Raw genomic sequence first — 72,089 nt, forward strand, 5'->3', positions numbered from 1 at the left:
ATAAAAAGTGATCAAAAAGTCGCATCTTCTCCAAAATGGTACCAATAAAAACTACAAGACGTGTCGCAAAAAACAAGACCTTAAACAGCTATGTCGACGCAAAAAAAAAAAAGTTATAGCTCTTCGAATGTGACAATGGAAAAATTTAGAAAATGGCTTGGTCATTAGGGCCCACAATGCAAGCAGGGGGAAGGGGTTAAAGGAGTTTTCCCATAATCAATATTTATCACCTATCTACAGGATAGATGATAAATATCTGATCAGTGAGGGTCCGGCAGCACGAACCCCCACCGATCCTGGGAGCCCCACAGGTAGTGCGCATGCTCGGCCACCGCTCCATTCATTTCTATGGGACTGCTGAAGCTAGCGCTCGGAAGCCCCATAGAGGCGATCGGTGGATAAGCGATAAATAATGATTATGCGCATGATACCTGCAAACTACTAAGCAATCGGGAATAATCTGGACACGTGACCTCCGACGCAGCGTAAGAGAACGTCCCGGAGACGTCAGCGTCCCTACTTCCTGCAGTATATAAGGCAGAAGCGGAAATATCGCGATCTCTTCCAATCTCCCAACATGGCGGTGAGTACGAGCTGAAGGGACAAGCCCTGCCGGCTCAATCCCTCGCGATCCTCTGTGTGTGGTTGGGAGTTGTGTCCCGGCTCTACGTTGTGCGTTGCTCACTGTTCCAGGGTGATGGCGGCGCTGTTATTGAATGTGTAGATGACATGGTACGAGTGGTTTGCTTGGCCTGCTCTGTCCCCATGGCTGTGTGGAGGGCGCCCGTGTTACGTGTTGTATGCGTATAGTGGAGTCCGGCTGTCGCCGCTCGGATAGACGTAGTAAACTAATATAATGGACGCTGGGCTGCGTGAGTCTCTGGATACATATGTATGTCTTGTAGACTAATGGGGTTCAGGTTGTTCCTGAAGGCTTCTATTGTGTATCGTATGGGAAGCATCCCACCCCTCATCGTAGAAGACATGACGAGACATGCCCAGCTTCTAGGGGGAAGGGTACAGCTGGCAACCGGAAACAGTGTCGCCCCGTTCCAGTGCTAACTTAGTGGCCTATTTTATGGTGTACCCCTTTAAATTGGTTCTCTGTTTTTTGTATGTAAGAGCTTGCATTGATATGTTTCTGTGGCACTCAAGGGATTGTTCACATTTGCGTTGGAGACTCCGTTAGGAGACTGTCCACATCTGGATGAGAATACTAGGAACTATAACGCAGCCTGCTGTGCTTTTTCTGGTAAAGGCATGGACACTATGATAGAACCCATTAAAGTTGTTGGGTGCCAGTGGCCATGCATTAGAACTAGTGATGGGTAATTCATGAATGAGAAGTTCAAAGCGAACACATTTATTTCACATCCCTGGCAAAGACTAGTTCATCAGGAGCTAAAGCAAGTGGGGGAGTCAGCTGGTGACAGCAGCTCCTCAGCCATGTTACTTACCACCTGGTGTTTAGTTCCTAATGCTGGAAAAGGAAAGTAGAAAATCACAACAGCCCAGCAAATACAAACTAAACTCTGACATTGTGTCTCCCAGACACAGCCCAAGTGTGTGTGTGTGTGTTCAAGCAATTCACCCGCATTGTGATAAAATCACTATCTTAGTCCAAAGACCCAGTCTTGCTTCTGACACTGTGTCCTGGCTCTGGGCTCCTACCCATTCCCCATGAATCAGTACCTGTAAACTACAATAGGTGGCGCTGCGTTCAGTGTCGTGCATCTTATTGAACTAGATTGTCATGATTGGTTCTCCTAGCGTATTGGTTCATTAAAGTGCAGCTAAACGTTTAACAATCTTGTGACATGTCAGAAGTTTGGATTGGTGGGGGTCCGAGCACTGAAACCCCCACCAATCTCTAGAACAAAGCAGCTGAAGCGCCCCTGTGAACGCTTTGCCGTTTAGTGTCCGACTTTTTCCAGAAATATATCGGAGTATGTACTCAATAGAAAGTCTATGATCCCGTACTCCGATACATTTATTTCCGGAAAAAGCCGAACAGAAACTAAGCGGCTGAACGCTCACAGGAGCACTTTAGCTGCTTTGTTTTAGCGATTGGTGGTGGTCTGAGCACTTAGACCCCACAAATCAAAACTTCTGACACATCACTATGACATGTCAGAAGTTTGTTAAATGTTTAGCTAGACTTTACGTTCAGTCAGTTTGCAAGACATGTTCCCTGTCAACCTCCTCAGGACCTATTGGCCTCTTCCATTCCCTGTTAGAATATATTTAAATGCAGGACAAGCAGTTAGAGAGAAGAAACACTTGCAACATCCAAAGTGGGACAAATCACTTTTTTTTTTTCCAACCATAATCTGAACCTTCAGGCCCTGTTCACACGGAGTATTTTGTAGTCAGGAAAAATCTGCCTCAAAATTCCTGAAGGAATTTTGAGGCCGATTTTGACCTGCCTGCGCTCTTGCAGCATCTTTCGGCCGTGTTCATTGAGTGACGTGGGCAAAAAACGCAGCGAATAACTTTCTATGCCTCCCATTGATGTCAAAGGGAGTTCCCGAGATGGAAACGTGGGAGGAAAGAGTGACTATTTCTATATTTTTTTTTTTTTCCCCCGCTCGTTGGAAAAAAAACTCCTATTGAAACCAATGGGGGGTGATTTTTGACAGTTTTTTTGGAGCGGATTCTAACGTAACCTCCGCGTCAAACGGCGCCAAAAAGCCTAGTGTGAACTGGCCTTTTGTTCAATTTAAAGTTTATGACCGAGATAGATGTATATATCTGTGTGACATGTTCCAGGGTTCCCCTATGTATTTTCTGTTTCCCATCACTTCTCAACGGTGTCCCAGAGCTAGAGACAATGAACTAATCTTTTGACTGAACTAGTTCCTAGTGAACTAATCCCAAAAATGAACTAGATTTCCCATCACTAATTGGAACTGGTTCTTTTGGTATCTTTATTATTCTGCTCCTCTGATGGAGCAGAATGGAAACACTGATCCAAGTGTGAACAGGCCCTAATAGCAGAAGTTTCCGTTTTGTTGTTTGTCAGTCTTTTTTTTTTTTTATAAGTTCAGGTATCTAATAAATTCTCTTCTAGGAAAAATCTGAGAAGGAAAATCCTATGCGTGAGCTGAGGATCCGCAAATTGTGCCTCAATATCTGTGTTGGTGAGAGTGGTGATAGACTGACCAGAGCGGCTAAAGTGCTGGAACAGCTCACTGGGCAGACGCCTGTTTTTTCTAAAGGTAAGAATTGAATCTTGCTGTTTCTTAAATACTTGAAGGTTGACCATAGGTTTTTTTTTTTTTTGGTGCCAACTGCTCTAAACTTGAGTGCCAGAGTTATGCCAACCTGACAAGATTCTAGTTTGTGGCTGTCTACTGTTATCTTGTGAAACATGACATTGGTTGTAAGTTGGTGCAGCCATTGTCTGCTTAACCAGTCCCCTGATTCTGTTTGTTTTTTTTTTTTTTTAAATGTCATGCATATTACAAAAACACTCTTGCGCTGTGTATTTATGTTGTGCCCCTCCTTTTTAAGCTCGCTACACTGTGAGGTCTTTTGGAATCAGGAGAAATGAAAAGATTGCTGTTCACTGTACAGTTCGGGGAGCCAAAGCAGAAGAAATTCTGGAGAAGGGCCTTAAGGTATGTAGCATTATAGCAATAGGATTTTGGGTCACGATATGTCATGTACAGTACAACACAATTGAATGTGGGATTTAATAAACCCCATTCACACAGTGCAGAGGATTCTTGGCATGCTGCACATTTTTAATAGGAAGCCTTGTACCAACAAATCCTTTTGGGGCATGTCTTTTCTCACTTGGGACCACCCTCTATTAGTCAGCAGAGCTACTAAGCAGCATTTCCCTGCAGTGGCAGACCTATAACCAAATGCCGTTTGGCTTATTGCCCTGGACTTCTGAACCTGCAGTGATCAACTGACTTAACCAGCTTCATTGCAAAAAAGGGTATTCATGGTGAGAACTTAACTTTGGCAGCACCTCACTTTGTATGAAGTCTCAAATTTCTTATCAAAATTGTACAATCCGTTTTAGGCCCCATGCACACTACTGTAAAGGCTCTGTAATTACAGACCCATTCTGTTCAATTGGCTGCAGACAACTTTCCGTATCGCTACGGATGGGTGTCTGTGCCGTAGAAATGTTCAGAAGATTATGGAACTTGTCCGTTCATATGCATTTTACAGGCCGTGCTCCCATACTTTGGGAGCGTGTGCATGGGGCCTTAGGCCTTCCTCCCCTGACTTCTGTTATGTATTCGATGGTTCAACTATATGGGATGTAAATGAGACTATTTGTAACATGTATGCTATAATTTTCCAAGTTGGGTAGTGGCCAAGAATGTGTTTAAAGGGACACTCCACCCAAAAATAAAGCTTCCCATGTGTTGGGAACCTGTCAGTTACTGATTACACAGGCTCCTGTCACACTAATAATAAAGATCACTGCTCAGCCTCTGACTGCATACTTGGCTTAGGCCCTCTTCCTATTGCATTTGCGCTTGATAAACCGATCCATAGGACTCTTAGCTCAATGGATACAAAGTATCCTTTTGGTATGTCTGTACGCTACTCAGCTGACACACTGTCTATGGACTTTGGCCCTTGGTAAGACTCGACATCACTGTCCTTGTATATGGATAGTCTTCTCCATAGCCCTCAGCCAGAGCAATTCAGTGACAACCAGATTTTCCCTGGGCACAGGACATTCCCCTCTGTCTAAAGTGGAAACCATTGCAGCCCCTGACTGGATGCCAAAATGCAATGTGAAAAGTGTCCTAATTAGGAAGACACGAACAGGTGTCCACCCAGCAGGCAGAGATGGTACTGGCTCTAGATGCTCATGCAATGCTATAGTGTACTTGGGCATCATAAGAATTATAGCATAGAAATTAGGCTGAAATCTGTTTACTAAGACAGACAGGATGCTGGGCAGCAGGGAAGTGTGTACAGTATACGTAGTATAGAGATGGCTAGACAATCGGACAGGGGTGCAATGATGGGATGTTTTTCACTGGAGGTCATCTTTAATGAAGTGTTTCCATCTTTGACATATCCAATGGACATGGGTCACACCTCCTTGGATTTACATGTTGAAGAACTAGGTCCCCTGAACCCCATTCTACCTTGCTCAGCTACCACTGCTTCCCGGCTACTTTGTAAACAGTGTAGTTTATCGTGCTTCGCTGTTTCTGTAACTCCCATTCACTTCTATCAGAGTTGCAGAAACTAACTCTGCTGTTTCTGTAAAGCCAGACCACTCAAGTGGAAGGGAAGCAGCAGGTGCTGAGCAAGGTAGAACAGGGTTCAGGGTGCCCTGATCTAGGGGTGGGACCCATATCTATTGGCCGTTTATGGCATATCCTGTGGATATACATAATGAAAAAGGTTAGCACCCGCTACATGTGTATGCAGTTGATGGTTCCTTGGTGCTTAATCTTAACTACATTGTTGCTAGTTGGGAAGTATTTACAGAGCTCTAGCAAAGCTCCAGTGCAACTGTTGACCCTGTCTGATATCGAAGCTGAACACTTTGGTGGTCAGTGACTTGTTGCATGTCTTGTGCTTCTACCATTGTTTCAATTGGGGCAAGGGTTGTTCTTTTGAAGTGTTTAACATTGATACTTCTGTTTATGGTACAGAACGGTTTTGGGGTAACATGCTCCGCATTACATGTAGCAATCGCAAAAATGAGATTCGAAGTTTCTGCCCATTGACTTGCGATTAACACAAATTGATCTTTCTTTATGTTCTAGGTTAGAGAATATGAATTGAGGAAGAACAACTTCTCTGACACAGGAAACTTTGGTTTTGGTATCCAGGAGCACATTGATCTGGGAATTAAATATGACCCAAGTATTGGAATTTATGGGCTGGATTTCTATGTGGTATGTATATTCTATGGGGCATGCCTAGTAACTATATTGACATGTAGGCCTGGCATACAGATGGATGAGGTTGTTTTGGAGCATTGTGCTTTAGGAGCATATACTGTCTTGGCTCTACATGTAGTGTTGAGACTGACATTAAAGGTGGTCTTAACCCCTTCCCGACATTTGACGTATCCATACGCCAATTTCGGGTAGGGGAAGTATGAAGCAGGCTCACTGAGTGAACTCACTCCATACGATGCGGGTGTCAGCTGTTACAGCCGACACAAGCGGCATCTCGCTCGAGCGATCCCGCTAGTTTAACTCGTTAAATGCTGCGTCAATAGCGACCGCAGCATTTAAATCGTTAGAAAGAGGGGGGCAACCCCCTTTAAGCTCATCGTACCCCCCTGCAACGCAATCACGGGGGTGGGCGGGATGGTTATGGCTGCCTGGGGGCCTAATGAAGGCCCCTAGGTCCACCATCTTTGTGCACCTATTAAGCCCTGCCTCTGGCAGGGCTTAATAGAAGCCCATCAGAATCACGATATACTGCAATACATTAGTATTGCAGTATATCGTGCAAGCGATCGAACGATCGCTGGTTGAAGTCCCCTAGGGGGACTAATGAAGAGTAAAAATGAGTTAAATAAAGTTTTATTTTTTTATTTTTTTGAGAGGCATAGTAGTAAAAAAACAAACTATAACATAATTGATATCGCCACATCCGTAAAAGTCTATTACAATATATAATTATTTAACCCGCACAGTTAACGCCCTAGAATAAAAAAAAAATGTAAACGCAAGATTCTTTTTTTTTTTTTTTTTTTGGTCCCCTAATCTCCCACAAAAAATGAAGTGATCAAACATCGCATGTACTCCAAAATGGTATTAAACTACAACTTCTCCCGCAAAAAATAAGCCCTTATACCACTTAATCGACAGAAAAATATGTAATGGCTCTCAGAATTTGGCAACACAAAATTAATTTTCTTTATTACTTAGGTTTTTACTTGTAAAATATAGAAAAAACAATATATATTTGGTATTGCCGTAGTCTTTTTGGCCCGCAGAATAAAGTTAACATGTGTTAATTGCACAGTGAATTCCATAAAAACGGCATCGCTGTTTGTTTCATTTTCTACCCCACAAATGTTTTCCCGTTTCCTAGTACATTACACGGCAACATAAATGGTGCTACGAAAAACGAAAACTCGTCCTGCAAAAATCATTTCCTCATAGTACTATATAGATGGAAATATAAAGACGTTATGGCTTTTGGAAGGTGGGGAAGAAAAAACTAAAATGAAAATCTGAAAGGGCTGTGGCGGGAAGGGGTTAATGCTGCTGAAAAAAAAGTCTAACACAATCAATATTTTGTTTTAGATGTTAACAAGAATATTCTAACTTGTGCTAAACCTTAACCTTATACACATTACAAGTTTTGATGCAGAAACCGCGCCGCAAAACTCTTGAAATGGCTCCCATTGATTTCAATGGGAGGCGGAGGCTTTTTTTTTTTTTTTTTTTTCTCCCCCCGCCAGCGGTAAAACCTGCTAACTGGGGAAAGGGACATGCCCTGTCTATGGGCATTTACGCATTTGACCTCAATGGGAGGCAGAGTGTATCTCACAGTTTTATTCCCATGGCGCTCAATGGCCCCAGGCGAAAAACACAGCGGAAAAGCTGCACGCAGGGAGAGTAAAATCTGCTTCAATCTTCCAAATGAAATTTTGAGGCAGAATTTCCACCTGCGAAAAACTCTGAACCAAGCCTAAATCTGCATACAAAAATCCAATGTCCTGCTTCTTTGCTACATTATCCTGGAGTCTTAATAGGCTGAGGATTACCTAGACATGGGGTACATAACTATTTTTACTGAAGGTTAATTTACCTGGGTACCATAAGATGAATGTCCAAGCTGAACACCATAAGGCTGTGTTCACATGGGTAGATCTGCAGCAGAAATCTAAGCCTTTATCTGCCATTTGTAGATGGTGCCCCACAGCCTTAAACTCATTTCCATGTTCCTGCTGTCAGGCTTTCACGGATATGGATAGAACAGAGTGCAGAGGTTCGGATAACTGTCTGCCACTTGAGTACCCCGCCCAACCCACACCTTCACAGCAAACTATTTTGAAATTGTGAATTGAAAAAGTTGAGGTACTCTGACACTGAAGTACTGGTCACTTTTTGACACATGAAACAAAGACGTGCAGAAGATGTGCCAAGTTATCAGTGGCTTGTGCTGTGACTTGGCACTTCTTGTTAGCCAATCAAGAGGTTGAGTAAGTGAAGTGTCTGTGCCTACTCCCCCTCGTCACTCCCAGTGTTCTATACAGTTCTTTGAATTTTTAAATGGCAACCATTCTGACACATTTTGGAAAATGTGCCAGAACTCTGCACCAATGCACCTTCACCCAAGCCTAGATCTACCCTAATATTTCTCAATATGTTTATACCACAGAACTTGTGTAGACATAACCAGATTTCCTCTGAGTCTATCTTCCATAAGCACTCCGGCCTTTATTTTAACTATGGCTCACTGCAGCTTTGGCTGCTACACAGGTTGCACGGCCAGACTGCTGTCCCTGTGTGCATCACATAATTAAAGTGAGTGTGGCTGCATTGCGATCAGCAGATGAGTGACCTGAAAGTTGCAAGAAATCCAGACCTGCTGGCTGCAATGTGGCAACATTCACTTTGCTGTGTGCATAGCATGGAATTAATCTTTGACCATGTGACCTGTTGTGGTCAAAGTTGCTGTGTAGCCTTGGGGTGATGGCTGTGTCCACATCCATGAGATAGTATGCCAGCTTTCCGGTACAGTTAAACTGCAAGGGTTATGCTGCCTTTGGGTCTTGCCCCTTTACTAGCAAGATCAGCTCTTGGGGACAGGACTGCACAACCATATACTGCATAATAAGGAATTCGCCATGTAATTGTACACTCCCTGAATTGACAATTGCAGCTCTCCCTAGATCTCCTGCTGGCTGGCGTTTTCAGTTGATGGTGGGTCTGCATTTTGGTGTGTACTGATGGGTTAAAAGGAGTACTTCCCGTCGGTTTGCAATGCAAATGGCCTAGATTATGAAGACTACTTTAGAGCACTGTTCAAGCTAATAGTACTCAATACAAGTTCCTGAACCTTGGAGATAAAGCTGAAGGAATGGGGTTAATGCAATGATATTCTGGCCACAAATTGAGCAAGTGTTTTGATTACGTGTCTGTTCTGAGCAATATAAATATTTCTACAGGTACTTGGGCGCCCTGGATTCAGTATTGCTGATAAAAAGCGCAAGACCGGCACCATTGGTGCAAAGCACCGAATTGGTAAAGAGGAAGCCATGCGCTGGTTCCAACAGAAGGTAAGCGAATCCTTAAATGGTCTTTGTTGAAAATGCAATTGTCTAGGAATGCAAAATTGAAGCTTCCTATTATAGGACGGTATCAAATCAACATGAATAGTGTGTTTCACGTTCAGCAGAACTGTTGCGAAAGTTTCTGCAACAGTTTTAGTGTGTCTTGCAGAAATCCATGCACAGTCATGAATAGGACATTTGTGGTGGATTTGTTGGAGAAATTCCTGCATGTGCACATACTCTATAGCAGATTTGTGCTTATGGTATTAGAAGCCTTGTGTTTTGTGCTAGGCCCCCATGGAAACGTGGCCTTGCAGGGGCAATGCAGCAGTTTTTTGCAAGTGTCGCAATGCACAATAAAGCGATTCTAGATTTCCCTTGTCTTGTTATAGGGTGTTTCCTATAAGGGCTTCATGGTGACTATGATCTGTGGCCATGTACGATAAGGATTTACAACCTTTCTAAACACTTGATTTTGCTTGAATTTCATCATGGATTAAAGCAAAACTCCAGTTTGGAGCCACTCTAGATGAGAACTTGCATTATAGGCTTTACCGATATAAAATGATTCTGGTAAGGCTTTGTTCACATCTGCATCAGGGCTCCTTTCTGATCCATTGACTGAATGAATAGCTGTCAACTACACTTCATTCTGTCAAAACGACAGAGCGCTTGCAAAACTGAGACCAACAAACCATTTGCACCAGATCAGTCACCACTGAAACAAATTGAAACCATAGGCTTCTATCACCATTGATTTCAGTCAGGGCTCCGTTCTGACAAAGCTTAGATGGAATGCCTGAACAGAGCCCTGACGCAGATGTGAACAATGCCTTGGGCTGCAGAACTGTTGAGGGTATAATTTTCCTTGTGTTTACAGGAAACTTCAACTACTGGCTGCTTTGGTTTGACTGTATAGCTTATGGGCTATTGGCACGTCATAACTGCAATTGAGCCATTAGCATTATACAAGCTGTTAAAGCTTCGTTCACATCTGCGTTTGGGTCCTGTTCTGACATTCCATCAGAGCGGGTCCCTGAACAGACAAATGGAAACCTCTGGTTTTGGTTTGTGTCCAGGGTCCCGTTCTGACAAAGCTCAGACGGTGTCAGAACAGGACCCAAGTGATGTGAACGAAGCCAAACTGCCATCATGCAGCAGTAGAATTTCTATATATTTACACACTATGTACTTTGTGTTTGCTGATTGTCCACAGCAGACTTTTCAGCCCAACAAACAATTAGGTTTGGCTTTTCAGCTGCAATTCCCCTAGTGGACCAGGGTGGAAATGCTGTGTACTTTATAGCAGCATATCTGCCCTGTGTGAACATAGCCTAAAATTCTCCTCCCTTTAGTGGAGCGTTCTCAAACTGGAGTCTGCTGCCAGTCTGAATTCCATGGAATTTCCACTAAATGTTCATCTGCATTGAGACGAGTGTTTCTAGTGACAAACTGGATAGTAGACCACTTCTAAACAGCACAAATACAAGGTTGGACTGTTCTGGAGAGAATTTCTCTAAGGCCCCATGCACACTACTGTAGAATTTGTCTGGTCAGTAGAAGTGAAATGTTCCATAATTAGACACCTTCCCATATATTTGCAGGAAGGTGTATGTGCTGTAGAAGGCCTCCGCAAAAGATAGGACAGACCGTGCTCCCATACTAAATGCGGGTGGCTGTTGCCAGCTGTGCCCGTAATTAGTTATTATGGGCATGGTTGTGTGCAGGGGGCCTGACTCTTTAGGAACCAAATATGTCTCTATAATATACACTGGCGACTATGACTGAGACAGATGGGAAAATGATCTGCACACGCGTGTAAACACAGCTCGGGGTGGGTTTACATGGGCAGACGTCTACTTGTTTTAGGGTTGATCAGTGCTCTGTATAGGCAGATCAGCTGTCACGAACAGGCCCTATTACACAGGGCAATGCTATAGTGTATGGAGACATGCAAACAAATAGGGACTACATGATTGTATCATTGTCAGCATCACAGCCTCCTCTTTACATGGAGATGTGCCGCTAACAACTATTTTAGGCTGGGGCTAGACATGGACTTTGTGTTGTCGTGATCAATAAGTTGCAATCCATAGGAATTCATTGAGCAACTTAAATCCCAATTCATTTCTGACAAGTGTAGCTCTGAAACCCCAGCATGTAGCCATTAAAAATCACTAGCATATCACGTGACTGGTGGTGGTGGAAGCAGAAAGCCACAATTCTGCAGATGAATACACTTGTGCCACTTGTACACCAGTTTTCTGGCATAGAAAAGTCAATGTTAAATTCACCCTTTGTATGTAATGCTGAATATCTGTAATAATGCAACTGTAGTAACACCAGTATTGTATTGTCTTTCAGTATGATGGAATCATCCTCCCTGGAAAATGAGCTGCTTCAGTTTATATAAAATCAATAAAATTTCTGCTAAAATACACTTATGTTTTGTGTTTTTTTTACAAGTGGACTACTGTAAGTGAAACATGGCCAGTCTAAAATGCTTGAAACGTGTTTTTTTTTTTTTTTTTTTTATAAGCATATTGCAAAGAACTGACACCCCAGCCTAAGCACCCATGGCAGGGTTATATGAAAAGAGCAGTTCTTTATAAGCTATGTAGAATTTAATGTATGGGCCTTTGTGTGAATCAAATAAGATGGTATGGGTAAATGCCTCTGCACTTGTTTGCCATTAAGACCAGATTTGCTTAATGTTTTGTGGCAGCCAGAAGTGGACCCATAAGGATCAAGTGTATAAAGAAGACTGATGCGTCTCATTTCTTTTGTATCCACTCCTGTGAATGGCTCATACTGCATCAAAGCCATGTGATCCTGGCCTAAAGGCCCCTCACTATAGAAATCTGGCAAGAAATTGGGTCTTCACACATTCATGGCCATGTCTGTGGTATACATAAGGCTTCATTTATCACTACATTTATCACTTGTCAGTTTAAAAAAAAAAAAACTGACCTTGTTCTCCACAGCAACCAGAGCTTTAATTTTAATAAACTGCTATAGAAAAATAGAAGCTGCTATGGGCAACAAGGTCAGTTTGTGTTAATTTAGAAATGAGGCCATATTTCCATAGATGACTCATCTATTATTGTGTGCTGCATACTTTTTAATGTAGTGAACAGAATGTTCTATAGCACCAATAAGGCCTCGTTCACATCTGCGTTCTGACATTGTCAGGGCTTTGTCAGAACGGGACCCTGAACAGACACAAACTGACACTGATGGAAACCAGAGGTTTCAATCACCATTGATTTCAATGGTGATGGATCCAGTGCCCATGGTTTCCATTTGTCTGTGCACCAGACCAGTCGTTTTTCCGGAAGCCATAGCGTTGTTGACTATGCTGTGCACTGGACCTGTAGTTTTGCCAGAAGCAATAGTGTAGTCGACTACGCTATTACTTCTGGCGAAACAGAAACCATGGGCGCTGGGTCAGTCACCATTGAAATAAATGGTGATGAAACGGAAGCCTCTGGTTTCTGTCTGTTCAGGGTCCACATCAGGACGGGACCCTAACGCAGATGTGAATGAAGCCTAAGTCTCCATCTGTAAATATGTCCCAGTATGCTAAAAGGACACTTGGTAAACATTGGGACTATATGTGCCCCACAGGAGACATTTGGAAACGTGATGTCTTCTGACTTGCTGGCCAGACATGGTGTGCAAAGTTCCATACTATCAGTGTGACTGCTGTTACAAAAACATGGAACATGTGAATTAGACTGATCTATGGCTCAATAGGACAGGTAGACCATACCATGGTGTGGTTGGTGTTCCCTTCTGTGGTAAGGACCTGTTCACATGCCAATTAATGCCTGTCGAAAGCTTCCATTTTACTTCAATAGGAAAATGTGCAGTTAATGCATACAAGTTTTTATTACACAAATTCCACATTGTGGGGGGGGGGGGGGAAAAAGTCCATTGGTGCATTTTATATTTGGTGAAATTTATTACAATGGGAGAAAAAACACGTCCAAAAATACTGCGTGTACATATCCTATATAGGTAATAAATCAAGTTAACCGATGTAAAAGCAGTCATTGTAAAAGAGTACATGGCTGCCAGGACTTGTCCTGATGGCTGTGCGTGCGTTACAATGGTATTAACGCTTCAGTTTGACCTGCACCTGAGGGATGGAACATAATTATGAGCCGCTCACACCATAGTAACCCCCTTCCCTGCAGGGGCTCTGGGATCCCGTAATTGTGGGGCTCGCTATCTGCCTCTGTCACTAGGGTAGAAAGTCTGTGTAATGGGAGTAGGCGCAGCTGAGGAGCAGTATAGTAAGAGAAATCTTAGGCGTAACATCTCCCTCAGTACTGACTGCCAGAACGCTGAAGGGTGGGAGTGATGTGTGGCAGGTGTTTGCCAGTACTTAACATGGCGTCGCGCTGTGTTCCTTCCACGTCACTATCCAACATCCGCTTCCTTCAGGCCGGATTTGTGATGGCGAACACTCTCTGGAAGGAAAGTAACTAGAGGAGTCTTCCGGTCTCACACCTGCCAGTGGTAAAGATGGCAGACTCCGTGGTGGAAGTTGTGGAGAAGCTGCAGTCCAGACTCTCGCCTAGTGCTGAATCCAAGAAGGTAGAGTTGTAGTTAGGCGCCTATGAAACGAATGGTAACACTGCGGTGTGTGGCGGGAGAGGGGCCGTTCTGCAGGACTGCTGACTGCCACGGTATGGTTCTGTCCGTGTACGGCTGGTACATATACGACCACCGCCATATGCCTGCTCCAGGGGCACCGTGGCAAACCTAACCAGCTCCTGTGATGTGTTATGTCTGCCAATTCCTGCCGGCCCGTGCCCTAGTCTATACAGGGATTACGGAGCTGGAGTCCTTTCTGTGGTGGTCTGGGCCACATTAACCGTGTAGTTGCCTTCTGCTCTGTCTATTTTATTCTATGTCTTCTGATAAGACTGGATGGCTCCAAAATGATTGACATGGCCCAATAACCCTTGTGGCCCAAGACAGCTACATGTTCAATCTCTACCCCCCACTGGTTAATAATCCGCCCCACTCAATATTGTTTTGAGCATAAGATGGACGCTTAGGTATTTAATATCCGATGTATGAGAATCTATTTCAGGCGTAGGTTCTATCTTACTGGCAATGCAGTTCCATAGAAAAAGTTGGTGAATGACAGTTTACATTTAAAAAACCATAGCTAGCAGTTTTTATCAACGGTAAATTATTTTATGTTGAGCAGTTATTACGATCTATTGAATCTGAACACTAACACTTTCGTGTTTGTAGCTGTATGTGGCTTCCCAGTCGCAACCCTCACGTCATGTAAGGTAGACCACATCCCGGTATGGTGGTCATGTATAGATACATTTAGGGGGTTCATGATGGATCTACCAGAATAGAATTTACTGCTGTTATATGATATAAATCTGTTCAAAAACAGCCTTTTCCTTTAAATGTTGAAGTATCGGACTACTTTTCCTGTACTGATTTGGGGTACTGTGATTTGTACTACTATCATCCATGTCCAAAGTTTAAATTCGGAGGTCTTCCTACTATCCCCTGAGATCCAGTCACACTACCGTAATTAGAAAGATATGTAACGTGGACCATAAATATGGCAGTGTTTGGGTATGTTCACACGAGGTCAATACGTCCGTAATTGCCGGACGTATTTCGGCCGCAAGTCCCGGACCGAACACACTGCAGGGAGCCGAGCTCCTAGCATCATAGTTATGTACGACGCTAGGAGTCCCTGCCTCTCCGTGGAACTACTGTCCCGTACTGAAAACATGATTACAGTACGGGACAGTTGTCCCGCAGCGAGGCAGAGACTCCTAGCGTCGTACATAACTATGATGCTAGGAGCCCGGCTCCCTGCAGTGTGTTCGGTCCGGGACTTGCGGCCGAAATACGTCCGTCAATTACGGACGTAATGACCTTGTGTGAACATACCCTTAATGTGCCGGAAAGTTTACCATGGAAGAATCATAACCTACAGCTATAGGGGAAGTGTCATCACAAACAACCCTATTTATAAGAGCGCTATAGCAGAATGTACTATTACACGAAGGCAGTGGCCATCCATCTGTTACAGGGGTGCCCAACCTTTTCTGTTCTGAGGGCCTTTTTGGCAGATTGTACAGCTCCCAAGGGCCGAAATATAACTTCATATATGCAATAAGTGTCTGGGAAGTGGGGTTCCTCCCATAAACAATAATGGAGAGCGCAGCATACTTGCGTTGCCGTGTCGCCAGTTTGTCTCATTTTCTCTGTACCCCTAGTAGTGCCAGCCCCGTTGTGACAGTGCCGTTGGGGCCCCTCACAGAACAGCTTTGCGGGCCACAGGTTGTGCATGCCTGATGTAATACATGGACATCTCAAGTCCACCAGTGAGAACTGCTGCTGGTCAGCGGCTCTCTCAGTTGCTATGGATTCATTGCCACTACCGTCTAGTTATTGCACTAGATCATGGGACCAGAAAGGAATTTTGAGCGTAAGAATATTAAGCCTTTTTCATGGGTAATATGTTTCTCTGCCTTATTGCCCTGGGGCCCAGGCAATTCTCAGCCCGCCTCTGTGTAATCCTTACATCTCGAAAGTGTATAGGCTACTGTTAAAATTTAGTTTGATCAATGCAAGTTCTCTCTTCCTGTAATCTGCTGCCCATCCCCAGTTTTCAAACAAAATCCATCTATAGCTATAGAGCAGAATTGACTGGCTGCAGAAAGTGGGGGTGTGTCTCTTCACAGTCTACCAATAGAAGTCTATGGAGAGGGAGAAGCATAGAGAAACCCAGACATGCTGCCTATACAAATCTATGGTGGGGGGGGGGCAGGAGAAAAGGAGAGACAGACACACTGCCCATAAAAGTCTATGGAGAGGGAAGGCGGGAGCAGAGTGAGAAAGACACACACAGACATGTTGTAGCTTCCTGGTGTTACTGTCTCACCCCAGTGCTGGATTCTCGCTACACTACTCAGTGCTGCTGTATAATCTCTTCCATGCTGCTGCAGCTTCTATATATGTGCAAGGTAAAGATAGGCGAGCAGGAGTCTCCTCTTCTCTATGTGTCCAGTGAACCGAAGACATAATAACTGTTAGGCTCCACCCACTAACTCAGAGAAAACTGAGAATTAGAGAGCGAGAGCCTCTACAGGGGAAACTGCTAAATAATGCAGAATACAAGTCATACAATGGCCAGAAATAGGGTTATACCTCATGTACACACATATGACCGCTTATTCTGAAAAGTTAGGCACACTTTAATATCACTGACTGGTGAAGTGAAATACATAATGTTGTTACAATGGTGATTGTCAAAAGAGTGTGATATATTAGGCAGCGAGTGAACATTCAGTACTTGATGTTGATGTTTTCGCAGCAGGAAAAATGGGCAAGCGACTTTGAATAAGAGCGACTTTGGATAGGGCCAAATTGAGATGTCTAGACAACAGGGTCAGAGCATCTCCAATACGGCAGGTCTTGTGAGGTGTTTGTCAGTATACATAGTTACATAGGTTGGAATAAGACACAGGTCCATCAAGTTCAACTTTCATCAATTACACGTCTTTCTTTGCTATATTAATTATAACCGTCAATGCCACTTGTCCGTAAATAATCATCTAGCCTTTTTTTTTTTAAATGCTGACTTAGTATCTGCCATCACTACCTCTTGGTTTAGGGCATTTCTTAGTTTGACTACTCTAACTGTAAAGTAAGTTTACCTATGTCTGAAACGTCTTTCACACGCAATGAATGTCCCCTGGTCCTCTGTAAAGTCCTTGGAAATAACAGATTATGTGCTAGTTCTTTGTATTGACCAGACATATTTATACATGTTAATAAGACCACCTCTAAAGTGTCTTTATTTCAAGCTGTGTGATTGGTGCAACTTTTTAATTCATTTAACGTCATCCCAGGAGACAGGACTTCAGGAAGAAAGAGGGCGTTCTGGGTAAGTATGTTGTTGTTTTTTGTTTTCCGTGGTTGCGATTTTTGCGGCGTATTTGCAGCGATTAAGCCGCAAAAAGTCGCAACACTTGGCTTTCTGTTGCGGGTTTTACATCCTCATTGAATTCAATGGGGTATTCTTTGCACTCTTTGTAATTCCATTTTCTGGCCTGTGGGCCGATGTCCGTGCTGCATTTGTCTGCACCATTATATTTTGTGTGTTGAAAACGGAAAATAAAAGAATGTATAAAAAAAGAATACAATGGGGAAAACCCGCAACGTCACCAACAAAAATGCAGCATAAATTGACATGCTGCCGAATTCAATTCTGTACAGCAGGTCACGTTAGCGTTTACGTTGCATTTTTTTCCACAGCGTGGTCACAGAATTCTGTTTTGGAAATTCTGCAGAGCTTACGCTACGTGGGAACCCAGCCTTAATCACATCTCAGTTCATAACTTAGATGTAATCGATTACAGGTGGATCCTGCGTGTCTGAGACACGCAGGACACACTGATACTGATTTTGGCAATTAACCCCTTAAATGCGGCGATTGGTTGCGATCGCCGCATTTTAGGGGTTTCTAGCACATCGGCAGACCCCGCTCTAAAATCGTGGGGTTTGCCGATGGTTGGCATGGCCTCCGTGTCTGCCATGGATGAAAGCCTCTGGCTGGTCCTGATAGGCTTCCTGTCAGAGTGACAGGAAGTCACTGTGTCGTTCCTAATGCACACTGTCGGCGACAGTGTGCATTGGGAACCGGGAGGTCAGCTGTTCCCGACAGCTGACACTCCAGTGTTGCCGATCAGCGGCTCATCGCCACTGATGTAAGCAATTAAGCCCTTAAATGTTCCGATCGACACATTTAGGGGGTTTGTAGCACATCAGCACCCCCATGCAATCGTGGGGGTTGCCATGGCAACCGGAGTCACCAGACAACGCTCTCCGGGTCTGCCATGTATGGAAGCATATGAAGACCAGCCTCTGGCTGGTCCTCATAGGCTTACTGTCAGAGTGACTGTGAGGTCACACCGACAGCTGGAATACTTCTAGCAGCAATCAGAGCTATTGATCAGTCAAAAAAAGAAAGTGTAAAAAGTTAATACAAATATTTTATAAAAGTGTAATAATAAACTTTTTTTTCCATATAATGTCTTTTATTTTAGTGAAAAAATGAAACCGTTAAAAAAACTGTAGACATATTTGATATCATCGCGTTCGTAATGACCCAAACTATAAAACTATAATGCTATTTTTCCCGCACGGTGAACACCACAAAAAAAATAAATGGAAAAACTATCCCAGAATCGCTATTTTTTTGGTCACCACCCCTCCCAAGATATAGAATAAAAAGTGATAAAAAAGTTACCCCAAAATAGTACCAATAAAAACTAACACCCGTCCCACAAAAAAACAAGCCCTTACACCGCTTTTTTGACTGAAAAATAAAAAAAATTATGGCTCAGAATATGGGGACACAGAAAAGAAATTATTTTCTAAAAATGTGATTTTATTGTGCAAACGCTGCAAAACATAAAAAAAATATACATATGGTATCGCCGTAATCGTACCGACTTGCAGAATAAAGTAAAAAGTGATTCATTGCGCACAGTGAAAGCCGTAAGAAATAAAGAATTTCATCGCTGTTTTTTGGTCACCATAGCTCTAAATTTTTTTTTATAAAAAGTGATCAACAAGTTGGATGTACCAATAAAAGCTACAGCTCGTCCCGCCAAAAGTAAGCCCTCACACCGCTCAATCGACCAGAAAATAAGTTATGCCTCTCAGAATGTGATGATACAAAAGTTTTTGTTTTTCTAACAAATAGTCTTTTCTTTGTAAAAGTAGTAAAATATAAAAAAAATAATAGACATTTGGAATCAGCGTAATTGTACTGCGACGCAGAATAAAGTAAAGTTGTTGTTTTTTACCGCACAGTGAAGGACGTAAAAACAAAACCCAAAAAACAATGGAGGAATCACCGGTTTTTCCAATTTCAACCCGCAAATAATTGTTTTTTCAGTTTCCCAGTACATTATATGGTACTTTAAATTGTGTCAATAGAAACTACAACTCCTCCCGCAAAAACTAAGCCCTCACACCGCTCTATTGATGGAAAAATAGAAAAGTTATGGCTCTTGGAAGGCGAGGAGTGAAAAACTAAAATGAAAAAGCAAAAAAGGATTAGTCCTGAAAGGGTTAATTAATTTCTAATAAAAAAAAAACAAAACACATTTATGACAACATGTGGGGTATTTCCGTACTCAGGAGAAATTGCTTTACAAATGTTGGGGTGCTTTTTCTCCTTTTATCCCTTGTGAAAATTAAAAAATTCTATATTTTAGTGTACAAAAATGTTGATATTAATTTTCACAGACTAATTCCACTAAATTCTACAAAAAGCCTGTGGGGTCAAAATGCTAATTATACCCCTAGAAAAATGTCTTGAGGGGTGTAGTTTCCAATATGGAGTCACTTTTGGGGGGTTTCCACTGTTTTGGTCACTCTAGGGCGTTGCAAACACGACATGGCACCGAAAGCCATTCTAGCAAAATCTGTGCTCCAAAATCCAAAAGGCACTCCTTCCCTTCTGAGCTCTGCCATGGGTCCAATCAGCAGTTTATTACCACATATGGGGTATTGCCGTAATCGGGAGAAATTGCTTCACAAATGTTGGGGTGCTTTTTCTCCTTTATTCCTTGTAAAAATTAAAAAAATTCTATGTTTTATTAGAAAAGAAGTAGATTTTCATCTTCAAAGACTAATGCCACTAAATTCTGAAAAAAAACCTGTGGGGTCAAAATGCTATCTATACACCTAGAATGTACCCACACAATATTAGGCGGGTGGTTTTAATGTTATGACTAAGCGGTGTTTATGTGGCTCAGTGGTTAGCACTGTTGCCTCGCAGCACTGGGTTCGAATTCGAACTAGGACAACATTTTCACAGGGTTTGTTTCTTCTCCCCATGTTTGTGAGGGTTTCCTACGGGTGCTCCGATCTCCGGCCACACTCCAAAAACATACAAATAGGTTAATTTGGGTTGCGAGCCTCAATGGGGACAGGGACTGATATGAATGAACATGATTTCTGTACAGCGCTGCGGAATATTTTGGCGCTAAATAAATGAACAAAATAAATATTTATATGGGTTGTCCACAAATTAATGTTATTTCTTGTATTATTAAAAGTTTTACAATTTTCTAATATACTTTCTGCATTAGGCTCTGTTCACATCTGCGTTGCTATTTCCATTGTTCTTCTCCGTCATTGGAACAGAACATCAAAAATAACAGCAGTGACTTATCCGCCGTGTGACAGATTTGTCACACGACCGACATGAGCATCGCTAGATAAAACTCATTGACTTTAATTAGTTCCGTTGGGTTTGCATCATGGTGCCTGTCATTTTACAGTTTTTTCTGGCATTTAGGACCGGATCTGCGACAGAGGCTCCTATTGAAGCCCCCAACGCAGATGTGAACATAGCCTTAATTCCTCACGGTTCTCAAAATCTCTGCTTGTTATTATGCAGTAGGAGCATTCATTGTTTACTTGCAGTGGATACAATTCTGTCCATGGTCATGTGATGGACACACAGGTGCTGGGATCGTTAGAAGACACAGCTGTGATACACATTCTGTAACTGAAACAATCCCAGCACCTGTGTGTCTATCACATGTCCATACACAGAATTGTATCCACTGGAAGTAAACAATGATTCTTCCTACTAAATAACAACAAGCAGAGATCTTGAAAACCGTGAGGAATTACTACAGAAAGTATCTTAGAAAATTGTACAACTTTGCATAAACCAAACATATCATGTAGACAGTATTGGTGCACGCATAGACCCCGTACAACAACACACAATATCCATTAGAAGCATTACCTCCATAATTTGGCAAAAAAATAGACTGTTCCACAGTTTTTCTTTCCAACAAATTCTCACAGTGTGCGTCTCCGTGTAAAATTGGAGGCGCTCGAATGTACAGTATGGACCCATAGAATATGAGCACCTTATTATGGATCTAAAATACTGCAAAAAGCTGTGTTCAGGAGTTGTTATGGACTATTATTTATACATTAAAGAGGACCTGTCGGTTCCCCTGATATGGCTATTTTAGTAAATATTACCCATGAATTAACAATTCTAGAACACATTTTCTTCAACTCTGCGTTGTGGCATTCCTCTCTTATTCCTATTGGAAATTCACAAACAAATTGACAACTAGGTGTTACTGTTTCCCTTGTCAAAGTGGCGTGTCCCTGTTACATCGTCTGACAATGTCCAACCACTGCTGACAGTGTCAGTCTATGTAGTGACCCCCACAACTAGCAACACCCAGTTATCATATTATGGTGACTAGGGTTGTCACGATACCAGAATTTGGACTTCGGTACCGATACTTTGTGTAGTATTGCGATACTCGATACCAAAACGATACTTTGCCAACAATAATAATAAAAAAAGTTCTTCCATTTTCTGATTTGAGGAGTGAGGTGCGAAGAATTTTTAACCTCCTTGTGCCTCACATTAATAGTAACCTAACCATCATGTTCCTCAGTCATAATGGACAACATTGGGTTAATGTGTGAGGTACACGATTGGGTTAATTACTATTAATGTGAGGCACATGGAGGTATAAAATTCATAATACCTCGTGCCTCACATTAATAAGTGAAAGAAAGCAGTTTTTATTTTATAACAGTAAACATCATATATGACGCTATAAATTTGTTATTACGGTCGCGACGATACCGAATGTGTGTATATGTTATGTATTGAGACTACTTTTAATGTTCATTGTAAAAAATGGGTGTATTTTTATTTTATTTAAAATTACTTTCTTTTTTTTTTTACTTTTATTTTTAAACTTTAATGTACTGGCATATATCTATATGCCAGTACATTAGCCTGTGTACTGATAGTACACAGGCAGTTGTTAGGACATACCTAAGTGTGCCCTAACAATAGGAAATATGGTCAGACGGCCCTGGGGTCCTTCAATGGACCCTGGACTGTCTGCCCATATATGGTATGTACCTCAATCGCGTCACGGATTCCCTGTGACGCGATCCAAAGGGTATCCCCCTTCTCAATTACCCTTTGAATGCTGTGGTCCGCTTTGATTGCAGCATTCAGGGGAATAGCGGTGGAGATGAGAGGTTTCTCTGATTTCCGCCGTTAGAGCGGGGCTGCGGCTGTGTAATACAGCCATTGCCCCGCTCCTGACAATAAGTGCGCGCAGTCAGAATGAGGTGATGCGGCCGGCACTGCACTAATGGGCGCAGGCACTGAAGACAGAACATGGAGGTGTTTTGTAGTGCGCCCGCCATGTTCTGCCTTCAGTGCCGGCAATCATTAGTGCAGCATCACCTCATGCTAACCGGGTGCACACACTTGTCAGGACTCAGGAGCGGGGCAATTGCTGTATTACACAACTGCAGCCCTGCTCTAACAATATTCATGTGTTACTATACTAAGCTGTGTGGCCGCACATCTTAGTATCGAAATACATGAGTTAACGGTATTGAACCATTTGAAGGTGCACGGTATCGAAACAGTATCAAAGTTTTGATGCATCGTGCAATCCTAATTATGGGGAATACAAGTATTTACTAAAACAGACATGTCAGGAGAGGTGACAGGTCCTCTTTAAAGGGGTTGTCTCTAAGGAGACAACCTCTTTAAATACTCCACGCAGTTCAGTCTTTGGGCGCATTTAAAGGGGTTTTCCCATCAGAGACATTTATGACATATCCATAGGATATGTCATAAATGTCAGATAGATGCGGATCCCACCTCTGGGACCCGCACCTCTCTCTAGAACGGGGCCCCCCTAAATCCCGTTCTACTTCCCTGTTTTGTGGCTGAAGCGTGTGATTTCCGACCATGAATTATGGAAATATTATAGCTCGCTGAGCTACACTGCTTCCGTAACTCCCAAAGTAGTGAATGGCAGTTATGGAAGCAGCGTAGCATGCGAGCTACGCTGTTTCCGTAACTATCATATACTCTATAGGACTTACGTAAACAGCGTAGCTCTGCGAGCTACGCTGTTTCCGTAATTTATGGTTGGGAATCACGCGCTTCAGCCACAACACAGAGCGGTAGAACAGGATTTGGGGGGCCCCGTTCTAGAGATAGGTGCAGGTCCCAGAGGTGGGATCCGCATCTATCTGACATTTATGACATATCCATATCAATAGGATGCTATTAAAGCAAAGTAGGAAAATTCCATTGGCAGTAGGCCTTCAGTTTTGTCCTTTTTTTTAATACCCAGTCGTGAATTTCTTTGTAGTGTGACACGTCTTTTTTTGATCATCAAAACTCATGTAAAATAACTAAATGATACACCGTAATTGTATGGATTAGGTTACTGGTTCAGTTAACCATGTCTAGCTTTCAGAACTAGTCAAAACCCCATTCATGTGTCTGTGTTTGCCACATATAAGTTGATTCATTTTAATACAGATTTATAACAATAGAATCTTTTGGATGGAATATGATAAACCTTAAAAGATATTGTGGATTTTCCAGGATTGTCTGTAAAATAGATCAGGATGGATCCGGTCAAAGAATAGCGGCCGAGCTGCAGTCCTCCTTAAAGGGGTTGTCTCTAAGTTCTGCTGAACGGCAACTATGCAGTGGTCAGAATCAGTGGTCTGCTTCTGGCTCCAACTACTGCATACCGTTCAAAACATCCGGATCAGCTGATCTGTGCGGGGTCCGGGTGACGGACCTGCACCAATCATATACTGATGACCTATCCGGTGGATAGGTCATCAGTTGTCAGAACGTGGAAAACCCCTTTAATAAAAAAATGTGGCCAATAGGGTTGGGGAGGCATCCAAATAAAAGCAGAGGCATTACTCACCAGACAGATTCCCCATGGCTGCAGCGGTGACGTGCCCTCATACCCATGGGATCGCTGCAGCCAATCACTGGCCTTGGTGGGTATACAGAAGGGATAAGGCCAGTGATTGGCTACAATATTTATGTGGGTATACGGACACATCATCACTACAGCCATGTAAAAACAACAGCGGTGTAGAGTGGCCATGCAGGAACACTGGGTGATCTTTCCGGTGATTTTTTTTCTAGGTGATAAACATATGATTGCTGGAACCCCTCACCGATCACGAGAACGAGCTTACCTTGCCGTTCCCAGGGGCGCCATATGAATGAAGCGGTACTTGAAATGCTCGGCATCTCCTTGGGAGGGGGGGGGGGCAATCAACATTTAAGCTGTTGAGAGAGGGGGCGGCCTCCCGTGATAGTCCATCAAGTCGTATGTACCCCAAAATGGTATCAATGAAAACTACATACTGCCCTCATACTGCTCAATCGACAGATAGAATAAATAAATTATGGCTCTCAGAATATGGTGACACAAAACATTTTTTTTTTTAGTAAAGTAGTAAAACATACATATAATTGTTTCAATTTGCTATCGTCGTAATTGTATTGACCCACAGAATTATTTTTTATTACACCCTACCTATAAAATAATTTTTCAAAGTTGTATAGTACGTTATATGGTACATTAAATGGTGCCATTAAAAACTACAACTCGTCCCACAAAAACAAGCCCTCACACGGCCATGTAAATGTAAAAATAAAAATAAGTTATGGCTCTTGGAAGGCGAAAAGGGAAAAATGGCCTGTTCATTAAAGGGTTACATGCTTGTTAGGTCATGTTCATGCTAATTGCACCCCACGTGGAGCCATTATTGGAGACGGTTGTCTCTAGTGGTATTCTCTACAAAACACTACTCTGCCATTGTAGCATCCTATAAATGTAACTTTGTGTTGTTTCAAAATGCTTTGGAGCTTAGAGCGAATGAGTCTCAAGGGTCCAACATTTTACAAGCACTGAAACAGTTGTGTTCTCAGTTGTCAGAGATTAAGGCCCCCTACACGGCCATAGCCGCAATCACGGTCCGTGATTATGGCCGCCGACAGTCACCCGCATTTGCAGGCCGTGCTCCCATTATAATGTAAATATACGGGAAGGAGTCTGTGGGCAATAGAAATGAATGGATCTGTACTTTGATCCTCATTTACAGTCGTGTCCATGGGCCTTGCTAAGAAAAATGTACCATAACTCTGTTACAAACTGAACCCAAAAGTGGAGTACATGGCGTGTGCCAAATGAGAGGCTACGTAAACATTTGAAAGCCAATTTGTTTAAATAAAAACGTCAGTCAGTGTGATTTGTGTAACTTTCTAAAAAGTTTTTATTTAAAATTAATTTAACTTTTTTAGATACTGCTGCTCTGTATTCGCTATACAAAGCAGCTGTATCGTGCACTAGAAAATGAGTCCGCGGGACTGACGGGTTTAGTGTCAGTGTGTCCTGCGTGTCTCTGTAGAGAATACAGAGCAGCTTTATCTAAAAAGTTAAAATCATTTTTAGAAAGTTACACCAATCACACTGACTGACCCTTTTATTAAAAAAATTGCCTTTCAAAGGTTTACGTAGCCTGTACTGCAACTCGACAGTTTTGAAAAGTGTGAAAGACAAAGAGGAGTCATATAATTTGCTAAATTTTTTGCATAACAGTTGCAAATTTTAACAATAAATTATCGCTGGGCGATATGGCCTAAAAATAAAATCACATTTTTTTCCAAATTTTTTTGGCCGATTCTCAATTATAATTTCTATTTTCTTGTTTTTTGACAAAATAAAAGTTTAGTGAGCTGGCTCCAGAAAGAGTCAGATATATTTGATACAATCTTCCTCATCCCGCTACCCGGCTGTGATTACTGGCATCATTGCTGGCACTGGGAGCCCGAAGCCTGCATGGAATATATTTATTTTCCTGGCACCAGTTCACTGAACTGTGCATGCGCATGTAGCCTCAGAGCCCAATGTGGCCACATTAACCCTTTAAGGACGAGCCTATTTTGGCCCTTAATGACAAAGCAAATGTTTTCAGGTTTTTTCATCATTGCATTCAGGGAGCCAGAACTTTGAAATTTTTTGTCAACATAGCTGTATTAGGGCTTGCTTTTTGCGTATTTTTTAATAGCACCATTTTGAGGTACATATAGCTTATTGATTAGCTTTTATTAACTTTTTTGGGGATATGGAAGAAAAACCCGCAATTTCACCATTATTAATTGCAGTTTCAATTTACGCCGTATAATATGCAGCGTAAATAACGTTACCTTAATGGTTGATACGATTACGGAGATACAAAATATGTGTAGTTTTTTTTATATTTTACTGCTTTTGCTCAATTAAAACACTTTTAAAAGCTTTGTTCACATCTGCGTCAGGGCTCTGTTCAGGCGTTCCGTTGGAGCTTTCCATCAGAACAGAACCCTCACTGAAACAAACGGAAACCGTAGGTTTCCGTTTGCATCACCATTTGTTACAATGGTGACGGATCCGGAGCAAATGGTTTACGCTTGTCTCCGTTGTGCAAGGGTTTAGTCGTTTTGAGGTAATGAATAGCGTAGTCAACTACGGTCTTGCGTCTGTCAAAACTATGATTTCCGAGCGATTTTTTTTCTCATGACATATTGTACTTTATGTTAGTTGAAAAATTTGGTCAATAAATTCAGTATTTATTTGTGAAAAACACTAAAATTGAGACAAAATTTGGAAAAATTATAATTTTTCTAAATTTAAATGTCTGCATGTAAAAGAGATAGTTATACCACACAAAATAGTTACTAATTAGCATTTCCCATATGTCTACTTTATGTTGACATAATTTTTTTTGAACATCCTTTTATTTTTCCAGGACGTTACAAGGCTTAAAACTTAGAGACTCTGTCACCAGATTAAAAATGCCCCATCTCCTACATCATTTTATCGGCGCTGGAATGTAGTTAACAGCAGTGTTTTTTTATTTTGAGAAACAATCTTTTTTCAGCAAGTTATGACCTTTATTACATTTATGCAAATTTGTTTCTTAATGCCCAAGTGGGCGTGTTTTAACTTTTAACCAAGTGGGCGTATTACAAAGAAGTGTATGACGCTGACCAATCAGCATCATACACATCTCTCCATTACACTGAAGCTTGTTTCACGGAACAGCGCAATCTCGTGTGATGTCACTTCCGCCCACAGGTCCTTCGTCTCTAGGGAGTTCTATATGCTTACCTGCACTGTGTGATGCTGCCTCCTCCGCTGCTGCTGCGAATCCGACGACTAACTTCTCATACGCCTGGAGACAATCTATGTTCAGTCTACAGATGCAGGGATGAAGGACCTGTGGGCGGAAGTGACGTCACAGTGTGGTCTCGCGAGATCACGCTGTTCAGTGAAACAAGCTTGGGTGTGATGAAGAGAAGTGTATGATGCTGATTGGTCAGCGTCATACACTCCTTTGTAATACGCCCACTTGGTTAAAAGTAAAAAACGCCCACTTGGGCATTAAGAAACGAATTTGCATACATTTATTATTAAAAAAACAAAATAAAGTAAAAAAAACTTACACATATTTGGTATTGCCATGTCCATAACGACCCAAACTATAACGTTATTACATAATTTAACCCGCACGGTGAACGTCGTAAAAAATGAAATAAGAACAATGCAAAAATTGCGGTTTTCTTTGAATCCTGCCTTAAAAAAAAATGTGAGAAAATGTGATAAAAAGTTGCATTTACTCCAAAATGGTACCGATAAAAACTACAAGTCGTCCCGCAAAAAAAAACCCTCCTACAACTGCATCGGCGAAAAAATAAAAAAGTTATGGCTCTTCATATATGGAGACACAAAAACAAATAATTTTGAAAAAAATGTGTTTTTACTGTGTAAAAGTAGTAAAATATACAAAATCTATACGAATTTGGTATCGTTGCAATCGCAACAACCTGCTGAATAAAGTTATTGTGTTATTTATACCACACGGTAAACGGTGTAAATTTAGGATGCAAAAAAAGTGTGGCGAAATTGCAGGTTTTTTTTTCCGCACACTTACACTCTACTCTCTCCTCGCTCTTGCTGTAACACTGTCAGTAGCTGATTGGACAGTGTCACAGCCATAGTAACACGCCCCCTTGCCAGTACACGCCCCATTGACGGTTCAAGGGGTTATTTAAATATCGGGCGCCAAATATAACGGCACCGATATCTAAATAACGGAGGAGGGTAGAAAAAAAATGTCAAGTGCCCCAGGGTTTGTGCAGCCCTGCCCGTTACATGCTGCACATGTATGGGCAGGTGAAAGGTTCTCTTTAAGTTCCATATATATAAAAAGTGTCTACTGTGAGTTATAGTCATGAGGTGTGAACTACAATGATTATATTAGTTAACTTTCTATATATATATTTATTTATTTTACAGCTTTTGAAGACATTGAAGAGATTAGCGGAGTTGCCGATTACTGTTGATATATTGGTGGTAAGTTTAATATGGTTATCAATTTGTAAGGCTTCATATTCTCGACTTTTATATAAAAGCACATTGAATTGTAGTTTAATAAGGCTTTTTTCACATCTGCGTCGTGGCTTCGATTTATAACGGAATCAATGACGCTGTGCCGGATAGGTTGTACCACGGTTCCAAACTGTGCTTAACAGTCCCCATTTACCTATAATGGGGTCCGTCAGGGTTCCATCAAGTTTCCCGTAGGTCTGACGACTGCAAGAATAGTGCTACATGCTGCGCTATTCTTGCCATCAAAGTGATGGATACCTTGAAGGAATCCCCAAATATTAGTGTGAATATAGCCTTAAAGATGACCTTCATCTTTCCTTAAATGTCTATCTTAGTAAATTCCTGTATTCCCCATGAAATAACAATTGTGGAGCGTTTTTTTTAGGACTCTATGTTGTTCCATTCCTCTATTATGCCTCCTAGAAATTTATGAATCAATTGACAACTGGATGTTGCCAGGTGGGGCTGGATCCCTTCACAAACTAATAATGTCAAATCAGTTCCGACATAGTGAGACTGTGTAGGGATACACTCCTATGACAAGGGGAATGGTAACAGTTGTCAATTTCATAAATTTCTAGGAGGAATAACAGAGGTACAGCACAACAGAGTTCTTAGAAAATATGTTCCGGAATTGTTATTTCATGGGGAATACAAGTATTAACTAAAATAAACTTGTCAGGAGAAGTGATAGGTCCTGTAATTTGTTATGATGCAAATGCCACCATAAATATTAAAAGGGTTGTCAGTCTTTTAATAATAAAGTTTACTCACTGCAATGTTCTAATATACTTTGTGTTTCATTTCTTCACCATATTCAAAATCTCTGCCTACTGTCAGTGAGTGGAAATATTCCTGTTTACATCCAGAGGCTGAAAACTGGTACAGACATAAGGGTATGTTCACACGTACAAAAAGAAGTGTCTGAAAATTACAGAGCTGTTTTCAAGGGAAAACAGCCTATGATTTCAAGGGTTTTTAAAGCTGAAAATAAAGCTTCTTTTAATTTAAAGCTTCTTTTGAGGAGTTTTTTTTAGGTGTTTTTCAAGTGTATTTTGGAGCATAAAACAAGGATTTTTTGCCCCAAAATCAGCCTGAAAATAAGCTGTGTGAACATACCCTTTCCCAAACTGTAGGTCGCGACCCCCTGGAGTCATAAGCCACTGACTGATGTCCCGGTTTCAACTATATCTGCATCCTCAGGATTAGGGGAATTATCCTGTGGGGGCAGCTATAGGGCATTAAACTGTGTATGGGGCAGCTTTAGGGGCATTATCCTGTGGGGGCAGCTATGGGGACATTATACTGTGGGGGGGCAATAAGAGGTTATGCTGTGTGGAGGCAGCTATGGGGGCATTATACTGTGTGGGGCAGCTTTTCAGGTATTATACTTTGTAGTGAGGCACTATATGGGCATTATATAGGAGTATTATACTGTGGGGGCAGCTATAGAGGCATTATAGTGTTTAGGGGCCACTAAGGGGTCATTATACTGTGTAAGAGGCCCCCTGGGTTGGGGCCCACTCAGCTCTGTTTCACCCCCCTGTTCTAAACCCCTAGCTACACCTCTGTTAGCCACTAATGGATGAGTCTGGTTACATGACCCACCATCAGCAGCCATAGTGACGCACAGCAGCAGGATACCTTGAGCCTGCCCTATCCCCCGCCAGCACAATTGTTGCTGTTTTTGAGGTTGCAGGGCCTTATTTTTCCAATGGAGCTAAGTACCGGCATCTGACTATGAATTATGTTGACATACATCAGACGAAATGGGGCTAAGTACGGTAGTGGGGGGTCCCAAACAAAAGTCTCGGCCTCAGAAAGTTTGGGAATCACTGGTATAGACAATTCTCTGTGAGCTAAATTCAGAAACAGGTAACACAATTTCTCTCCTGCCTTGAGTGTTTGCCACAATGTATCAGTTTAGTTTAGAGTTTTTAGCCTGGGGTTCTGGCTGATATGATTGCCTAAACTGGACAGATTGAAGCAAACCCTCAGCTATTACTAGTATATATATATATCTATCTATATAGGTTTTCAAAGTTATAGATTTGGTTATAAACAAGAATGTTTTTCATGGCGCTGTGTCATAAATCCGTCACGGGCACCTGTTCTAATGGCCATGATCAGAGTTACCTCTGATCCTGGCCATTTAACCCCTTAGATGTTGCGATCAATATCGACCATGGCATCTAAGAGGTTTTAGAGGAATGGGGCTCCCTCTGTCACACCATCGGCACCAATGGGGTGCGACCATGGGATGCGGATGGTTATTATGGCTGCCCTGCTAACAGTGTATTCCTATTAGGCCATGTCAGAGGCATAATACATTGCATAATAAAGTCCCAAAGGGGGAGAGATACTTCAGCTCACTAGTTCCAGCGTCCAGCTTTCAACTGTGCACGGATCCTGGTTGTGGTCAATGTTTTAGTTCAAAGGAAAGGTACTTGATCCAGCACTTTAAAAGGAAATTCTTCCAACTTTATTAGTTATCCACTTTAACATACAGTGAGTATGATGCAGGATGCAGCAGGCCTTCTCGCTCAAAGTAGAGTACTAAAAAAGTTGGAAGAATTTCCTTTTAAAGCGCCAGATCAAGAACCTTTCTTTTCCCATAGTGGGACTAAAGCTAAAGTAAAAAATAGATCCAAAAAGTTTATAAAAAAAAAAAAGTGAAAAACCCATTTTTCCCCCTTTCAAAATGCTTTTTTATAACAAAGAACTATAAAAATGTGCACATAATTGGTATCGCCGCATAAACGACCTGAACTATGAAACGAATACATTACTTAACCCGCACAGTGAACGCCATAAAAAAATTCAATTAAAAACAACGCCAGAATTGGTGTTTTCTGTTCATCCTGCCTTCCAAAAAACTAAATAAAAATCATTCAAATAGTCGCATGTAACCCAAATAGTACCAATAAAAACCACAAGTCGTCCCACAAAAAATATTCTTAGTACATAGTGACACAAAAACAAATAATTTTTTAAATAACACATTAAAAAATATATAATTTAGTATCGCCGAAATCGTAAAAACATGCAAAATAAAGTTATTGTGTTATTTATACCACACAGTAAACGGTGTAAATTGAAGATGCAAAAAGGAATATCCGAATTACTGGGTTTTTTTTCTCATCTCAACAATTAATTATGTTACCCTAAAATAGTGGGTACATATAGGGCTTATGTCTATGGAAAAATGTAAAACTTATGGCTTTTGAAATATGACAATGAAAAAACTGGAAACAAATCGCTTGGTCATTAATTCCCAAAATCTGCTGGTCACTAAAGGGTTCACTGACTTTTGTCCATTTTTATATAAATAAAGCTAATATTTGTATAAGGAAGCCACTTTTATCCCAGAAATCTGACTATAACATAGGTTATTTTATTTATGTGTGTAAAATCTGAAATAAAATGTGATTTAACCTGCATATTCTATGATGTCTTATATAGGACACTGGGATCGGTAAGACTGTAAATGGACTTCGAAAGCATGAACTTGTGGGAGAACTGGCAAAGAACTTGGTTGCTCAGTGGAAAAAATTAGTGCCACAGGAGATTCCAAGGTAAAAGGGTTTGGCAATGCTTTGCTTGCTTTTTATCTAAAAGATGTTACTTGTACAAAACTGCACATTTAGGTTGTATTCACACGTGATGTAATTGCTGCAGATTTTCTATGCGGATTACATTTCCAGCCACGTGGATGAGATTTAAACAAATCTCCTGCTGCTGAACATTTTCCAGATATAAAGTTTTGCTACGTGTGAAACCGGCATAGTTTCTGTTTCTGTGTGTGGACATACTCTTTATATTCTCTTTACGCTTACATTTTTTATGTAGAACTGCAGAACACGAAGAACGTGAACACAGTAAAAGCAGCTCACGGAAGAGGCCACGATCTCCATCTCCTGTAGAAGAAGATGAAGAATATGAAGTGGAAAGTGACGAAAGGTATATTTCACAGAGTGGATCAGGAAAAGATGACACTTGGCAACAGTATTCAGACCAAGAAGATTTTGAGGATGGTAGAGGATATTCCCCTGAACTTACTTACAGTCCTCCAAGTTTGTCCATAGACAAAACCTTCCACAAGGAAAATCAAGAGCACAAATCCTTACACAAAGAGAAACACAAATCAGAGATTAAGAATCTTAACCCAGAAAAGAAGAAGGAGAAATTTGCCTTAAAAGAACCAGAAAGAGACTTTTCATCCCATGCAGGAAGTAGTCGGGAGAAGTTGCCGTCACCAGAGAGCAGAGATCGTACTCCTAAAAAGGAAAAGAATAGGCATAGTGTTTCAAAGAGCCAAACGGATGATACTTTAAATGCTAAAAAACTGAAACATCAGGAGAAAACAAAACCTGATAAACACAAAATAGGTTTGGAGTTTGCTGAAAAAGGAAAAGTATCAGAAAAAAATCTGGTGACCAAGGATAAAGCAGATAAAACCAAGAGCAGAACTCAACCGAATGACTCTGAAACACATGATCGGAAATCTATTAAGCTCTCTCTCCCACCTGCAGAACATGAACGCAATGAAGATCAATTTGAGCAGCCAACAATGTCTTTTGAGTCCTATCTCAGCTATGACCAGCCCCAGAAAAAGAAGAAAAAGAAGAAAACACCTGTGAAGGCAACATCTTCTGCACCGGAAAAGATCACCAAGAAACTGAGCGAGAGTAAAGCAGAACGTAAGGAGAAAAGCAAATCAAAACAGCAAGCACCTGAAAGAAAAGAAAAGAAGGAGTCCAAGGTCAGATATAAGCTTTATCTTAATAAGTATTGCTTTACTGTTTGGAATGCTATACATAATGTACAACACCCTTGGCTAAGGCTCTGTTCACACTACCGCTCTTGGTTTTAGGTATTTTTAATAGCAAGAATAGCGCAATCTTCAGTGTTATTCTTGCCGTCAAAAAGACTGGAACCTGATGGGTCCCATTAACATCAATGGAGTCTGTCAGTGTCCATTAGGAAACATATTCCATTATTAACAATGATACTACTGTTAACATTTGATTGGGCTTTCTAGTTATTGGCTATTGTGTCCTTAAGAGCAACCAAACTAAAAAATACTTCTTATAAATCAAAAAGAATAACACCAGAATCCTGAAAATTCAGGTTAACATGAGCATTTTAGGATAGATTTACACAGCGTATTAGTATGATGTTTGGTTTTAGCAATACCAGACGAGCCGAACTGGAAGTTAAATGTTACATAATAGGGAATTTCAATTCACGCAGTACTATAGTGCTCTGTGTTCTTGTGCCGTCTTATGTTTTCGTTTTCAAATTCATTAAGAAGAAATGGCAAAATTGTTAATACTTTTACATTAAAATATGTTTCACTTCGCTTTTTGAATGCAGTTCGATAGAGGTGCGCAACATGTAAAGATTGAGCTTGGCAATTTTTTTTCCCGTACTGACACTGTGCGCTTGTTTGTGCGAGCCCTGTGTGAACGCTGCATTAAAGAGTACCTCTAATTATACTGATATTATATAAAAGAAAACTATTATAGTGCAGTAGTGTGCACAATTATAGTTTTCTAAATCACTTGTATTACCGTTTCTGCTTCTAACTGAGTAAAGTCCGTGCTGCCGGCTGCTCAAAACTTCGCACTAGGAGACAGCGCATTCTGCTATGCCTCCATGGCTCCCGTTTTCAGAACGACCGCCAGAGGTGTAGGATCACATTACATTCCACAGCGCTGCCGGCCGTTCTGGATGTTCTGTCTCCTAAATCAGTTATGAGCAGTCCATGCTGTAGTTAGAAGCAGAATCACTCATACAAGTTATTTAGAAAAATGATTATTGTACCCACTCCTTCACTTTTATTGTTTTTCTATATAATTTCAGTATAACTGGAGGTAGTCTTAAATCAAAATCAAGTGTACTCTTTATTACTGCATATACAGTGGATATAAAAAGTCTACACACCCCGGTTAAAATGCCAGTTTGTCATGTTACAAAATTCATCCAAGATGTATAAATTCAGAAAGTTTTCCACCTTTAACCCCTTCCCGCATTTTCACGTACAGTTACGTAATGGGGACTGGTGTTTTTCCGCAATTCCACGTAACTGTACGTGAAGACGATGGAGCTGGCTCAGGAGCTGAGCCAGCGACATCACCGCCGGGTGCCAGCTGTATGTTACAGCTGGCTCCTTGAGGTAGCGGCCAGGACCGGAGCTAGCCTCCGGTTCGGCCGATTAACCCCTCACATGCTGCGTTTAATAGAGATCGCAGCATGTGAGGAGTTTTTAGCCACCAGCACCCCAGCAACGTGATCGCTGGGTTACCAGTGGCTGCAAAGGCGATCGGAGGCCTAATATTTACCTCCCGGTCCGACAGCAACGAAAGCCTCCTATGCCCCGCTCGGTGGCGGGGCCTAAAAGGCTTCCAATACCATCGGCAAGAGGGCGCCGGCAGTGGGTGTCCGCTGTATGTTACAGTGGACACCCCGATGTATCGACAGGAACCGGAGCTAGCTCAGATTCCTGCCATTAACCCCTTCGATGCAGCGATGCAATGCGATCGCTGCATCTTAGCGGTATGTAGCAAATCGGCAGCCTGCCATGCGATGGCAAGGCTGGCGACTGCTACTATGGCAACAGGAGGCCTAACAATGGCCTCCTATCTGCCATTACGGAAGCCGATTAGGTCCCGGCCGGAGCCTGATCGGCTTGCTGACAGTGAACAACTGACAGTTCTAATACATTGCACTACATAGGTAGTGCAATGTATTAGAACTTCAATCAAACAGTTGGACCTTCAAGGCACCTAGTGGGACTAAAGAAAAGTGTAAAAAAAGTCAAAATAAAAGTTGGAAAAAATACAATAAAAGTTTCAAGTAATAACATAAAACACAATCGCCCTTTTTCCCTTATCAAGTCCTTTATTATTGAAAAAAAAAATAAACCATACGTATTTAATATCGCTGCGACCGTAACGACCTTAAAGAGGCTCTGTCACCACATAAGTGCCCTGTCTCCTACATAAGGAGATGGGCGCTGTAATGTAGGTGACAGTAATGCTTTTTATTTAAAAAAACGATCTTTTTTCACAAAGTTAGGAGCGATTTTGGTTTATGCTAATGAGCTTTCTTAATGCCCAAGTGGGCGTACTTTTACTTTCAACCAAGTGGGCGTTGTACAGAGGAGTGCATGACGCTGACCAATCGGCATCATGCACTCCTCTCCATTCATTTACACTGCACTAGCGATATAGATATATCGCTATGTGCAGCCTCATACACAAGCCCTAACATTACTACAGTGTCCTGATAATGAATACACATGAAATCCAGACTGGACGTCATGTGTACTCAGAATCCTGACACTTCTGAATCTTTTTTGTGAGATTCCAGCAACGGATACGAAATCTCGCGAGATCACGGAGCTAAACAAGATTTGGTTTCACTTGCCGGAATCTCACAAAAAAAGAGTCAGAAGTGTCAGGATTCTGAGTACACATGACGTCCAGGCTGGATTTCATGTGTATTCATTATCAGGACACTAGTAATGTTAGGGCTTGTGTATGAGGCTGCACATAGTGACATATCTATATCGCTAGTGCAGTGTAAATGAATGGAGAGGAGTGCATGATGCCGATTGGTCAGCGTCATGCACTCCTCTGTACAACGCCCACTTGTTCGAAAGTAAAAGTACGCCCACTTAGGCATTAAGAAAGCTCATTAGCATAAACCAAAATCGCTCCTAACGTTGTGAAAAAAGATCGTTTTTTTAAATAAAAAGCATTACTGTCACCTACATTACAGCGCCGATCTCCTTATGTAGGAGATAGGGCACTTATAATGTGGTGACAGAGCCTCTTTAACTATAAAAATATTATGTTATTTATCCCACACAGTGTATGCCGTAAAAAAAAACTAAAAAATACTGCCATAATTGCTTCCAAAAATTGAAATAAAAAGTGATCAAAAAGTCGCATGTATCCAAAAATGGTACTTATAAAAACTATAACTCGTCTCGCAAAAAACAAGCCCTCATACAGCTCCGTCGACTAAAAAATTAAAAAGTTATGGCTCTCACAACTTGGCGACAGAAAAAATACATTCTCTTTACAAGAGTAATTTTATTGTGCAAAAAGTTGTAAAACATAAAAAAGTGCCATAAATTATGTATTGTCGGAATCGGACTGACCCGCAGAATAAAGTTAACATGTAATTTATAACGCGTGGTGAACGCTGTATAAAAATAACTAAAAAAGCTGTGCCAGAATTGCTGTTTTTTGGTTACCTTGCCTCCCAAAATAAAAGGATAACAAGTGATCAAAAAGTCGCATGTACCCAAAATGGTACCAATAATAACTACAGCTCGTCCAGCAAAACAACAGCCCTCATGTCACTACGTCTATGAAAAAATAAAATTAGTTAAGGCTCCAATAAGCCAGGAAATAAAAAATATGCAGTTGTGCCCGAGGGGAACAATTTTCTGTTTCAAGTGGCGAAATAGCAAGGCCCCTAAAATTAGAGAACCAGGAAGGGGAGGGCCCAAACATATCTGCTGGAAGTGACGGTGCCCGTATTATACCAGGATAACATTTCCTAGCAGAATTCTCCAAACTGCAAAGATGCGGAGTGTGGACTAAAGGGGGATAAGAAAGGACATTTATCAGCTCAACACCAGCCTGTGCAGAAAGCTTCACAGCGTAACACATATTTTTGAATTTTTTTACTATTTTTTTTACCCCATTATTATACCACCTGACTATGCCCCTGATGTACTCTACCCAGCTTACATATACCCTCACATTATAAACGGAAACACCAGTAAATCTCCAAACAAAACTACTACCAAGGAAAATCTGCGCTCCAAAAGCCAAATGGTGCTCCCTCCTTTCTGAACCCTACAGTGTGCCCAAACAGCAGTTTACTTCCACATATATGGCGTCGCCATATCCGGGAGAACCCTTTTAACAAATTTTGGGGTGTGTATCTCCAGTGACACAAGCTGGTCACCACATATTTGCCACTGAAATGGCATATATAGGAAAAAATAATTAATTTTTACTTTGCACCTAACCACAGCGCAATCATTCATGGAAAAGACCTGTGGGGTGAAAATGCTCACTACACCCCTTAATAAATGCCTTGAGGGGTGCAGTTTCCAAAATGGGGTAATTTCTCAGGGGTTTCTTTTATTACTTCACATCAGAGTCCTGCAATTGTTAACCAATACTTTGTAAATTGCCAAATTAGGCCTCAATTTCGCATGGTTCTCATTCACTCCTGAGCCCTGTCGAATGTCCAGAAAAAAGATTAGGGCCACATGTAGGGTGTTTCTAAAACCGGGAAACACAGCATAAGAATTAGAGAGCTGTCTTGTTATGGTGGCACAAGCTGGGCACCACATATAGGCATATCAATGGAAAAAATCCCATTTTCACTCTGCAACATCGAGTGCGCACCAATTTCTGCCAAGCACCTGCGGGGTTAATATGCCCACTACACCCCTAGGTGAATACCTTGAGGGGTGTTGTTTCTAAAATGGTGTCACTTCTGGGGGGAATCCACTGTTTTGATCCCACAGGGACTTTGCAAATGCGACATTAAGATCAGAAACCAATCCAGCATAATCTGTACTCCAAAAGTAAATGGCGCTACCTCCCTTCTGATCCCTGCTGTGTGCCCAAACAGCACTTTATGACCACATATGGGGTATTGCCGTACTCCAGAGAAGTTGCTTTACAAATGTTGGGGTTGTTTTTTTCCGTTATTTGAGAAAATGAAAAAGTTTGCGCAAAAGCTACGTCTTTTTTGAAGAAAAAGGATATTTTTTTATTTTCACTGCTCAATTCTAATAAAATCTATGAAACACCTGTGGGGTCAAAATGCGCACTACATCCCTAGATGAATTCCTCAAGGGGTGTAGTTTCCTAAATGGAGTCTCTTTTTTGGCTTTTTTACTGTTTTGGTCCCTCAGGGTCTTTGCAAATGTGACATGGCCTCCGCAAACCATTCCTGCTAAATTTGAGCTCCAAAAGCCAAATGGCGCTCTTTCCATTCTGAGCCCTGCCGTGTGTCCAAACAGCCGTTTATTACCACATGTGGGGTGTTGTTTTACTCGGGAGAAATTGCGTTACAAAAGTTGCGGTGCTTTTTCTCCTTTGGTCCTTGTGGAAATTAGAAAAAATTAGCTGAACCTACATTTGCTTTGAAAGAATGTCGATTTACCTTTTTACCGGCCTACTTCCAACAATTTCTTCAAAAAACCTGCGGCATCAAAATGCTAACTATACCCCTAGATAATTTCCTCAAGGGGTGTAGTTTCCAAAATGGGGCCACTTATGGGGGGTTTCCACTGTTTTGTCCCCTCAGGGGCTTTGCAAATGCGACATGGCCTCCGCAAACCATTCCTGCTAAATTTGAGCTCAAAAAGCAAAATGGCGCTCTTTCCCTTCTAAGCCCTGCCATGTGTCCAAACAGCCGTTTATTGACACATATGGGTTACTGTTTTACTCGCGAGAAATTGCTTTACAAATGTTGCGGTGCTTTTTCTCCTTTAGTCCTTGTGGAAATTAGAAAAAAATAGCTAAACCTACATTTTCTTTGAAAGAATGTAGATTTCCATTTTCACGGCCTACTTCCAACCATTTCTGCAAAAAACCTGTGCGGTCAAAATGCTCACTATACCCCTAGATAATTTCCTCAAGGGTGTAGTTTCCCAAATGGGGTCACTTTTGGGGGATTTCAACTGTTTTGGCACCGAAAGAGCCTTTCAAACCTGACATGGTACCTAAAATATTTTCTAATAAAAAGGAGGCCCCCAAATCCACTAGGTGCTCCTTTGCTTCTAAGGCCGGTGCTTCAGTCTATAAGCGCACTAGGGCCACATGTGGGATATTTCTAAAAACTGCAGAACCTGAGCAATAAATATTCAGTTGCATTTCTCTGGTAAAATCTTCTGTGTTACAAAAAAAATAGATTAAAAATGAATTTCTGCAAAAAAATATGAAATTTGTAAATTTCACCTCTAATTTGCTTTAATTCCTGTGAAACGTCTAAAGGGTTAAGAAACTTTCTAAATGCTGTTTTGAATACTTTGATGGGTGCAGTTTTTAAAATGGGGTGACTTATCGGGGGTTTCTAATATATAAGGCCCTAAAAGTCACTTCACAACTGAACTGGTCCCTGTAAAAATAGCCTTTTGAAATTTTCTTGAAAATGTAAAGTTCTAAGCCTTGTAACGTCCTAGAAAAAAAAAGGATGTTCAAAAAACGATGCCAATCTTAAAGGGAACCCGTCACCAGCATTTCACCTATTGAACTTTACTTGTCCCTCACTGGCCGCTGCTATAAAAAGTTCATTGCCGTTATCCCCTCTCCTAAACTCCTCCTCCGACTGTAAATAACGGTCTGCAAACATTTTGCGCCTTTTATTGTAATAATCCGGTGTCCCTTTGTGCGCACACACCAGAAGAGAACATCAATGCACAAGCGCGGGATTTTGTGTGCTGGGGGAAGGCAAGGAGCTGTCAATCAAAAGTAAAGAGGCGGGGTAAACCCGGAAAGACTTGAAGAATAAAGATATTACTATTTTCAAAGGAAGATTTTACTCTTTTTTCAAACCAAGATCTGACTCTTTTCTGCTCATTGGCATATGGTGTGGGAACACTAAAAAGCTACAGAGCTGTCAAAGCAGACAATTATAGGTTATATAGAAACTATTTTTCACCCTCTACCACCGGGTATTGCTGGTTTAATAGGTGAAATGCTGGTGACCGGTTCCCTTTAAGTAGACATATGGGGAATGTTAATTAGCAACAATTTTTGCTGTGGTATTACTATTTGTCTTACAAGCAAATACATTTAAATTTAGAAAAATGCTAATTTTTGCAATTTTTCGCTACATTTTGGTGTTTTTCACAATTAAATACTGAATGTATCGAGCAAATTTTTCCAGTAACTTAAAGTCAGATGTGTCACGAGAAAACAATCTCAGAATCGCTTGGATACATAAATGCATTCCAGAGTTATTACCACACAAAGTGACACATGTCAGATTTGAAAAAATTGGCTGTGTCCTTAAAGGGGTTGTCCGGGAATAAATTTTAACTTAATTAATCATATTTAAAAACATTTCTAATATATTGTCTACTTACCTGTGCCAGCGTTCTCCTGTTCTGATCTGCCGTCACGTGACCGCACCAAGGGTTAATTTTTCATTTCCTGTGAGCTACCGTGTTTTTGCTCAGCCAGCACTTCCGGCTGAGAAAGGCACGACGCGTCATCAACTACATTTACAGGCAGTGGGCTGGGCGGATGTTTCATGAGCTCTTCAGAGCTCCGCCTCCTCTGGTCCTGTCGCCTGTAGATGTAGTTGATGACGCGCCGTGTCTTTACACAGCAGGAAGTGCTGGCTGAGCAAAGCCACGGAGCGTCACCAATCATAGTACACGCCCCCTCCTTCTATCTCGTCGTCCACGCCTCCTCAGCCCTCTTCACACTCGTAGTTCCCGCACTGCCTGGCCATCTTGTCTCTTCCCTAACACACCCCCTCCGCATTTTATCTTGTCCTCCACGCTCCCTCCTCCTCCTCTATTGTCCTCCTATCGCTAATGGCCCTTTTTATTTCTCTATCGATTAGCCTAATTACTGTCTGCAACATCCTGTGAACATAGAGGGGCGTGGCAGTATGGAAATAGCTGAGATGCTTTGGAGGAAGGGGGATGTAAGCTGTCTCCTCAGATGCAACAGGGGATCATGGGTATGGTGTGTTACAAGACAGGAAACAGCCAAGACCAGAAGCAAAGGATGTAAACGGACAGCAAGGGATGTAAACAAACAGAAAGAGCAGCAGTGACGATGGAGATCAAACAGAAACTGTTTAGAAGTTTAATAGGGGGTATTAGGGAAGGTAAACCAAGGCTGGGGGACACTTTTTAGAAAAAAAAAAATCCTGGACAACCCCTTTAAGGCCAAAACAGGCTGTGTCCTGAAGGGGTTAAATGTGATTGGCTAATTCTGAACACAACTACATCCCCAATTATAAGAAGGTGTTCACACTTATGCAATCACATTATTGTAGTTTTGTTGTTTTTATTTTTCCCCTCTAAATGATTTCAGTTTGTTTTTCAATGGAATTGTACAGATTATGGGTCACATTAAAGGTGGAAAATGTTCTGAAATGATTCATCTTGTACTGATTTTTTGACATGACAAAAACCTGGCATTTTAACAGGGGTGTGTAGACTTTTTATATCCACTGTATGTTATGTTTATACTATGCTATATTCCGCTGACAGCCCTATGAAGGCAGTTTAAGGAGATACTCGATTCCTCATTGCTGTCTTGCACTAATGACATAAAAGAGAGCAATTTGTGTAGTAGACCTATATGATGAATTGCTGATGATGCAAGTCTCTGATATATGTGGCTCCAAATAAACATGTACAGAATAAGGCAAGGGCTACAAGGCAACTTTGGCCGCAACACATGTAGCATGGCCAAAGATTGTTGTATGAGCGTATGTCATGCTACGTGCATTGCACTATTGAAATCAGATATGGCTGCGTTGCAACCCACAGGTTGCAGTGACCGCAACATTACAGTCGCAAAAAATCCAAACTTGATAGAGTTCTTGCGATTGTCCCGGCATCCTGCGCGTAGCAACGGGCCAATATTTCCTTTCTCAGTGTGACACTACGATAACACAGCGATGTATGGACGTGCGATTTGTGTCTCAGTCAAAGTCGCTATGTAGCGATAAGGCTATGTTCACACGGCAAACCAAAAACGTCCTTAAAATATGGAGCTGTTTTCAATCAAAAACAGCCCCTGATTTTCAGCTGTTTTTTAATGCGTTTTTTTTCGGACATTTTTGGAGCTGTTTTTCTATTGAGTCAATGAAAAACAGCTCCAAAAACGGCTCAAGAAGTGACCTGCACTTCTTTTTTACGGGCAGGGTGGGTTTACGCGCCGTTTTTACAAACGCCCTTTTTCCCATTGTAATCAATGGGCAGATATTTGGAGGCGTTCAGCCCCCGTATTTTCAGCCGTTTTTCGGGGCGTTTACGGCCCGAAAAACGGCTGAAAATAGGCCGTGTAAACATACCGTAAAGCTTCAAATTGTATTATAATATGTTTACTGTTAATAGTAACTAATGTTTTTGTGTCACTGCTGTGCAGATAGACCAGGTCCCTGTTCTACCTGATATACCATTGCCAACTATTCAGCCAAATTATCGACCTCTTCCTTCCATTGAAACTGTACCCTACTTGCCTCATAAGAGGAAAGGTAAGATATCCTGATAAAGATGTGAGTGACTGTAAATAAAGTACAGTATTCTGTAACTGAATATTTCTTATTTTTTTCTAGCTCCATTGTACTCTCAAGAGGAGGATGAGGGTAATGGATTTACTGGACGCAGATTAAACTCCAAGATGCAGGTGTATTCTGGATCTAAATCTGCTTACTTGCCAAAGATGATGTCCCTCTACCAGCAGTGTATCCGGGTCCTGGCTAATAACATAGACTGTAAGTATAATGTTTCATCCTGTAGGTGTTGAGTTTGGGTTCTTGCTCAAATAGAAATGTGTCTGTTGCGCTTTAGGAATATTGACTCCAATATGGCAGAAATTTGGTGCATTGTCCAATTTTTTTCTATATACAAAAAAATATTAGCTCCTATGTGTAGAAATTTTTCCTTCCCTTTTCCCTTCCCTTGGTTGAACTTGATGGACATGTGTCTTTTTTCAGCCGTACTAACTATGTAACTATGTAACTATGTAACATGGACATAGAACTGCATTGCCCAAATTTTGCACATTATGCATTTTTTTCTACATGTGTCGACACAAAATTGGCACGAGATTTTTCTTGTCTGGTTACCTGTTTTATGCTCTTTTTATACTCTTTTATCCTTGATACTTGTATATTTTCCTAAACTGTTAACCCCTTAATGACCAGCCTATTTTAGACCTTAATGACCAAGCCATTTTTTTTTTACGTTTTTCCATCGTCTCATTCAAAGAGCTATTATGGTTTTATTTCGACATAGCTGTATAAGGTCTTGTTTTTTGCGAGACAAGTTGTAATTTTTAATAGCACCATTTTGGGGTACATTGAATTTATTGATTAACTTTTATTAACTTTTTTTGGGGGGGGAATAGAAAAAAAACCTGAAATTTCACCACACTTTTTTGCGTCCTAAATTTATGCCGTTTACCGTGTGGTATAAATAACACAATAACTTTATTCAGCGGGTTGTTACGATTACAACGATACCAAATTTGTATAGATTTTGTATGTTTTACTACTTTTACTAAGTGAAAACACTTTTTTTCAAAATTATTTGTTTTTGTGTCTCCATATTTGAAGAGCCATTTTTCGCTGTTGCGGTTGTATGAGAGTTTTTTGTTTTTTTTTGCGGGACGACTTGTAGTTTTTATCGGTACCATTTTGGAGTAGATGCGACTTTTTGATCACTTTTTTATCACATTTTTTTTAAGGCTGGATTCAAAGAAAACAGCAATTTTTGCATGTTTTTCATTTTATTTTTTACGACGTTCACCGCGCGGGTTAAATGATGTAATAAGTTTATAGTCGGGGTCGTTACGGACGTGACGATACCAAATATGTGTAACTTTTTTACTTTTATTTAGTTTTTTAATAATAAAGCAGTTTGTAAGGGGAAAAAGTGGGGTTTTCACTTTTTATTAAACTTTTTTTTACTTTTCTACTAGTCCCACTAGGGGACTTCAATATGCGATTATCCGATTGCATTTATAATACACTGCAATACTTCTGTATTGCAGTGTTTTATGCCTGTCCGTGTAGCAGGCATACACAACAGGCAGACCTGGGGGCCTTTATTTGGCCCCCGGCTGCCATAGAAGACAGATACTCGGCGATCTTATCGCCGGTGGGATGAGATTGAGCTCCCTCCAAAACCACTCAGATCTGACGGGTTAAACCGGTGAGATCGATACTAATATCGATCTCACCCTGGTCGAGCAGGGACGCCCCCAGCCCTCAGCTGCCTCTGGTAGCTCAGAGCAGGGAGATTTAACGGCTCCCTGCTCTGTTTATTCCGATACAGCGTCATAAAAAGGCTACTGCATCCCAATAAAGCCCGTTAGTGGCCGCAGTAAAAACACTATGGGGTGGTCACTAACGGGTTAAGCAGTGATGCAATTTCAAGGTCTTTTTCCATTTAATTCAGATGGCTTAATCCAAACGTGGGATTTAATCTTAATTCACACTGGTGAAGGAAATGGTTGAGAAGGTTTTCTTAATAATAATGGGATTACATCCAGTTTTTTATAACTTTTATGACGGATGGGAGAACCAATCCCACCAATGGCGGTGTGAAGGAAGCCTGGTAAAAGTAACAGAATTGACTTTGAAAGCAGTGAGCAATACCATATGGCTTCTGACAAACCTGACAAAGACTACAATCTGCCACTTGGGCTTTGCTGTATAATGAAAGATCCTTTAAGTAAATATGGTATACACCGGTATATACGGACTTATGCATTTCTTAATATATTCTTTCTTTTTTCAGCAATCTACGAGGTAGGAGGTGTACCTTATTCGATGCTGGAGCCAGTTTTGGAGAAGTGCACCCCAGAGCAGTTGTACCGGATAGAGGATTGTAATCACGTGAGTTTGTCATTCTCACTAATATGCCAAGTATCAAATTAGCTTTTTTTTCTTCATACATATTGCAAACTGAGCAATGTGTTCGGGATACTCCATTTAATAAAGGATGCATTATAAAGGATGCTGTATTGCCTAAATATTTGGGTTGGCTTTTGTTTGGTAAATCAATTCACATTCATTGTACATGCATTTGTTTTGGATTTTCAGTGAAGATTCCGCACCGAAAATCTGCAACTAATCTTCTGCATGTGAATATTGCATAACAGGTGCTATGGCACCTATGGGGAATACTGGGCAAGCATAGTGTCATTTACCAGTCTCGTGATGGTATGTGCAAACCCAGAATGAGCATGTCAGAATTTAAAGTGAGTCTCCACTCATTGGAGATTTGCAATGCTGTGTTTTAAAAAATCTAGAATACATTTTTCTATTAGGTGCTTTATTGAAAAATGTTACGGCCCTCTGAGAACTGGCCCCTCTCTTCCTCCTCAACGAAGTTGTGGGATTAAACAGACATACTAAATCTATAGAAGTCACATGGCTCTGCTTGCACACTCATCTACGTTCCCTGTGCTGGGTGTTGTCTATTATTCAGGGCCATGAGATTTAGATTACAGCTCCCTCAAGGTAGAGAAACCGCTTGCAATGATCACCCTGTTACCCCTCATTTGAGGACGGCAAACTGCGCCTATTCAACTGCACTTGAAGGCAAGTGGGAGAAGAGTATTTTACAACATACATGCGTCAACTTTTTATTATTGTTACAATGAAACAGACTATGGACACATCTTTGACTTTCTTTGGGCTGGCTCAGAGAAATAATGTAGTGCAGGGCTCCTCGTTGTTTTTCTGACCTCAAGATTTCACTTAATCTGTACATATAACTATGGTTTTTTATTTAGGTACTAATTGAAGACACAGATCAACTGTGGAAAAATCACTGTCAAAGAGATTTCAAAAAGGAGAGTCCAGATGAGTATGAGACTTGGAGAGAGTTGTATCTCCGTCTCCACGAAGCTCGTGAGCACAGGCTGGTAATGCTAACTCAGAATATCCGCTCTTCACATGCAAACAAACCCAAAGGTAAGATTTTGAGAATCAATAAATAGTACGCTTCAGGCACGTGGCCATATATACCCTCTGTGTAAAAGCCTTATACTTGTACAAAAGCTAGCGAGTCATAGGAAAGCAGGGGATCTTGGGCCAAAGCAACGGTACATGTAGCCTTAATCATTACCAGTCCCACTGTGAACACATTACTACAAACTATTTGCCCAAAACTAGGCTTAGGCTGTTTTGACATGTCAGGTCCTTTGATGTCTCTTATGCTACAATGACTTTTTCTTTCACAGAGGAGGAAATGGGCACAATTACTGTGTATAATATGTATGTATAATTAAACAGCTTTACAGAAGGCAAAGCGGGTGTCTGTGTGTCCTCTAATCTGCTTAATCATCCTAAAGATATTTTCCTATCTTGAAAGCTCTTATAAATCATACCAGATACCCAAATAGGCATAATTCCCTGAAATACTGACAAATTATTGTAGACTTGAGGACTAGTTACGCCAGGAGTCAGTGTGACAGACAAAAAGAACTTCCATAGACATCAGCGCAAAAGAACCCAAAAAGTTGGGTGCCAACAATACATTTTTAGGGGCATTGGAAACTTGGCTCCTGGAATTTGTCCAGCTCTCTATAATGACTACATTGATAATTCACTTCTTCACACATTGTGGGGAACACAGTTTATACTAAACAACAAACTTTAGTTGCACCCTACAAATGAGCGTCTACAGATCTATATTGATGTGCTATGAATAGGTTATATCCTCCATTGTTCCCCTCCCTGGGACCCGCCTCTGTGAGCAAGAGCAAAGAACTTTTTCAAAGACATGGCTCTCCTGTTCTGGCGGACGTAACACGATCATGTATTAAATAGTCGCCCCTTCATTTGAATGGGCACTATGTAGTAATTCATTTCTTTCAGCTAAATGAGGGTTTGCACAAAGCTTCCCTCTCAGCAATAACGGCAGAACACCAAGTGTTAGAGAAGCCTGACCTGTAGCAATCCGCGATCAACAGGGTAGCGTCATTCTAAGACGGATTGTTACGTTTGGTCTACACCTTATAACTGTCCGTCAGATGCACGAGCGGTACAATGAGTGTACTTTTGGCTAATAGGATTACAAACATTTACAGTATAACCGTGCGCAGACAAAGAAACACCAGATAAAGTAGGAAGACATTTAGTAATGCCCTATCTCCTAACTAATCTAATAGATGTCACACTGATAATTCTAGTGACAATTGTGTCCTAATACGTTTATTATTTTAAAAATGATGAGCTTTTTCTAAATATGTAAATACTAGACAAGTGGGAGGTAACAGCAGCGATTCTCCTGAGGAGGAGCCACCTCACAGGCTCTGACACTGTCCTATCAGCATGAAGCTGCTTCACACAGTGTGGGAGACTGAAGCGGGAGGGAAGGAGGATCACTTCAAACAGCCATATCTCGGCCTGTGGACCACCTAGAACAGCGGTTCTGGTGGCATATGAAAGAGGAGATTCTAAGATCGCAGTTCTAGCTGTGACACAACCGGAGATATAGCTAGTTAAATACACAGTCGGGAATGAGTAGCCGATGACGGCCGCCCACGGCAAAATCAGCTGTTTGTCGGGGCCTCAGCACCGCTCATATCGTGTCTGTGATGAGACAACCCATTTAATGTATCTGAACAGACTGCAGTATTTCTCTAAATAAATGGAACAGTGTTTACCACTCTATCATTTTCAGTATTAGTGAGACTATTGGTAATAAGGACTGTATTGAGTCCATGTTAGGCATCCTGTCTGCAAGTCATTTAATTTGTTGTCCTTATTTTTTTATTTCTAAAATTGTGGCATTGCAGTTCTAACCTGTATTTTTACTTCAATTATGTTTGGACAGTCCGACAAGCCAAGATGGCATTTGTGAATACAGAAGTGAAACCCCCACGTGATGTACGTAGAAGGCAAGAAAGATTTGGAACAGGAGCAGCAGTTGTCAGTGAAAAAACAAGGTATAGATGGGCAGCTGGGCATTTTTGGGGCAACCTTTTTCTTTACTGTTCTTTATGGAATTTCAGACCCTGACATGCCCCTCTCTCATGACAGGATTAAACCCTTCTTGCCAATCAGCAGTAGTAGTAGTCTGAGCAATGTGTCACCCGAGGAGCCCTACTCCTTTGACAGACCGAGTACTAGCAGTACCTTGTCCACACCAAGCAGTGTTGCCCAGCCTGGATATGATCCGCGTAAACCACAAGTCAAAAGTAAGTAATGGTTCCATTGTACAAAGGTACCGTGTCAAATGCATTTCAGTCTGTTTGGTTTCAAGCTTGTGGTTTGCTGTTATGACACACAAACGTTTAGGGGAAGAGACACTTTTACCATTTGAGATTTACAAATAGTTTGCTAAATGGTGTCTTTATATATATATCTCAGGATATGAAGGCGTGGAAGCTGTTAGGCGTGGTAGTGCTTGCTTATACAATATTATCTGGCTTTCATAGATTTAAATGGGTTTTCCAGTTTCCTAAAAATAACCACAGCTGGCTCCATACGGATAAAAATGGCAAATAGTAATTAAATCATGCGCTGTTCCTGTTCTGCTGTATATGGTTCCCCGTGGCGACTTGTTTACATCCTCAACACAATGACATGTCGTACACAACACCTGACCACAGCATGAGCCACAACACACCACTAGCCTTGTCAACTAATTTTCTAAACGCACTTTTTCTGTATTATCTATCTGTACTGATGGTGAGATTTGTGCTCAAACAAGAAATCCCAGATGTCTCATTCCATTCAAGTGTTTCTCCTACAGGCAAAAGTGTCTGTCCTATAATGCAGGTGCTTGTGCAGCCCTGTGATTGGTGCTAGTGCCTTTGGGACTAAATCCTTTTAAAGTTTTCATTCTGTCAGTCCATGGGTTATATAGGGATGTACCTATTTTAGGACAATGACAGTAGCCCACTTGTCAGTGCCATGTTCTACTTATATACTGTGTATATATATTTCATTTAAACATGCCTTACAAGACAATCCTTCTTTTTGACTTTCAGAGGTTGCTCCAATGATGGCCAAAACAATAAAAGCTTTCAAGAATCGGTTTTCTCGGCGATAAAATACAGGAAGAGAATGAACTTTTTTAAGTGACGGGAAGGGATTATTGCACTGGAAAGCCTTCATAAAATGGCAGAATGGACCTATTAATTCCTGAAACAGTGTTGCCCTTCACCTTACCGCTTCCTTTTGCCCAACATGCTGATATACTCATGTTTTTAATATACGTTTCCTTCATCTCTCAATCCCATGGCTCTGCAGGATTCCAGTTTTTGTGCTGACTCATGTCCCTGTGGCCTTAGAATTACTGTCTTTTTATGTCACAGACATGGATCCTCACTTCACTAGACTAGAAAGCCACAAAACCATGTTTGGGAAAAATCAGTGTGCCACACGAAGGTGATTCCATAACCTAGCAGAGAGTTCTCATTGAAAATCAGTTTTTAATTGATTTAAAAAATTAATTACAAATTGTAAAGTACTATTTTTGTGCAATTTCCTATAAAAGAATTAGGTACAACATTACATTTTTGGCAAAGTTGGAATAAACCAAGAAAGAAAATGTAAAGTTCTTTGGATTCCACAATTACTACCGTGTACTTCGCAGGCCTTTCATGGACTTGATGTTTTACTGTTGCAGTGTCATGTAATATTTGTTGTGAATTATTTTGCAGAATTGTTCTGTGACATAAAACTGTTCTCCCTCCCATCCTCCATACAAATGCTTCTTCATATCTGGGATTTCTTCTTAGACTCTATTTCAGTGTGTGTTTGAATTTGTAAGTTAGACTCTTTTTAGCATTCACAGTTTATGTAATTTATTTTTGTCGCTGACTATTTAAAAAGAGAATTTGCAGTTTCCATCACTCATCCCCTGCATGGACTTTTCATACATTTCCGTTGTCAGACAGTTACAGTATGTATTTTTTTAATCGGGCTACTAGGTATCCTAGACATATAAGTTCCCATGTGGCAGCTCTCAGTATTGGTGACCATCGCAGACGGTGTTTTTACTCTTTAATAATGAAATAACAGTTGAACACACTTGCTCTCTAGTGTAGGTCATTTGTGAAATGAATATTGTGGATTTTGCAGATTCCACTTTACATTTACCTGTAGCTAGTGGGCAGGGGCTATAAACTTTAGGCCTTTATGTGAGCTTTTGCTTTATGTAAATAAAATCCTTTTTGTGGTTTTAAGAAGATTAAAAGTTTTAATTAGACTTATTATATATGCAAATGATTTTATCTGGCTCTTAATAAAATGTGAATACTGGATATATTGTGTGCCTTCTATGGTTGACAGGAGGAAGTAGGAGATTTATGTGCTTTTATAGTGGCAAAAATTTACTATGTACAATGGTTTAGAGAAGTGGACAGAATTAAAAGTCAATCATGCAAAAAAACAACAAGGCTGGGTTCACACAGGACTGTATTGTATATGTAAAGTACGGATATCACAACCAGATGTCATTTAAAACAAAGGAAGAGAATGAATTCACATTCACACAGTGCTTCTTTTTTTTTCTCCTGTTCCATTTTTATCGCTGGGATTTTGGGGCAATTTTGTCAGTTGACTTCATTCCAATACGCAACCACTTGCATCTTTTAATAGGAAGTTGTTTTGCTGCTATTTTTAGTTTTATGATACTTAAAACATGCACAAGCTAATTTACATAGGAGTTTAATGATATTCTAGGTTATTGCATTTCTCAATGGCACTCGGTGGCTCCGTATGAACTTTGCCTAACTGTAGATACTAAAGTGTACTTATATTATTTTATCACATTTTTTTTTCTAAATAGGTTCAAACTTCTCTGCTGTTTAATTTTGTAATATTTTTTATTTTTTTTTAAAGTATGTATTTTTTATTTTGCAACAATTTCAGACAAATGAACAAAAATTCAACAGCATGTCCCATGGCAATAGCATCTCTGAACACTAATAACATTATGTTGCAGAAAATATAACCTACAAGTCATATAAATTATTGAAAAAGATCCTCGTTAAAACAGGAACAGTATGAGAGATTTTACCCCAAAAACAATGGGAAAAAGTATCAATATTCATAGGACATGTAACACACAAAAGAAACCATAAAGAAAGGGGGAGGGAAGGATAGAAGAGGGAGGGGGGGGAAGAGGATGGACACGTGTATCCCCCAGCAGTACCACAATTCCATATTGATACTTAAGGAATCATAGCCTGATTGGTGTCACACCAGACAACTGATTCTCCATGTACCAAGTTGAGGAGCCCAAAGCATGCAATCAGCTTTTGCTTAATGTGAAGTGGTAAGAGAGGTATAAAATTCTCCCACAGCTTGAAAAATCCCTCAGTTTTGTGCTCTTTCCGAAGGGAGGATTCCACCCAATCTGTTCGGAAAAGGTAAGATAGTTTTTCCAGGACAATACGGTGTGTGGGGGGTGTGTTAGTTATCCAGACCTGGAGAATCGCCTTCCTAGCAGCCGCAGAGACATAGTACAGCAGTTTTTTGTGCTGGTTCGGGATAAGGAGCATGGAAGATGGTAGGATCCCAAAGAGACCCTACTTTTGGGTTGAGGGGCATTGTATGGACAGGGTGTTTGAAACAAAATATTGAATCTTTCGCCAAAAGTTAACAATAGTTGGGCATGACCAGAGGCAATGTAATAAGTCTGCATGCGGTGCTCCACACTTCAAACACGAATGGTCAGAGGAGTTACCCATGAGGAAGCCCCTGTAAGGGGACACATAAGCCCTATGAGCTATTTTAAAAGACATCTCCCAGTACATGGCTGACGGGAGGTATTTGGCAGCCGTGGTTACAGATGATAGGACATCGTCATGAGTGATGTGATCTAAGTGGTCAACCCAGTAAGATACACCCGATCGTGATTTAGCGTAGTCCAGTGGCTGTCTTAAAACATTATAGTATGTAGTGATTAGTCTCTTTCTGCATTGGTGAGATGGAGTTAAGTGACAGAAGAAGTCATCCCAGTCTTGATCTTGTAAGTGGCTAATGACCTTGTGAACATAGCTACAGGCCTTCATGTAGTAAAAGGGGTGTTGGCCCAAAAAATCAAATTGAATACGCAGTTCATTAAATGAATAGGGGCGGCGAGTGAGCATGTTAATTATATGACTAATACATGCCAACCCCCTCCGAGCCCATCCACGAAAAACCACATGGGGATTTGTCGTTTTTGAAGTCAGTTATGGATCCAAGGAAGGAGTAGGTTTGTAATATTTTTTATATATAGCTCTGTTTTTCTGTTTTAGTGCTTCAAATAATCTGCTGCCTTTCACCTACCCATACAGTCCAAAAAAAAATGTGGCTACCTGCAGCTGTATCTAGAGGAAGGTTAAGAGCTTAATGTTTTGCATTAAAGAGGACCTGCCACCTCTCCTGACATGTCTGTTTTAGTAAATACTTGTATTCCCCATGAAATAACAATTCTGGAGTATCTTCTCTTAAAACTACGTTGTACAGTTCCTCTGTTATTCCTCCTAGAAATGTATTAATAAATTGACAACTGGTTGTTACCAGTTGGGGTTGTATCCGTACCCAGACTAACAATGTCCAATAAGTGCTGACACAGTGACAGCCAGCTGTCAATTTATTCATGTGTTTCAAGAATGGCACAAAGCAGAGTTATAAGAAAATATATTCCATAATTTTTATTTCATGTGGAATGCAAGGATTTACTAAAACAAACATGTCAGAAGTGACAGGTCCTCTTTAAAGGGAATTTGTCACTAGAATTTTTTTTTTCGTTAAACAGTTATTATATGCATGATTAGACATTGTTCTAATTTTTTTATAAATTAGATTCTAATTTCTAACATTTCCCTGTGCTGGTCACTAGAGGGAGCAATTCCCAAAATTGCAGCATTGGCATGTGGTAAAGCAACCATATTGCTTTATGCTGCAAAATTTGAGAAGACACACTCGCTCTAGCGTCCTCAAACAATCCCCCCTCCTTTATCCTGGCTAGTGCCAGGAGAAAGGAGGGGATTGAATGTTCAAACCTCCTACACGGTGTGCCGCCATTATTTGAGCGAATACACAGTGTAGTAGGCTTACATACATTGGTAATCACACACTAAAACACGAACATACACAAACATAACTTACCTGCTCCTGCCTCTGCCGCTGCCTCCGGTCCGTCCGCTCCTAGTGCTTGCTTCTAATCACATGTCCGGAAGCCGCGACCGGAAGTAGTCATCTTACTGTTCGGCCGCGGCTTCCGGTCCACAAGAAAATGGCGCCGGATGTTGCTAGGTCGAAGACCTTCCATTTGGACTGTGTGGGAGCGGCGCATGCGCCGTTCCCACACAGACGGCGTACACCATAGTGAATGGAACGGCTCCCGTTCGCATTCTCTATGGGGATGTATGTGCCGTATTCCATCGCTGTATGTGTCGTTAATTGACACATACAGAGATGAAAAAAAAAATGGCAGCCCTTATAGTGAAGAAAAAGTTAGAAAAAAAAAAAGTAAAACACAAATAAATAAAATGTATTTTAATAAAACACTAAAAGCAAATTGATATAAAAAAAAATTTGCGACACCTTTCCTTTAAGTTAAGTGGGAGCTGCAGACACCCAGAACTTTATCACTTATCTCCTTCCCGACCGCCCACTGTCTTTTGGCGTCGCTGTAGTTGAGGCTGATGAGCGCTCGTGTGAGCGCTCATCCTCTAAGCAAGAGCTGTAACAAACAGCTCCTGATTTCAGAGGAGCCTCTTGAACACAGCTAGGGTCGGAAAACATTCGGACCCCAGCTGTTTAACCCTTTGATTGCCGCGGTCCGTGACACAGGGGAATCCCTCTGCAGTCAGCCCTGGAGACCTACAAATGACCCAGGGCTGTCCCGTTTGCCTGCTGTTCGGGCACACTATGTGCTGCCCGATCAGCAGCCTGTGTCATAGTGACACAGTGTAATGTATTAGCATACAGGAGTATGCTAATACATTACAAGTAAAAAAAAAAAAAAAAAAAAAGTTATAAATAAAGTTATCCCTTGATGGGATTTTTTTTTAAAAAGTCCCCAAAAAAATAAATAAAAAAAGTCATTATTTTGCATAAAATACATTTTATTGCCCCTACACTAAATAAAAACAAAAAACCTACACGTATTCGGTATCTACACGACCGTAATAACCTGAAGAATTAATCTAATGGGTTATTTAGCGTGAAACGTGAACGGGATAAAAAATAAACAAGAAAAACAATGTCGAGAATCGCTTTTTCCTATATTCACACCGTAAATAAAAAATTGTAGATAGCACAACACACAGCCCCCTGTAGATAGCTCCAAACAGCCCCCCTGTAGATAGCGCCACACACAGCCCCCTGTAGATAGCTCCAGATACAGCCCCCCTGTAGATAGCGCCATACACAGCCCCCTGTAGATAGCTCCACACATAGCCCCCCTGTAGATAGCGCCACACACAGCCCCCTGTAGATAACTCCACACACAGCCTCCTGTAGATAGCGCCACACACAGCCCCCCTGTAGATAGCGCCACACACAGCCCCCCTGTAGATAGCTCCACACACAGCCCCCTGTAGATAGCTCCACACACAGCCCCCTGTAGATAACTCCACACACAGCCCCCCTGTAGATAACGCCACGCACAGCCCCCATGTAGATAGCGCCACGCACAGCCCCCATGTAGATAGCGCCACACACAGCCCCCTGTAGATAGCGCCACACACAGCCCCCTGTAGAAAGCGCCACACACAGCCCCCTGTAGAAAGCGCCACACACAGCCCCCTGTAGATAGCGCCACACACAGCCCCCTGTAGATAGCGCCACACACAGCCCCCTGTAGATAGCGCCACACACAGCCGCCTGTAGATAGCGCCACACACAGAACCCCTGTAGATAGCTCCACACACAGCCCCTCTGTAGATAGTGCCACACACAGCCCCCTCTTGTACATAGTGCCACACACAGCACCCTTATGTACATAGCGCCACACAACCCCCTCCCCCTTGTACATTGTGCCACACAGCCACCCTTCCCCCTTGTACATTGTGCCACACAACCATCCTTCCCCCTTGTACATAGTGGCACACAACCCCCCTCCCCCTTGTACATAGTGCCACACAACCCCCCTCCCCCCTTGTACATAGTGCCACACAACCCCCTTATACTTTGTGGCACAATGCCGCCAGAGCTTTGATGTCACTCACCGTCAGAAGAAAGCAGGAGTCTTGCAGTGGCGTTCTCACTGGTGTTAATGCCGGCCCGGGAGTGAACCAGTCCAATCACCTGACCTGTCACTTGACCGGTGAGGTCAGATGACAGGTCAGGTGACTGGAGTGGTCCACTCCCGAGCCAGCATCGATCCCAGTCAGAACACCGCTGCAAGACTCCTGCCTTCTGATGCTGATCGCTGCTGCAGTCGTCTGGCATGCCGGGCGCCTATCAGCAGCGATCAGCTGTTTTTATACAGCTGCAGCGCCCAGCGGGACATTTTGCAGTCCGCCCGGGACGGCGGGACATCGGTGAGAAACCAGGACTGTCCTGCCGGATCCGGGACGGTTGGGAGCTATGCCTTAACGATCGGCGTATAGTGTTTTTACGTCGGCCGTTCAGGGTAGTTCTTCTGAAGCGCCGAATTTTCACTTCGGCACTTCAGAAGAACTTTCCCTGCATCGTGCGGGGTGCTGCTGAAGCCTGGGCTGTTAGTAACAGCCTCGGGCTTCAGGGCAACAATCGGAGACCACTAGCAGTGGTCTCCGATCATATTTAACCCCTCAGATGCGGCGCTCAATAGCGAGCGCCGCATCTGAGTGATTTTAGAGAGATGGGGCTCCCTCTCTCATCCCACTGGCATCCCCGCGTGGATCGCGGGGTGCCCATAGGTTCTATGGCAGCCTGGGGGCCTAACAAAGGCCCCAGGTCTGCCTTTAGTAATTGCCTGTTAGGCCATGCCCTAACAGGTGCCTGTCAGTTTTACACTGACCGGCAATAATACACTGCAATACAGATGTATTGCAGTGTGATAGATAGATAGATCGATAGATAGATTTATCCCCAAAGGGAAATTGGTTTACAGTTGTAACTCCCATTTACCGTACATATTATACAAACAATACAACATACATCGACATCATATAATAAAATATGTATTAAAAAGCATCATCACACACTACAATCACATATTATAAAGTGCAATAGCTTTTGGCATAAAAGATCTTTTAAATCGTTCTTTCCTACATAGAAATTCTAGCAATCGATCACTAAAACAGCTTTGTTTACCGATTAAAATGCTATGTAACGGATGCAACTCCTCTACTTTAATTGCACTAATCTTCCTTAAAGAGGCTCTGTCACCAGATTTTGCAACCCCTATCTGCTATTGCCCCAGATAGGCGCTGCAATGTAGATTACAGTAACGTTTTTATTTTTAAAAAACGAGCATTTTTGGCCAAGTTATGACCATTTTTGTAGTTATGCAAATGAGGCTTGCAAAAGTCCAAGTGGGTGTGTTTAAAAGTAAAAGTCCAAGTGGGCGTGTATTATGTGCGTACATCGGGGCGTTTTTAATACTTTTACTAGCTGGGCGTTCTGACGAGAAGTATCATCCACTTCTCTTCAGAACGCCCAGCTTCTGCCAGATCACGCTGTGACGTCACTCACAGGTCCTGCATCATGTCAGACGAGCGAGGACACATCGGCACCAGACGCTACAGTTGATTCTGCAGCAGCATCGGCGTTAGCAGGTAAGTAGCTACATCGACTTACCTGCTAACGCCGATGCTGCTGCAGAATCAACTGAAGCCTCTGGTGCCGATGTGTCCTCGCTCGTCTGACACGATGCAGGACCTGTGAGTGACGTCACAGCGTGATCTGGCAGAAGCTGGGCGTTCTGAAGAGAAGTGGATGATACTTCTCATCAGAACGCCCACCTAGTAAAAGTATTAAAAACGCCCCGATGTACGCACATAATACACGCCCACTTGGACTTTTACTTTTCAACACACCCACTTGGACTTTTGCAAGCCTCATTTGCATAACTACAAAAATGGTCATAACTTGGCCAAAAATGCTCGTTTTTTAAAAATAAAAACGTTACTGTAATCTACATTGCAGCGCCGATCTGCTGCAATAGCAGATAGGGGTTGCAAATTCTGGTGACAGAGCCTCTTTAATAACCTTTTATTTAATACCTCCTCAAATAAAGGCACCTCACTAACCATGATCGCTTTTCCCTTTTTGATCACATTATTCAATTTATTCTTTTCAGCTTCTCTAATGTTACCTCCCCAACAGACAGCACCATAAAATATAACGCTAGCGACCACAGAGTTATAAAACATTAACATCATTTTATCACACACATTAAACGAGCGCAAATTACGTAAAAAATACAACCGGCTCATTGCCTTTTTGTACACCTTTTCTGTATTCTCGATCCAATCCAAATTCTGGTCCAAATATATACCCAAATATTTGTACGATCTCACTCTCTCCACTTCCTGATTCAGAATAAACACTGGCACCACTATCTCTCTTTTTCTGCATAAATCAATCATTTCTTTTGTTTTCCCAATATTGAATTCCAACCCATTATCCACACTCCATTTAACAAATCAGATATCACATCCCTATATTCTTTATCACATCCTCCTTTTACTGCCCCCATAATTACGGAATCATCAGAGAATTTCTGCAGATGACAACTTCCAGTATTGTACCTAAAATCTGCCGTATATAGCGCAAATAAAAACGGCGATAACACAGTCCCCTGTGGTGCTCCAATATCACTTATTTTTATCCCTGATGTACATTCCCCACTCCGCACACACTGGGGGTATCCCCTTAAAGAACCAAATATCCAATTAGACACTCTAGGGTTAATTTGCATTCCTTCCAATTAATTTTTCATTAGGTCCGGCCTTATCAAATTAGAAGCACTAGAAAAATCAAAAAACATGACTCTCACTATCACCCCCTGTGCCTCCAAAAAAGAGTATGCCCTATGTAAAAAATATAAAACTGCGTCCTCCACCCCAATTCCACGTTTATAAGGAAACTGTAAAGGACACTCGTATTCTACCACATCAGATTTAAGGTACCCCAACATCAGCCTTTCAAACACCTTCATCATATGAGAAGTTAATACCACCGGTCGATAATCCCCCACCCTCAAGGTTTTTGCTATTTTAGGAATTGGGACTATACAAGATGTTTTCCATACCTTCGGCACTTTTTCCATCATCAAACTCCAATTATATAAATCCGCTGTTATTTCAGACAATGCATCAGCACAAGTTTTAAGTACTCTAGTACTAATCCTATCCGGGCCTGGTGCTTTCCTTACACTTAATTTTTTTAACTGTTCTCTCACATCGTCCGCTAACACAATGAAAACGCCTGTACCACATCCATCTCTATTAATTGCATCATCTTTTCCCATCACATTAGATATAATCATAGGATCCACTATACCATCCTTAACCCCTTCCCGACATTTGTCGTAAGTATACGTCATAGAAAGCCAGTGCTTCCCGCAAAATGTCGTATACTTACGACAAATGTTTGGCACCGGCTCAGAAGCTGAGCCGGTGCCATCATCATCGGATCTCAGCTGTATCTTACAGCTGACATCCGACTGTAACGGCGGGGACCGAAATTAGCTTCGATCCCCGCCGTTAACCCCTTAAGTGCAGCTCTCAAACGCGAGTGCTGCACTTAAGGTGTTTGCAGCTCATCGGAACCCCAGCAATGAAATTATGTGTATTATAACTGCCTGTCTTACAAGCAGATACATTTAAATTGAGAAAAATGATAATTTTTGCAATTTTTCGCTAAATTTTGGTGTTTTTCACAATTAAATACTGAACATATTGAGCAAATTTTGCCAGTAACTTAAAGTGCAATGTGTCACGAGAAAACAATCTCAGAATCGCTTGGATAGGTGAAAGCATTCCGGAGCTATTACCACATAAAGTGAAACATGTCAGATTTGAAAAATGAGGCTCTGTCAGGAAGGTCAAAAGTGGCTAAAGAGGGAAGGGGTTAACATTCGAAAATCCGTCAAAATAAACAATCAGTTCATTTAATTTTTCCTCATCCATATCGACTATCCCCTGTTTGTTCTCCATCCCTGTTATGGCCTTCATTCCAGGAGCGGCCGCACTGCCGCCCTGCAAGAAATAAGGGGAGGCCGCTATGACAGGATAGGAGGGAGTAGGTGGGGAAGGAGTTAAATTATAGTGGTGGTTAGGGGAGTGAAGGGGAGTGGTTTGGAGGGCAGGAGGGGGGTGAATCTCGGGCTTCCCGCTGTTTTCCTCAGTTCGAGGGAGACAGCGGGAGGAGGCACAGTAACAGCAGTCATCAGCGCTGTGAAATCTTCTGACTTACCTGCTTCTTCCGCGATGGCGTCCTTCGAGGGTCTCGTGGAGCGGCTCTGGGCGGCGGCTGAACTTCAGGATTCAGGCTGGTTGGAGGCACAGGTGACGAGACTCGTGGGGCTGCCTGTGCCCCAGGCAGCTGGGCACCGGCGCTCATATCGCGCGGTGTCCGTGGAGGGGGGGTGGGGTGGCTTCCTCACCGGCGTCCCCTGTAGTGATGGACTGTTCAGCCCTCCGGCTAGTGGAGGGATCATCCCCGTTTCCGGTCTGTCTGATGTCGTGCCTGCTCGCAGGTCACGGCGTACCCGCCCTCCAGCGAGACTTAACCCCGAGGAAATCCCGCGGGTACGGCGCCGCAGGGGAAGCCCCTCCAGCGTCGCTGCAGGCCGGTCTCCAGGGAGAGCTGCATCCCCTCGGGGGTCCCGGCCTGGCAGAAATCCCCAGCCGCGGTGGTGCCTGGCGGTCAGGGGGGGTTGGCTCCTGGCTTCCCAAATATCCCCCCTCCGTCTGGTGTGGTGCAGGATGCAGGGATGTCGGCAGCCCCGCCTGGTGACGTGCCAATCAGGGGGCTGGCTGCTTCACGGCCTTCTTCGCTGAGGATGGCAAGTCCAGTGGGCCGTGGCGTGCGGTCTGAATTCTGGATACCGCATAACGGGCAGCAGGCGGCCGGCCCTATCAGCATCAGGGCTCCTATGGAGGCCAGCCCTTCGGGAAAGTATGGTCGGGGATCTCCGTGCTCTCATTGCGTGTGTGGGCAGTGGTCGCGGATGGCGCCAGAATTGGAAGAGGGCGAAGTGGTGGAGCATCAGTGTGATCAAGTTTCTCTTTTCCTGCTACTCTAATGTCGGGGGGTGCGGGGGATGCGTCGGGCAATGCGGCCGTCGGCGGGTCTTCCGGGGGGGGGGGGTGGTAGCGGCTTCGCTGAACTAGTGGGATGCTTGCGCGAGCTGGTAAAAAAAAATTGGATGGGTCGCAGGCCCCGGTATCGGCGGGGGTGGCCCTGGTGGTAGTTTGGGGGGGGCTGACAGCGCCGGCGGTGGTAGGTCAGCCTCCAGATAAGGTGGTGGTAGGGGGCTCCGCGGGGGCTGTGGCGGTGTCGGTGCAGACGGATGGGGCGCAGGAGGGGGACAGGGTGCGGTTGGATGATAGAGCACGGGGTGAAGTTTATGTGTGTTTTGAAGGCCCGCTGGGGGCGCATTTGAAACAGGAGGTTCGCGAGCGCATTTGGAAGGACATGTATGTGGAAATATTTTCTCTCCTTCCCATGGCGAAATTTAATTTGGATAAAGGAAAAAGGGATGAGAGTAAGAAAGAAGAGGAGGAACGTCGGCATTATAGGCTCATTCCCAAAATGTTTGTGAACTGGCTGCAGGCTTTCGCAAACTTGGCTAGCGTTGTTGGGGAGAAGGCTCCGGAGCTTTGTTCCGCTCTTTTTTGTTATATGGATGCTATAGGCGAGGCGCATCGCGTGTACGGCGGTATGGCATGGCTGCGTTACGATGAGCAGTTTCGGCAGTGGAAGGCGGTGCGGCCCAGCATTAGATGGGATCAGAAAGACATCGCGTTGTGGTTGAGGGCCACTGCTCCGGTTAAGCCAGGACAGTCCTTTCCAGGGAACGGGGGTTCTGCAGGGCAGGTTGGCCAGTCAGTTCAGGGTTCCGGTTCAAAACTCGGTTTCTGCTGGCAGTTTAACGACGGCCAATGTAAATTTGGGGCAACGTGCAAGTTCAAGCATGTTTGTTCCCATTGCAGCGAGTCGTCCCATGGTGCGTCAAAGTGTTTGCGAAAAGGCAAGAGGGGAGGTGGTCAAGGGGGTTCAGCTGGTCAAAGGGGTGACGCCGGTGAAGTTGGAAAGGATGGCCCCCTTTCTAAGTAGATATCCGGATAGGGCTGGGGCTCAGTTAATTGCGGATGGTTTTAACATGGGCTTTGTGATTCCTTCTCCCTTTTATGACATTCCAGTGGTGGTGACTGATAAACTTCGTAAAGCAGTGGCTTTGGGCCGCATGGCGGGGCCTTTTTTGGAACCACCTGTGGCTGATCTTGTTGTTTCCCCGTTGGGTGTTGTGCCTAAGCGTGAGCCGAACAAGTTTCGTTTGATACATCATCTTTGTTTTCCCCGGGGTGCATCGGTTAATGATGGTATTGATCCGGTGTTGTGTTCGGTGGTGTACGCGTCTTTTGATAAGGCAGTGGGTTTGGTTCGGGAAGCGGGTGAAGGTGCCTTGCTAGCAAAGACAGATATTGAGGCGGCTTTTCGGTTACTGCCAGTTCATCCCAAGAGTCAACGCTTGTTGGGTTGTTTTTGGGAGGGGGAATTTTTTGTGGATTGTTGTTTGCCTATGGGTTGTTCCCTGTCATGCGCCTATTTTGAGGCATTTAGTTCTTTTTTGGAATGGGTGACACGGGAAGTCGCAGGTGTGAATTCGGTTATTCACTACCTTGATGATTTTTTGTGTGTTGGTCCGGGTAGATCATCGGTGTTCGCCAATATTTTGTATGCTTTGCAGGGGGTCATGAGGGATTTTGGAGTCCCGTTGGCTCCAGACAAAGCGGAGGGTCCAGTTACGGTTATTAGTTTTTTAGGCATTCAAATTGATTCGGTCTTGATGGAATGCAGGCTCCCGGAGGATAAATTGACGGCCTTTCGTTCGGAGGTTCAGGCGTTGTCTCGGCTGAAAAAGGTTACGTTGCGCAGTTTGCAGTCTTTGTTGGGGAAGTTAAAGTTTGCGTGTCGGATCATGCCCATGGGCAGAGTGTTTAGTAGGCGTTTGGCGGCGGCAACTGCTGGTGTGTTGGCGCCGCATCACTTTGTGCGCTTGAGCTGTGAGCATCGGGCCGACTTGGGAGTGTGGCATCGGTTTTTGGGGCAATACAACGGGCGGTCCCTTTGGATGGTTGGGGCTCTTGATTCCGTGGATTTGGACTTGTTTACGGATGCTGCTGGAGGGGGCGGTTTTGGGGCCTATTGTGGGGGCCAGTGGTCTGCCGGTGGGTGGCCAGTTAGCTGGGTTGAAAACGGTCTGACGAAAAACTTGCTAGGGGGTTGACAATTCTGTTGCTGATGCTCTTTCTCGCTCGCAGTGGGATCGTTTCCGTCAGCTGGCGCCGGGAGCAGATCGGATCGGCAAGGTGTGCCCGGATCATCTATGGGAGTTGGTTTCTCTGCAGCAGAAGCATTGATTGAGCGATCTTTGGCAAGATCTACATGGGCAGCATATATGGCTGGCTGGGCTCAATGCGAGCTTTGGTTGGGATCCTTGGGTGACGTACGGTCAGACCGGGACAGGTTGGTGGCCTTTTTGTATTGGTTGGGGGACGTGTTTGAGTCGGGTGTGTCTGTGTCCAAAGTGAACAAGTTTGTGCCCGCTGTGGCGTTTGGCCTGAAATTGCGTGGAGAAAAAGATGTGACCAAGGAATTTCTAGCGGTTCAAGCATTAAAAGGGATACGCAGGGGGAGAGTGTCGGCGGCGGCCAGTTTCTTTCCGGATTCTTTGCTTGTTGGGTACGGCGGTGGAGGTGGTTTGTAGTTCGGGCTTTGAAGTACGGTTGTTTCGCTTGGCTTTTTCGTTAGCCTTTTTTGGGGCTTTCAGAGTGGGTGAATTGGTGTCGCCGAGTGTGTTGCGTGTGGGTGGAATATGTAAAGATGATGTAGAGTTGTTTGCTGATAGGGTGGAGATTGTGCTGCGCAGGTCGAAAACTGACACAACGGGCAAGGGGAAGCGGATTGTGTTGTTTGCTATCGAGGGTTCGGCGATGTGTCCAGTACATTGTGTTTCTGCATTTGGGGCACAGGTGGGGTTAGCGGGGGTTCCGTTATTGCAGCATGAGGATGGGTCTTTATTATCTAGGTTCCAATTTGGTGCGGTGTTCAAGCACTGTTTGCTTGCGATTGGGATAAGGGCGGCTGAGTATTCTTCCCATTCTTTTCGGATTGGCGCGGCGACTGAAGCAGTGAGATGGGGGTTGGATGAAGCTGGGGTTAGGCGTATTGGGAGATGGGAGTCTAACCGATTCCGCACTTATGTTCGGCCTCATCTGCTTTAAGACTGTTCAAATGTTGCTAGGGTGTAAGTTACGCCTGTGTAAGATGGAATACGAGTGGGATTTGTAAGATGTGTGTGTTTTCTCTCTTTGCAGGTTCACGCCCTTGTCTGGTTTGGATCTTGGGGCACTCCTTTGTGTATTGGGGCGCACTGAGGGCGGATGTTCGCCCTGATGGCCGCCAACTGAGGATTCCGCAGGATGATGCTGTCCTGCATTGGTTAGGGTGTAGAGGAATGGTTTGGTCTAGGGTGTTACAAGAATTTCAGGTTTATACACAGCTAGACCGGGTTCCTGAGATTTTAGTGTTACACGTTGGGGGAATGACTTGGGTGTGCGCCCTTTTCGTGATTTGGTTAGGGATATTAAGCACGATCTGTTGTGCTTATGGGCGTTACACCCGGGCTTGATTATAGTTTGGTCTGATATTGTGCCCAGAAAGACATGGCGTTTGGCCAGATCCGTGGAGAGACTAAATAAGGCCAGAATTAAAGTTAATAGGGCGGTGTCGGCATTTGTGGCTAAACACGGAGGAGTGGTGGTCAGGCACAGGGATCTGGAATCGGGTGTGGGGTGTTACTGGAGACAGGATGGGGTGCACTTGAATGAGGTGGGGATGGATTTATGGAGTTTGGCCCTGGCAAACGGGATTGAAAGAGGGGTGTTGGTGTGGAGGAGCTCACAGGCTCACTTTTCACTATTCTGATCGCTTCATTATCCCGATCTCTATAGGCTTTTTTCTTTCTGTTTAATAACTCCTTGAGATCCTTTCCTACCCATGGTTTGTTGTTTCCAAAACACTTCACTTGCACCTGAGGTACGATTAAATCAGTACAAAAATTAATATAATCTGTTATATGTTCTGTAACCTCATTAATATCACATCCATCTACCCCAACGCCAAAAACGCCCCAATCTGTTACTTCAAAACAAGCATTTAACCTCTCCTCTTTTTCCTTAGTCCATTTTCTTACATGTTTAATTTCAACCGGGTTTGCTTTTACAATTGGGCAATAAACAGGCCGACCTAATACCAAATTATGGTCCGAACGACCCAACGGAGGTAGTATATCGGTACGATATGCATTCCTCACGTTGGCATACAGCAAGTCTAGCGTTCTGTCGCCTCCTGTTGCACCTTCCACATACTGCATAAAATTTGGTACGACTCCACTCAATTACACATTATTAAATCCCCTGTTAAAGAGGCTCTGTCACCAGATTTTGCAACCCCTATCTGCTATTGCAGCAGATAGGCACTGCAATGTAGATAAGAGTAACATTTTTGTTTTTAAAAAATGAGCATTTTTGGCCAAGTTATGACCATTTTTGTATTTATGCAAATGAGGCTTGCAAAAGTCCAAGTGGGCGTGTTTAAAGTAAAAGTCCAAGTGGGCGTGTATTATGTGCGTACATCGGGCGTTTTTACTACTTTTACTAGCTGGGCGTTCTGACGAGAAGTATCATCCACTTCTCTTCAGAACGCCCAGCTTCTGGCAGTGCAGACGTCACTCACAGGTCCTGCATCGTGTCGGCCACATCGGCACCAGAGGCTACAGTTGATTCTGCAGCAGCATCAGCGTTTGCAGGTAAGTAGCTACATCGACTTACCTGCAAACGCTGATGCTGCTGCAGAATCAACTGTAGCCTCTGGTGCCGATGTGGCCGACACGATGCAGGACCTGTGAGTGACGTCACAGCGTGATCTCTCGAGAACACGCTGTGTGTCTGTGCACTAAAAAGTTAAATAAAGTTTGAAATAAATAAATAAAAGTCCCAAGTAAAAAAAAACAAAAAACCTCCGCTTTTTCCCCTTACAAAATACTTTATTATGAAATAAAGTAAAAAGTTACTCATATTTGGTATCGCCGCGTCTGTGACAAGCCCAACTATAAAATGATTACATTATTTAACCCGCATGGTGAACGCCGTAAAAAATATAATAAAAAAACAATGCCAGAATTGCTGTTTTCTGGTCATCCTGCCTTCAAAAGAATTTGATAAAAAGTGATCAAACCGTCGCATCTACTCCAAAATGGTACCAATAAAAACTACAAGTCGTCCCACAAAAAAAAAGCCCTCATACAACTACATCAGTAAAAAATAAAAAAGTTATAGCTCTTAAAATATGGCGACACAAAAGCAAATAATTTTGAAAAAAAATGTGTCTTTACTGTGTAAAAGTAGGAAAGCATATAATAGTCCATATAAATTTGGTATCGCAGCAATCGTAACGACACGCTGAATAAAGTTATTATGTTATTTATACCACACGATAAACGGCGTAAAATTAAGACGCAAAAAAAAATGGCAAAATTTCTGGGTTTTTTTCCAGTACCCCACTAAAAAAAGTTATTAAAAAGTTAATCAATAAATTATATGTACCCCAAAATGGTGCTATTATAAAATACATCAACAGAAAATTTATTCAGAGCATATATCAAACCATCAAGTATGACAATTAATTATCAAAATCCAAAAATATACCTGATTTATAAATAACATCAAGTAGACAGCAAGAATATAAAATATCTAAATCTTTATTGTCCCATACGGGAAAAATTACCCACAAAAAACATACATTTAAAATACAAAGAGCTAAAAACACCCCGGATGGGAATGTTCACCAAGTCCCATGGAAATGACCATAAATTATAACATAATTGCAACAATATGATATTATAGTAGAATAACCAGAAGATCAGATATCTAGAATGATCAACTTTAGACAGCAAGATATAACTCAATGAGCATGCAAAAGAACATCAATGTCTAAATAGGCTATTCACAACGCCCAGCTAGTAAAACAAGTAAACACGCCCAGATGTTACAAACACAATACACGCTCAGTTGGAAATAAGAGAAACACACCCAGTTGTCCATTAGAAAGGCTCATTTGCATAAATATAAAATTGCTCATAACTTGGCCAAAAATGATAATTTTTCAAAAAAACAACTTTACTATTATCTACATTGCAGCGCCGATCACATGCAATAGGAGATAGGGATTTGATAATCTGGTGACAGAGCCTCTTTAATTAACCTTTAACCCCTTAGTGTCTAAGCCTGTTTTGTCCTTGTGGACACAGCCGATTTTTGCAAATCTGTGTTACTTTATGTGGTAATAACTCCAGAATGCTTTTGCGTATCCAAGCGATTCTGAGATTGTTTTCTCGTGACATTCGTTAAATTCAATATTTATTTGTAAAAGACACCAAAATTTGGAGAAAATTTGCAAAAATCTGCACTTTTCTAAATTTTAATGTATCTGCTTGTAAAACAGATCGTAATACCACACAAAATATTTACTAATTAACATTTCCCATATGTCTACTTTATGTTTGCATTGTTTTTTGAACTTCCTTTTATTTTCCTAGGATGTTACAAGACTTAGAACTAGCTGCAATTTCTCGCATTTTCAAGAAAATTTCAAAAGGCTATTTTTTTAGGGACCAGTTCAGTTCTAAAGTGGCTATGAGGGCCTTATATATTAGAAAGTCCCTATAAATCATCGCATTTTAAAAACTGCACCCCTCAAATTATTGAATACAGCATTCAGAAATTATTTGAACCCTTTAGGCGTTTCACAGGAAATAAAGCAAAATAGAGGTGAAATTTACAAATTTCAATTTTTTTTACGAAATTCATCTGTGATACAGTTTTTTTTTGTAACACAGAAGGTTTTACGAAAGAAACACTACTCAATACTTATTGCCCAGATTCTGCAGTTTTTAGAAATATCCCACATGTGGCCCTAGTGTGGTAATGATCTGAAACACAGGCCCCAGAAGCAAAGGAGCACCTACTGGATTTTGGGGTCTATATTTTATTAGAATATATTTTAGGCACCATGTCAGGTTTGAAGAGGTCTTGTGGTGCCAAAATAGTGGAAACCCCCCAAAAGTGACCACATTTTGGAAACTACACCCCTCAAGGAATTTTTCAAGAGGTATAGTTAGCATTTTGAGCCCACAGGTTTTTTGCTAAATTTATTGGAACTAGTCTGTGAAAATGAAATACGATGTTTTAGTTTTTACAAGGAATAAAGGAGAAAAAGCACCCCAACATTTGTAAAGCAATGTCTCCCGATTACAGCAATACCCCATATGTGGTAATAAACTGCTGTTTGGACCCACGGCAGGGCTCAGAAGGGAACGAGGGCCATTTGGATTTTGGAGCGCAGATTTTGCTGGAATGGTTTTCGGTGCCATGTCGTGTTTGGAAAGCCCTGGAGGGACCATAACACTGGAAACTCCCCAAAAGTGACCCCATTTTGGAAACTACACCCCTCAAGGAATTTTTCTAGGGGTATAGTTAGCATTTTGACCCCACACGGTTTTTGCAGAATTTATGGGAGTTATGCTGTGAAATTGAAAATCTAAATTTTTTCTAATAAAATGTAGTTTTAGTTCAGATTTTTTAATTTTTACAATAGATAAAGGAGAAAAAACATCCCAACATTTGTAAAGCAAACTCTTCTGAGCACAGCAGTACCCCATATGTGGTAATAAACTGCTGTTTGGACACACCGCGGGGGTTAGAATGGACGGAGCACCATTTGACTTTTGGAGCTCAAGTTTTGCTGGAATGGTTTGCGGCCTCATGTCACATTTGCAAAGCCACTGAGGGGCCAAAATAGAGCAAACCCGGCAAAAGTGACCCCATTTGGGAAACTACACTTTTTTTTGCAGAATTATTGGAATTACAGTGAAGGAAATAAGTATTTGATCCCTTGCTGATTTTGTAAGTTTGCCCACTGTCAAAGACATGAACAGTCTATAAGTTTTAGGCTAGGTTAATTTTACCAGTGAGAGATAGATAATATAAAAAAAAAACAGAAAATCACATAGTCAAAATTATATATATTTATTTGCATTGTGCACAGAGAAATAAGTATTTGATCCCCTACCAACCTTTAAGAGTTCAGCCTCCTCCAGACCAGTTACACGCTCCAAATCAACTTGGTGCCTGCATTAAAGACAGCTGTCTTAAATGGTCACCTGTATTAAAGACTCCTGTCCACAGACTCAATTAATCAGTCTGACTCTAACCTCTACAACATGGGCAAGACCAAAGAGCTTTCTAAGGATGTCAGGGACAAGATCATAGACCTGCACAAGGCTGGAATGGGCTACAAAACCGTAAGTAAGACGCTGGGTGAGAAGGAGACAACTGCTGGTGCAATAGTAAGAAAATGGTAGACATTGTAAAGGATCTGCCAGGCACAGCTTCAGGGTTAACTTCCTTAGGTAATCAGTCTTCACCTGAGTCTATCTCTCTGAGACTGACTCCAGCTTCCACCACTCAGGCTGGCAGGCTTAGGAGTGGGAGAGCCTATCGCAGCCTGGCCAGACTCAGCTAGCTCCCGCCCTCTGTCTATTTATACCTGCCTTTCCTTTTCCTCCTTGCTTGTGATTCTTTCCGTGTGGTTTCCTGGCCCAGCTACAGCTCCTAACAATTTGATCCTGCTCCATTCTGACCCTGGCTTACTGACTACTCTTCTGCTCTGCGTTTGGTACCTCGTGCTCTCCTGGTTTGACTTGGCTCGTTCACCACTCTGTTGCTCACGGTGTTGCCGTGGGCAACTGCCCCTTTCCCTTTGCTTTATATTCCCTTGTATGTTTTGTCTCGTGCACTTACTGAGCGTATGGACCGCCGCCCAGTTGTACCCCGTCGCCTAGGGCGGGTCGTTGCAAGTAGGCAGGGACAGAGTGGCGGGTAGATTAGGGCTCACTTGTCCGTTTCCCTACCCCTATCATTACAGACATACAAAATGTCTGTCAATCGACATCGATCTGGGGCTCCATGCAAAATCTCACCTCGTGGGGTATCCTTGATCCTGAGGAAGGTGAGAGCTCAGCCGAAAACTACACGGGGGGAACTTGTTAATGATCTCAAGGCAGCTGGAACCACAGTCACCAAGAAAACCATTGGTAACACATTACGCCGTAATGGATTAAAATCCTGCAGTGCCCGCAAGGTCCCCCTGCTCAAGAAGGCACATGTACAGGCCCGTCTGAAGTTTGCAAATGAACATCTGCATGATTCTGAGAGTGATTGGGAGAAGGTGCTGTGGTCTGATGAGACTAAAATTGAGCTCTTTGGCATTAACTCAACTCGCCGTGTTTGGAGGAAGAGAAATGCTGCTTATGACCCAAAGAACACCGTCCCCACTGTCAAGCATGGAGGTGGAAACATTATGTTTTGGGGGTGTTTCTCTGCTAAGGGCACAGGACTACTTCACCGCATCAATGGGAGAATGGATGGAGCCATGTACCGCCAAATCCTGAGTGACAACCTCCTTCCCTCCACCAGGACATTAAAAATGGCTTGTGGCTGGGTCTTCCAGCACGACAATGACTCGAAACATACAGCCAAGGCAACAAAGGAGTGGCTCAAAAAGAAGCACATTAAGGTCATGGAGTGGCCTAGCCAGTCTCCAGACCTTAATCCCATCGAAAACTTATGGAGGGAGCTGAAGATCCGAGTTGCCAAGCGACAGCCTCGAAATATTAATGATTTACAGATGATCTGCACAGAGGAGTGGGCCAAAATTCCATCTAACATGTGTGCAAACCTCATCATCAACTACAAAAAACGTCTGACTGCTGTGCTTGCCAACAAGGGTTTTGCCACCAAGTATTAAGTCTTGTTTGCCAAAGGGATCAAATACTTATTCCTCTGTGCACAATGCAAATAAATATATATAATTTTGACTATGTGATTTTCTTTTTTTTTTTAATATAATCTATCTCTCACTGGTAAAATTAACCTAGCCTAAAAATTCTAGACTGTTCATGTCTTTGACAGTGGGCAAACTTACAAAATCAGCAAGGGATCAAATACTTATTTCCTTCACTGTATGCAGTGAAAATTAAAATCTACATTCTTTCCACTAAAATGTTGAGTTTTTTAAATTGTCACAAGGAATAAAGGAGAAAAAGCGCCCCAACAATTGTAAAGCAATTTCTCCCGAGTATGGCAATACCCGATATGTGGTCATAAACTGCTGCTTGGATACACCACAGGGCTCAGAATGGCAGCAGTGCTACTTGGCATGTAGATTTTGGTTGATTGTTTTTTGGGCACCATGTCGCATTTGCAGAGACCCTGAGGTACCCGTACAGTAGAAACCCCTGAGAAGTGACTTAATTTTGGAAACTATACCCCTCAGGGTAATCATCTAGGGGTGTATTGAGCATTTTAATCCCACAGGTGTTTCATAGATTGTATTAGAATGAGGCAGTGAAAATTAAAAATTATTTTTTTTCCCAAAAATATGTAGTTTTGCACCCAATTTTTTTACACAAGGGGTAATAGGAGAAAAAACAACACATAATTTGTTACCCAATTTCTCCCGAGTACGGCAATACCCCATGTGTGGCCCTAAACTGCTGTTTGGGCACATGGCAGAGCTCAAAATGGAAGGAGCGCCATTTGTCTTTTAGAGCGCAGATTTTGCTGGAGTGGTGTATGGGCGCCACGTTGCATTTGCAAAGCGCTCTTAGGTACCAGAGTAGATTGTAAAACCCTGAGAAGTGACCCCATTTTGTAAAATACACCCCTCAAGGCATTTTTTCATTTGCCTGGATATATGACAGGGCTTAGGAGTGAAAGGCGCATTTGAGGCCTATTTTGGTGATTTTTGCAGCATTAGCCCACAATGGCAGGGCTCTGGGGTCAAATAGTAAAACAAACCCCTAAGTATTGAACCACATTTTGGAAACTACACCCCTGAAGGCATTTTATTAAGGGGTCTAGTGAGAATTTTGACCACACAGGTTTTTTTTTTCTATTAGAAATGAATGCTCAGTGGATGGTGCAAAGTGAAAATTGCAAATTTCCATTTTAGTGCACAATATTTTGTGCCCAGTTTGTGCCACTGAAGACAAATACCTCAAACTGTTAAGCGTGTTCTCCCGGGTATGGCGATTCCATATATGTGGACGTAAACTGCTGTTTGGGCACACTGCAAGGCTCATAATGGAGGGAGAGCCATTTTGCTTTTGGAGCGCAGATTTTGCTTAGTAATAGTTCTGTTTGGGGCTTTGCTGGTATTTCAGTTTATGATGTGGGGGCATATGTAAGCTGTGCGGAGTACATCAGGGCATAATAAGTGGGTATAATAATGGGGTAAATAAATAATATTTCATAGATCTGTGGCCAGTATCGCACTGATAAATGGTGCCAGATGTTATCCACTTTTGGACACTCTGCACATTTTGCGTTGCTATATTCTGAGAGCCAGAACTTCTTTATTCTTTCTTCACCGGAGCTGTGTGCGGGCTTATTTGTTGCAGTACAATCTGTAGATTTCATTGGTACCATTTTGGGGTACATGCGATTTTTTGATCACTTTGTATTTCATTTATTTTGCAAGCAAGG

At 42.3% G+C, this 72,089-nt stretch overlaps 2 protein-coding genes across 3 annotated transcripts; both read left to right on the top strand.

Annotated features, from left to right (window-relative positions):
- Positions 1 to 486: 486 nt before the first annotated feature.
- Positions 487 to 11,669, top strand: RPL11 (ribosomal protein L11). 2 transcript variants are annotated; one of them, XM_075853065.1, is made up of 6 exons: positions 487 to 583; positions 3,071 to 3,218; positions 3,514 to 3,620; positions 5,754 to 5,885; positions 9,125 to 9,235; positions 11,594 to 11,669. In XM_075853065.1, exons 1-6 carry the CDS (start codon positions 578 to 580, stop codon positions 11,621 to 11,623), a joined length of 534 nt encoding a protein of 177 aa, XP_075709180.1. In that variant the 5' UTR covers positions 487 to 577; the 3' UTR covers positions 11,624 to 11,669. The 2 variants fall into 2 exon arrangements, with proteins under 2 accessions (XP_075709180.1, XP_075709181.1); XM_075853066.1 differs by lacking the exon at positions 487 to 583 and adding an exon at positions 590 to 732.
- Positions 11,670 to 13,623: 1,954 nt separating this feature from the next.
- Positions 13,624 to 50,579, top strand: ELOA (elongin A). The gene is made up of 11 exons (XM_075853067.1): positions 13,624 to 13,831; positions 28,474 to 28,530; positions 32,029 to 32,141; positions 32,416 to 33,328; positions 42,723 to 42,831; positions 42,913 to 43,071; positions 45,101 to 45,198; positions 46,101 to 46,281; positions 48,149 to 48,260; positions 48,355 to 48,512; positions 49,308 to 50,579. The coding sequence occupies exons 1-11, from the start codon at positions 13,760 to 13,762 to the stop codon at positions 49,367 to 49,369; spliced, it is 2,034 nt and encodes a 677-aa protein (XP_075709182.1). The 5' UTR covers positions 13,624 to 13,759; the 3' UTR covers positions 49,370 to 50,579.
- The last annotated feature ends 21,510 nt before the right edge of the window (positions 50,580 to 72,089 follow it).

The sequence above is a fragment of the Rhinoderma darwinii genome, chromosome 2 (assembly GCF_050947455.1).
Source record: "Rhinoderma darwinii isolate aRhiDar2 chromosome 2, aRhiDar2.hap1, whole genome shotgun sequence".
NCBI lineage: Eukaryota > Metazoa > Chordata > Amphibia > Anura > Rhinodermatidae > Rhinoderma > Rhinoderma darwinii.

Bases quoted from the DNA above. Each gene is read 5' to 3' on its own strand.
- RPL11 (XM_075853065.1), top strand. The intron at 5,886-9,124 runs GTATGTATATTC...ATATTTCTACAG, and splicing joins ATGGGCTGGATTTCTATGTG to GTACTTGGGCGCCCTGGATT. The intron at 9,236-11,593 runs GTAAGCGAATCC...ATTGTCTTTCAG, and splicing joins TGCGCTGGTTCCAACAGAAG to TATGATGGAATCATCCTCCC.
- ELOA (XM_075853067.1), top strand. From the start codon at position 13,760: ATGGCAGACTCCGTGGTGGAAGTTGTGGAGAAGCTGCAGTCCAGACTC. The intron at 28,531-32,028 runs GTAAGTTTAATA...TGTCTTATATAG, and splicing joins TTACTGTTGATATATTGGTG to GACACTGGGATCGGTAAGAC. The intron at 42,832-42,912 runs GTAAGATATCCT...ATTTTTTTCTAG, and splicing joins CTTGCCTCATAAGAGGAAAG to CTCCATTGTACTCTCAAGAG.